This window comes from Phocoena phocoena, chromosome 11, assembly GCF_963924675.1.
Source record: "Phocoena phocoena chromosome 11, mPhoPho1.1, whole genome shotgun sequence".
Classification (NCBI taxonomy): domain Eukaryota; kingdom Metazoa; phylum Chordata; class Mammalia; order Artiodactyla; family Phocoenidae; genus Phocoena; species Phocoena phocoena.
The window spans coordinates 10,782,398-10,852,249 of NC_089229.1; the positions used below are offsets into that span (position 1 = coordinate 10,782,398).

Genomic DNA, 69,852 nt, shown 5'->3' on the forward strand with positions numbered 1-69,852 from the left:
AAGAAATTGGATCCTGTGGCAGCGGGATGGCCCGCCTGCTTAAAAATAATCGCCGCAGTGGCCGCCTTGGTCAAAGATGCTGACAAACTGACTTTGGGGCAGAACTTAACGATAACAGCCCCCCATGCATTAGAAAGTGTGATTCGCCAGCCACCCGACAGATGGCTAACAAATGCCAGAATGACTCATTACCAAGCCCTGCTGTTAAACTCGGATCGTATTAAGTTTACATCAGCCACAGGACTCAACCCGGCCACCTTGTTACCCGACCCTGACCTGGAGAGCACTACCGTCATCCACGATTGTCAGGAAGTACTGGCTGCAGCACACGGTAGCAGACCAGACTTGATGGATCAGCCCCTCCCCAACGCCGACGTTACCTGGTTTACTGACGGAAGCAGTTTCCTAGAGGAAGTTTTTATAGATACCTTCTCAGGATGGGTAGAAGCTTTCCCGACGAAGAAGGAGACAGCTACTGTGGTGGCCAAAAAGATCTTAGAAGAAATTTTCCCCCGGTTCGGGGCACCAAAGGTAATAGGATCAGATAATGGTCCCGCCTTCGTCGCCCAGGTAAGTCAGGGTGTGGCCAAATACCTGGGGACTGATTGGAAATTACATTGTGCCTATAGACCCCAGAGTTCAGGACAGGTAGAGAGAATGAATAGAACTCTAAAAGAGACCCTAACTAAATTGTCCATAGAGACTGGCGGTACAGATTGGATGGTGCTCCTTCCCTTAGCCCTGTTCCGGGCTAGAAATACCCCCTCCCGCTATCATCTTACTCCATTTGAAATACTATACGGGGCCCCACCTCCTCTTCTTACGCTAGGGAAAAAAAATAAGTCCTGACTGCCAGAATAACACTGACTTATATGCTAGGCTGTTGGGACTCCAGTTGGTCCAAAAGGAGGTGTGGTCCCAGCTGGCAGAGGCTTACCGACCAGGAACACCAGCGGAGTCTCATCCCTTCCAAGTTGGAGATTCCGTGTACGTCCGTCGGCACCGAACCCAGACAGTAGAGCCTCGGTGGAAAGGACCATACATTGTCCTGCTCACCACCCCCACGGCTATAAAGGTAGACGGCATCGCTGCGTGGATCCACGCTTCACACGTGAAGGCCGCGCCAGCATCTTCATCATCGGAATGGCGAGCCCAAAAGACCAGCAACCCGCTCAAGCTCAAGCTTCTGCGATCATCAGACTTATAACTTTAACTTTGTTACCCCTACTGACTGTGAGTAATTTTAGTCCTCACCTGCCCCAGCGTTTAACCTGGCAGGTAATTTCCCAGACTGGAGATGTAATATGGTCTGTTAGCAATATCGCTCCCCCATGGACCTGGTGGCCAAACCTTTTTCCTGATGTTTGTAAACTGGCCATAGGGGCTCCCGGTTGGGATTTAGAAGACTATTATGATCAACATAATGTTCCAAAAATTTTATCAACTAGAGCTGATTCCTCCGGAAAGGGTTGCAAAAACGGGATTCGGAGAACTGGGCTCAGAGCTCCTGCTTTCTACATATGCCCCGGGTTCCATCGCCACGGGTCCCTTAATTATAAATGTGGAGGAACTGAAAACTTTTATTGCAAAAGCTGGGGATGTGAAACCACAGGAGATACCTATTGGAAGCCCACCTCTGCCTGGGATTTTATTAAGGTAACAGCCAACTATACTCATACTACTTCTGGGGGACCCCAACCCATCAGCCCCGAATGTCTAAATAACTGGTGCCACCCCCTCAAAATTTCTTTTAGTGAGCCAGGAAAAAAAGATAAAAAATGGATAAATGGCCATTCATGGGGAATTAGGTTTTACAAAGAAGGATATGATGATGGGTTACTGATGACCATCAAATTAAAAATTGAAACCCCTACTCCAGTTCCTATAGGCCCCAACCCTGAGATAGGGCACTCTTTGCTACCTTTGGCCCCTCCCACAGCGTTGCCAGAGATAAGAAACCAAACTTTTGAGCCAACAGGAATGACAATCAAGCCCAAGACCCCCCCGGGACCAAATGCTCTCATTGGTCCAGGTGGCTTTTGAGGTTTTAAATGCCACAAACCCGGAGGCTACCAAATCATGTTGGCTTTGCTATGCTGCTCCTCCCCCTTATTATGATGCTATAGGATATAATTCTAATTATAGTAATGTTAACACTCCAGACCAATGTCGATGGAAACAAGAAGGAAATAGTAAATTGACCCTGGCCTCAGTATTAGGAAACAGTACATGTGTAGGAACGCCCCCCTCGTCCCATCGACATCTTTGTACCAATTCAAGCCTCCCACAGGGCTCAGGGTATCTCCTCCCTCCTCCGGATGGATGGTGGGCATGTAACACGGGATTAACCCCCTGCATTTCTTTAGAGGTCCTTAAAGCTTCAACCGATTTTTGTGTGTTAGTTCAGCTGGTCCCCAGACTCATTTATCATTCAGATTCATCCTTTCTAGATGAATACGAAGGCAAAAGAAGGTTTAAGAGAGAGCCCATAACCCTCACCCTGGCTGTACTCCTAGGACTAGGAATGGCAGCCGGGGTAGGAACAGGTGCAACAGCCCTCATTCAACAACCTCACTACTATGATGCCTTGAGACAAGCTGTAGATGTCGACCTCCGGGCGTTAGAAAGTTCCATAACTCAGTTAAAAGAATCCCTCACCTCGCTTTCAGAGGTGGTAATGCAAAACAGGAGGGGATTAGATCTGCTGTTCCTTAAGGAGGGCGGACTATGTGCTGCACTAAAAGAAGAATGCTGTTTTCATATTGATCATTCTGGGGCTATTACCAAAACTATGGACAAACTTAGGGAGCGCCTGGACAAAAGACAACAGGAAAGGGAAAATCAAAAAAAGATGGTTTCAATCATGGTTTGATAAATCTTCCTGGCTTACTACTTTAGTTTCCACCTTGTTAGGGCCCCTCATTATTTTATTGTTGCTCTTAACTTTTGGACCATGCATTCTGAATCGCCTGATAGCCTTTATTAGAGAACGCATTAGTACGGTACAAGTTTTAATGCTAAGGCAACAATACCAAAACTCGCAAAAAGAAACTGAAATTCCATGATTGAAATTAGTTACAAAAAAACAAAAGGGGGGAATGTGGGGCCTTTAGGGACTTTCCACCCCCTCACTTGTTCCCGTAAACCAACCTCTTGCACCACTCCTTCTCCCTATCGAAACCAATTCTTCTCCCTATCGTGCGCCACTCCTTCTCCCTATCGAAACCAATTCTTCTCCCTATCGTGCGCCACTCCTTCTCCCTATCGAAACCAATTCTTGGAGTTTTTCAGTTGACGGGGACTTTCCAGCCAGCGGGTAATTTTCCAGTTGCCCATAACAGGTATATGCCCTCACCGCCACAATGAACAAACAACTGTAACGGCCAGAAGGTGGGGCAAAAGTTCCTAAGCCAATGAATTCAAAAGTCACCACATTTACCCAATCATTGTGAGAATATACCCGCCCTATGAGTAAAGAAACCTATAAAAAGTATGTGATTCCGCTTTTAGGGGTTCCCCATCGGCCTCCTGCGTGAGGTTCAGGGAACCCCGGTGCATCGGCTCCTAATAAACCTCTTGCGTGTTGCAACGGCTCTCGACTCTTGGCGGTTCTTGGGCGAGTTGGAATCCCTCGTAGACCGTTTGGGTCTAACAGCAGGAAATGGCGGAAGTCAGAGCAGAGAGAATGGAGAAAAGAGAAAGACTGCCAAGTATCCACTCATCCATTCATCTAGACCGTGTTTGCTGAGCACCTACTGTGTGCCAGGGACTGTGCTGGGCGCTGATGGGGAGCCAGCCAGCCTTGGTCACTGATGGGTAGGGGGCTGGGGGCTCAGCTGATAAGGATGGAATGAGGACTAGCAGGCTTAGGCAGTGGGCGGTGGACACTGAGTTCAAGGTGCATTCATCCCGGTGGCTGTGCTTCCGGGATGGGAGAGGGAGCAAGTGGCAGGGGCTAGGAGAAAACGAAAAGTATTTCCAAGGGGGGCAGGGAGAAAGGAGCGAACTTCCTGGTGCTTTGCTGCTCTTTTCATTTAATCCTCATTTAATGTTAGTCCCGTTTGTTCAGATGAGGAAACAGGCTCAGAGACTGCATCACTTGTCCCCTTAGTGCAAGCGTTGGCAAACTTTTTCTGGAAAGGATTTAGGTTGTAAATGTCTTTGGCGTTGAGGGCCAAGTCTCTCCGTCAAGATGTTTCAACTGGGCCGTTGTAGTGGAAAGCAGCGATTTCAGTAACCAATATTAAAAGCGTAGAGCTGTGTTCTAATAAAACTATACGTATGAACATTGAAATTTGGATTTCGTATAATTTTCACATGTCAGGAAATCTTATTCTTCTTTTGATTTTTTTTAAATATTAAAAAATGTAAAAACCATGCTTAGTTCCTGGCAGCTTGGTGGACAGGATTTGGCTGGTGGGCTGCAGTTTGCTTACCCCTGCTTGGCAGCTGGTAGAGCTGGGGTTCGAACTCTGTTCTGCGAGCCCGGTGGACTTCCAGACCAGATCAGCTCCAGGTGCGTGCAAAGCCTCGGCGTCGTCCCTCCTGCGGGCTCTGCTCAGTCTGTCTCCAAGGTCAACTCATCTTGGGATGCACATGCGCAGCCGTGCTCTTGGGAGGAGGCCGCGAGCTCTGGATCTGTCAGCCGGAAAGGGGGTCCCTGCTCAGCCCTCATCAGCTGGGAAGACCCGGAACCTCTCTGGGCCTCAGTTTCCCCCTCTGTTAAGTGGGGTTTAGCAGAGAACCCGCTCTCAGGGGCACTGAGAACCTGCCCGGAGACGTGCCTCTGCCCTTATCTGCCTCAGTTTCCCTCCTCTGCTCCTATCTCTGAGGCTGGTCTATAATCGAGCCTCGGCCTCTCCCGGCCTCCTCGCCGCCCGCCCCCGCCAACCCCCTTAATGGTGAGAGCGACGTCCCGGGTGTCTCGCAGTTGCCTCCCGAGCCCATGGTATCTCGAAAGCTTTTAAGAATGAGGCTCCCTGCGGGGTGGCGGGGTTGGTCGGGAGAGGGGCGTCCGCCAACCGGAGCATCCTTGACGGGCGGCGGCGGCCGCTCACGGTCTTTTCGGAAGATCTGCGGCTGATTATTATGGAAATCAGGCCCCAGCGGCGCGCCTGGTGGCGGTGACGCGAAGCGGGGAGGCGCGCGTGGCTCGTCTGCAGGCCGTTCGGCGCGGACTCAGCTGCCCGGGGGAGGTGGGGAGGGGCGCAGCCCCCTCCGCCCTCCCCGCACTACTCTGGCCTCTCCGAGTCCCGGCGCCCGGGCGATGCAGTTCCCGGGCAGGGCTGATGCGCTGAGCTGTCCCTGGAGGGTCTGGGGTCGCGCTTCGAAGCCTGAACGCGCAAGGGCTCTTTGAGGCGTCGAGATTCATTTCTGCGGAAACCTGGGGACTTGGGACCCGCGGTGCTGGGTATTTTCAGTCCAAACAGAGGAAAAGGCTGTGGGGCACATGCCCCCGCCCTGGGAACAGAATTGGGCATAACGACAAGACCCATTAATTGAGTGCTTACTTTGCACCCAGCAGTGTGCTAAGCGCGCTGTGGCTGGTGATCTATTAAAAATTTTCCATTCATGCGGGCATTATCACTCCCATTTTGTAGATGAGAAAATAGAGTCTCAGGCGAATTCATAGGGCAAACACTTGAGAGATCTGAAACCGAGGCTGTCTAAGGTCTATGGCCAGTTCTTACACCCTTGGTCATCCTGTCCCCTTGCATTTCCAGTGGCCCCATCCAACCCTGAACTGCCCAGGGCCTCTCTGGAGGGGGTCTCTGCAGTTGGGGAGACAGACAACATGGCTGTGTCTGGGGCAGAGCTGAGGGTGCGGCGTGGTGGGCAGTGCTGAGAGGTCCTGGGTTTCTGCATGTACCCAATACTCTGAGAGAGGGTTTGAGGTGAGCCAGGAGGGCACCCTCTCCCCACTCCCCACACCCACCCCCAGCTGTCAGGGCACAACAAATCCCATCATCTGAAATCCAGTTTATATATATATATATTTTTTTTTTTTTTTTTTTTTTTTTTACTTTTACGGTACGTGGGCCTCTCACTGCTGTGGCCTCTCCCGTTGCGGAGCACAGGCTCCAGACACGCAGGCTCAGCGGCCATGGCTCACGGGCCCAGCCGCTCCGCGGCATGTGGGATCTTCCCGGACCGGGGCACGAACCCGTGTCCCCTGCATCGGCAGGCGGACTCTCAACCACTGCGCCACCAGGGAAGCCCTGTAGCTATCTTTAACTGAGCTCTTGTGACATGCTTTTAAGAGCTCTCCAAATATTTGCTGCGCTCATCCTCACAATGGCTCCAATTCACAGATGAGGCAACTGAGACTGAGAGAGATCAGTTACACAGTTTGCCCAAGGTTACACAGCTGGTGAGTAGTTGAGCAGAATCACCTGTCAAATTACAAAGCAGGGGCATTAAACCACTGGGCCAGTGGTTCTCAAAGTGTGGTCCCAGAGTAGCAGCATCCATCACCTGGGAACTTGTTAGAAACACAAATTCTTGGCCCCACCTCAGGACTTCCGAATCAGAAACTCTGGGGGTGGGGCCCAGCAGTCCGTTTCAACAAGCCCTCCAGGGGGTTCTGCTGCTAAGATTGGAGAATGATTGCTCAGGGCTCCGGGTGAGTGTTCAGGAGTGGACCTTGCTTCTGCTGTAGAAGGCAGGTTGTGTTGTTCCAAACTCTTTTGAAATATGAAGGGACGGCGGGTATTCTGAGACTGAAAAATGGCCAGTAATTGCACTTCTGAGAAGCTATATGGACAAGGTTTTATTCATGAAGCTATTAAGACTGGATTTATAAACGTGTAAAACTGGAAACAATCTAAGTCTCCAACAATAGGGGATTAGGGAGGAAAACCATGACTCATCTGCTAGATGGACTGCTGTGCAGTCATTGAGAAATGAGTTTGTGAAGAATATATAACATGGTACAGGGAGGGTGAACAACTCATCCTGGTTTGCCCTGGACTTTCTCAGTTATGGCTCTGAGAGTGCATTCCAGGAAAGCCCTTGGTCCTGACAAGTGAGGACAATTGGCCATCCTAATTACAATGGGCATTAGTGCTGCCGTCCAAGTATTTCTATCCTCCCTTCTTGATAAGCAGGTGGTAGAAGGATAACTCTCTGGCTCCTTGAAGTTAGGCGGCCATGTGTCTTGCTTTGGCCAATGAAATGTGAGCAGAAGTGATAACATGTCCAAGACAGTACTCCCAGTGGCCTGTGTCAGGATGGCACCTCCGCAGCCTGGGTCCCTGAGTGACTGTGATAAACAGAGGCCCCTGTCCGACACCCCACTGAACATACAGTGTGAGCAAGGCGTAAACTCTTATGTGTGAAGCTGCTGAGATCTGGGGGTTATTTGTTACCACAGCATAAACTAGCCTGTGCAGACTGGTACACATGGGGAAATATCGATTCCATGGTGTTAAGGGCACGTTACAAACCTGTCTGTGCGGTAGAAGCGTTGCAGAGATGTTAACATATACAGTGTATAGGTGTGCTGGTAATAATCTGAAATGTTTATGATATCAGGTAGAAGAACTCTTGATCTAAGTTTTTTTTTTTTTTTCTTCTTGATCATTGCATTTTCCAATTTTCTCCAATGAACATGTTTTATTTATTTATTTATTTATTTCTGTGGTATGCGGGCCTCTCACTGTTGTGGTCTCTCCCGTTGCGGAGCACAGGCTCCGGACGCGCAGGCTCAGCGGCCATGGCTCACGGGCCTAGCCGCTCCGCGGCACGTGGGATCTTTCCGTACCGGGGCACGAACCCATGTCCCCTGCATCGGGAGGCCGACTCTCAACCACTGCGCCACCAGGGAAGCCCTGTTTTATTCTTTTTTAATAGAGGATATTTTATTCAAAAAATAATTTCTTTGGGTCAAAGCTGGGTCGTTTCTGGGCTCTTTCATTTTGTTAAATGAAAATATTTTGGAGGAAACAGGAAGAGAAGAGAGTTAAGCTTTAGTTTCAAGAGATCAAGGGGATTGTAAAGGTCATGGATTAATCCTCCACTTCTGCTGGAAACTCCCTGCAGGTTCCTGGCTCCTCCTGGCCTCAACAGCTCAACAAAAACAAGTTGATCAGATGCTGCTTCCTGGCCATGTAACTCTGGGCAAGTCACAAACTCACTGAGCCTCCACATCCTCATCTGTTAAATGGGAATAATCCTGTCTCCCTCGTGGGCTACTGGGAGGATAGATGAGATGAAGGATGCTCAATAAATGTTGGTACCTTCTGCCTCTGTCTTCCTCGCGGAGCCTCCGTGGTGGGTGACCCCTTAGCACGTGTCCTTTGACCTCTGTGAGGCTCAGTTTCTGCATGAAGAAGGGGAAGGATGATTTTACAGGGCAAGGAATTCCTGGATGGAGCTGGAGGTCTCTTTGTGGAAGCAGAGAGATGGGCCTTGGAGTCCAGCAGCTGAATCAAATCGCACACCCTCCCTTGAGCCTGGCAGCCCCAGGCTACGAAGCCAGAAGGACTACCTGCAAACAGCCTCCAGCCCCACCTGTCTCCTGCTGTGACATCTTCCCCTTCCCCATCCAGACAGAGTCTAACTGCTCGCTGGCCAGCCTGGTCCCAGCTTCTATTCAACTCCAACTGCTGCTGTTCTAGGCACAGGCCCCCTCTGTGCCCAGTGAACAGTTCACCGCTCCCCAGCCGTGCCACACTGCTGCACAGTCCTTGCCACGTCCCCCCCAACTGCCTGGCAGATGTCCCTCCTCACCCCCGACAGCCCCTCTTCCACTGGTCCTCCCAGGTGCCGCAGGCCCCCTTCCCACACCCCTACTGCAACCCCTAGCCCTTTGCCCCACAAGGATATCATTCCTCCCTCCTCTGTCTGTCCTGCCTCCGGCCTCTGACTCTGATTCATTCTTGTTTCTCCTGGAGCCCAGTACCAGCCTGGAACCTGGTACCGGAAGAGCATGTTCTCCGGAAATGAGGCCCTGTGGAATCTGGCTTGTCTCCTGGAGGGAAGTTGGTAGATTTCAGGCTCACAGCTGTCTGGAAGAAGCCAAATTAGGTAGGAATGACACTGCCAGACAGGGAGAGGGAGGAAGGGCCCTGGCTTGGTGGGCATCTGTCCTCCCTGGTGAATGTGGGACCAGAGAGGGTCAGCCCCTGGTGAATGTGGGACCAGAGAGGGTCAGCCACTTGTCTAAGGTCACGCAGCAATTTGGGGCCAGGCCAAGGACTTCGACCCAGATCTGTCTCACTCTGAAGCTTCGCTCTTCAGCCATTCTGGGGAGGTTTGGCGGGGTGGGGGGCGGGCAGGGGATGCTGGCTGGAGTGGCTAGGTCTCTGCTGCCCCTTGAGGACCAGGCTCTCAGGACAGTTGGAGTGGTCCTTCCATTGCCGAAGGATGGCTCCAGGCTGGCAGAGCCCGGGTGGGAGGAGGCCTGTCTTTGATTCTTTGATGCTCACAATTTGTGGACCCCTGGGGAGCGCCTGAGTCATCACTGAGCTGGCAAACATATTTAGCTCCTTTCGTCGTCTCTAATAAATCAATTTCTCCAGGTCTCTCATACCTGCCGCTCGACTCCTGGCTGCCTGCCCCCCATTTCCTGGCCCTGGGCATGCGGGCGTAGGGTCCCAGGGCCAGCTCTGTGCTTCCAGGCCAGAAGTGCTCCGACTTCCCAGGCACTGGGCAGGGGTCCCCCTTGCCCCCTCCTGCTCCACCCCAGGCCATCCGGTGCCAAGCTTATTCCCCCTCGTTCTGTGATGGCCTAGTTCAGCAGCCATGTTACTGGATCCCCAGCCAGAGCTTCATGACAAGGGGCTCGGTGGCCTTGGAGATGCAAGGGACTACAGCATCGTGTACACGGCTCAGCCCCTGGCAGGGCCCAGCTCCCCTCAACCTTTCTTCCTCTTGCTTTGGGGGCTTGTTTTGGGGGCTCAAGGGAGTTCCAGAAATACATTGCCTTATCAAGCATCCTTGTTTTGGCTCCTCCTGGCTGGAAGAGCCAGGCCTCCATTTATCTTACCTTTCATGGGCACCTCTGCCAAGAAGCCTACCCAGATCTACGACCCCCCCATCCCCCCCCCCCGAATCTTTCCTCCTCTAGTGGTCCAGCCTGCTTTGTATCTCCATAAAAGCATGTACCTAGTTTGCCTTGTGATGGATGATAATAGTAGCGTGTAACCCTGAGTGGGTACTCAACACTGTTCTAGGTATTTTGCATATGTTCTATCATTACCATTTTATAGATGGGAAACCCGAGGCTCAGAACGCTTAGGAAACTTGCTTAAGACACAGGGTAGAGTCGGGCCTTGAACCCAGGGCCTCCGGATGGCCTCACTACTGCCCCCTGTGGCCTATTACAGTACGTGGCTTCTGTGGCACCTTCTCACTTGCCACCCACCCTGCCACACACAACAGTCTCAATTCACCCCAGGGCAGGGGCTGCCTGGTACCCATGTCTGAGACTCCCTTGCACAGGGAGGTCCCCGCTAAAGGTTTGTGTCCTAGAACTCACCTGTCAGAACCCTTCAAGGAGGAAGATCACGGCTAGAGAGGGTAAGCTACTAGTTCAGGGTCCCGCAGCCAGAAAGCCAGAGCCCAGGGTATCCCGACTCCTAGGCTGAGCAGGGCTGACTGTGCCTGGCATGAGGGGAGAGGGGAGGCCCATGCTTATCTGTGCCCATGGGTGTCCGGGCCTGCTCAAGCCCGCAGGTCCTAGTCGACCAGGTGCATCCGTCTCCAGGAGGCGCAGTTCCAGGCTCTACTCCGGGCTGAGGCCTCATCCCTGAAAGGGGGAGCCGATCCCATCTCCGGTCTGGCTGTGTCGTGGAACCTCGCATCCATGGGTGGTGGGAGCCCCCTGCTGCCCAGAGTGAAGAGTGGCAGAAGGGTGGGAAGGTGGGCAGAGGCCATGGGAGCAGGGGAGTTCCCGAGCCAGCAAGTCAGAGCTGGATCAGATTGCGATGTGGCCCTGCCTGCCTCTCTAGCCACGCCCCCCACCCCCCAGCCCGCCCGCCCCAGCCCGGCACCACCGTTCCCGCAGTTCCCTGCGCCTCCAGATATTTGCATCTCCGGATGTGGAGGCCCTGAGGGCCTTTTCAGTTGACTTCAGTCTAACCAAGTATTAGGCAACTTCCTCTGTGCCAGGCACCGAGCAGTGACAGTCTGGCGTGTGAGGAATTTGCAGTCAGTGTGTGTGTGGTGGGAAGAAGCAGACGTGAGTGAGCTCTCTCCCACCTGATTGCCAACACTCAAGTACAGCTCCTTTGTGAAGCCCCTTAGATTGCCTCTCCGGCCAGCTCAGCCCAGTCCTCCACCAGCCCCTGTGCTCCACTCTATATAACTGGCAAGTGTTGGCCTGGGCTGTCAGGCCTCGTTTGCACCTGTCTTCCCCGGCTGACTGAGCTCCCTTTGAGGGGAAGGGATTTGCCTTGATCATCTTTGGACCTCTGGTTGTGTGTGTGGAACCCGGTACATAGTAGGTGCTCCATAAGCCTGGGCCGAATGAAAGCATGTTGATCAGTCCAACACCTTAAGGTCTTCAAGGAGGGACTCAACGGTGGAATTTCAGGCAGGGGGCTAGGTTAAGGTGTAGGGGCTACCTCAGTGCCTTACACATCCGAGGGTGCTGCCTAGAGTCCTAGAATTCAAGACCACCAAAATGTAAGCTCCATGTGGACAGGGATTCTGTCTTGTCCACTTAATGAACATTGTGGAAAGTACAAATAAATGAAGATGACCAAATTCAAGTCCCCCCGTAACACCCCAAGCGATCATTGGAGCCAATCTGTACTTGCATCCTTCTGCAGACAGGGAGCTTATTACCTATCTCCTGAGCAGCATTCTTTCTCTCTTTAGACAGCGCAGCCTATTGGAAAGTTCTTTTGCTTTCCCCCGGCCTTGGCAGAACCAGTGCACTCCTGCCCATGCTCTGAGGGACCCCTGAAACAAATCCAGCCCCTGGAGATCTGCCCAGTGTGGCAGCCCCAGTGCCCAGGGAATGAGGGTCCAGGGTCCTTGGAGTGTCCACTCTTCCCTGTCTGGCCCTCCTGCACTCTGGCTGGGAAAGGGATGGTGAAGGGGCAGGGTGGGCTCAAGGATGGGAGATGTAGTCACAGACAGGACAGAGCCCCTCACGAGTTGAATCATGACCTTTATTCTCTATTCTGAGTGATTCCCAGAACAGTCACTCATGCCCAGAAAATCCCCCATTCCACCCTCTCAATGATGCGGCGGTGGGGGGAAGCTGAGGACCAGAGAGGGGAAGGAAGTGGACTAAGGTCACACAGCCAGTGTATAACCAGTGGCAGGAGAGAACCTCAGAGCCCATGACGCCTGGCTGCCCCTTCAGCGGCCAAGTGAGGCAGCAGAGGTGGCGCTCAGCTCCCAGGCTGACATGGAGTCTGTGGAAGACCTCAAACGTCCTGTAAGGCTTCTTCTTGCAGATGCCCAACCAGATCCTCGTCAGTGCAATATCATTACCAGGTTCTTGCACACCTCCAGAGATAGGGGTCTCACCACTGCAAGGCAGCTACTCTATCCTGACACCCTGGAGAGTGTGCATGTGTGTGGGAGGTGGAAGGGAGGAGAGGTTGCCCCCCTTCCCCGGGGGGAATCCACCTTGCTCTGGCTTGCCCACGCAGGCTGGGAGTGGGGCAGGGGTAACCCCATATCCTGCTTTCCTGCCAGGGAACTTCCCTCCAGGGACACCCCCAGGGCCTGTGCGATGGCGTGAGAAGTGCTACTGAGAAGAAACCTGTTCGTGGAATCCTCCTCCAGGCTGGAATCTCCCTGGAGAGCTGCCTGCCTGTGGGCTGGGAAGTCAGTTCCACTCTTGATGCTGCTACGCTAGAGGAGCTCAGGATGCTGGGACCCTGCTCACCACCACAGGAGCCCTGGGCAGTGGTCCAGCAGGGAAGCTGTAGCTGAGACTCTGCTACAAGCTTCTGTGTCACTCACTGGCATGGCCGCTGCCTCCAGGTAGCCACAGGTAACCCTCTTGGTAACCACAGCTCACAAAGCTCTCTACTTGGCTTCTCGATTGTACCGCCAGTTCCGCCTGAGTACATCTGTCTGGGATGCTGTCTGCCATTTTCTTGAGGAGTCCCACCCGCCCCTTCTCTAAGCTGGACATCCTTGAGGATGGAGCCCACTCTGCGCTCTGCCTCCCAGCAGCCTTCAGTCCAGAGCCCCCTCCAGCTCTGGTGCAGACATCTCCAGCCAGAAGCTCCTTAGGAGACCCAGTCCAATCCTGTCCTTCTACCGAGAGGAAGCAGTCTCAGAGGAGGGAGGTGGCCAGCTCACGCCCTGCTGGGACCTACCTAGGGCCATTGCTGGCAGGTTGGAGGTTGCAGTGGGGGCGGTGCACAGAGCCAGAAGGGCCAAGACATTTCTCTCCAAACACCGTACTTTTCCAGGAACCAGAGAAGGAGGGTGGCTTGGACGAGGGCACACAACAAGTTGGAGACAGAGCTGGGACCGAGACCGTGGCATCAGGGCTTCTAGTCCAGTGCTCTCGGGTCTCCCAGAGGTCTTGTCGGTGGGTCTGAGATGTGTACGTGTGTCCCTTGGGCAGGGAAGGCCAAGCCCCAGATGGGGATGGGGGAGGGGCTGGCCGAGAAACCCCCTGAGCAGAAGGAGGGGGCATCACCATGGCGGAGGGTAGGAAGCATACAGGCCCCTCCTGCTCCGAGGGCTGACAGCATTTCAGAGGGCAAGGAGACGTCTGACAGGAGAGGAAACTGAGCCCCAGAGAGAGGGCGGGGTGCCGGGTTCTGGGCTGCTTTCCTCACCCCTTACTGCGGTGGACTTGGGGCTGGGGCAGGGCCTTTCCTGGGTGTCCAGGGCCAGCGGCCTCATGATCGGGCTTTGGGCCCTCGGTGGTTCCCACCCACCCTCTTTCTTGAGCCCTTCCTCCCCTCTGCTGTCAGCTTGAAGTGAAGGGGGTTGAAGGAGGATGTCTGCGGGCCAGGAAAGGGTACCCTGGGGTGGGAGGTAGGTCTCCAGGTACCACAGGTCACGGGGTTCCCAGGAAGCTGGGCACCACCTCCCAGGAAGCTCACTGCTTGCTGGCAATCTTCTTCTTCCGAGCAGAGACCAGGTCATAGAAGGGGACACGGGTGATGCTGGCTCTGGAGCGAGAGTAGGTGAAAAGATTTAAGGGCTGGGCAGGCTGACTTAAAGAGTCTCATGTCCCAGGGAGGGGTCGGCCTGCCCTGCCTCAGGGGAAAAGCCAGATGACCCCAGCAAGGACCAAGCCAGGGTGTGTCCAGCTTCGCTGGCCTAACCCAGAGTCCCACGGGCGGGGCCGGAGGGGGTGAGGCCTGAGAGCCTTGGGAATTCTGCCCCCAAATGTCTTTGGACCCCTCCCCAGGCTCCCAACAGACTCTCAGAAGGAGGTGACAAGAGCCCAGGTGGAACCAGCAGGACTCTTTGCCGGTCACGGCTCTGCCCCTCACTGGCTGTGTGGCCCTGGGCGAGTCCCTCCACTCTCTGGGCCTCAGTCCTCATGTGTAAAATGGAGGTGAGCGTGGCTTTGGCCTGACGTGCCCCCTTGTTTTTGCCTGCATTGTTTGTTCCACCTAGAAAGGCCTCCTCTCTACCTCCATCAGGTCTTTCCAGGGCCACTATGGGTCCTGAGGCTAACAGGCGCTGGGCAAAGAGCTTTACATGCAACATCTCCCGTGATCCTCCACCATCCCTACGAAGGCGGTGCCTCTCTCCCCTGTGTCCTGGACCTGGCACTGTGCCGGCCCAGAGGGGCTGCTCACAGAATATGTGTGGAAGGGATTTGCATGCCAGAAACAGGAGGGAGATTCTAGAGTTAGCCCTCTTTACAGACAAGGAAACAGGGCTCCAAGAGAAGTAGGCGCTTCTGGAAGGTGACAGGAGACACCTCCCCACCAGTCCGCCCACCCATTACCGAATGGCCTTGATCCACTGGTCCCGCTCCTCGGCGCTGGAGGCCGAGATCCGGTAGGACTCGTGCTTGCCCTCTACCACCTTGCCGTCGCCATCCGTCTTGCAGGCCTTTATCTTCTGGCCTCGGCAGCTGGGGTTGTAGAGCTCCAGGCAGAACTGTGGGGAAGTGGCCAGGTGAAGGCAGGGCAGGGGTAGAAGGAGAGGGCTGCTACACTGGGCTCTCCGGGAGGCTCAGAGAGGCCTAGACACTTGGGCAAGACCAGCGCTTGGATGAGCGGCAGGACAGACCCGACCCCCGGGCCTTCCTGTGAGAGGCAAAGGGGCAGAAGCTGCAGTTCCTCACGCTGAGAACTTATTACGTGCCTGGCTCGGCCTAAATCCATGATTCTTCTTCAAATCCCCATTTGACAGATGGGGAAACTGAGGCTCAGAAATGAGTGGAGACTTACTGAACGTCCCCGAGCCAGTGTCAGGCTCTGAGAGTCAGCAAGGCCGGGCCCTCTTGATGCCATTGACCTGCCCCCAGGATCCACGGCCCCAGGAGGGAGACTGAGGCAACCCTGAGCCACCCGGAAGGTGTGATGGGCACCCCCTCTCCTCCCACCCTGTTTTGGAAATTCCCGCAGCCGCTCTGGCCTCGGGCCGCCATACCGATACCTACTGGCTTCTTGGGGTCATCCACCTTCTGCACTGAGAGGTTCTCAAGGGGTATGATTCCCCGGGGCTCCTTGTCCTGCAGGGGAACGGGAGACAAGGTCAGGATCTGCAAATGGAGCTTCAAAGCCAAGGGCAGGGAGTGACCTTGGGGGCTCCCTAGACCCAGAGAGGAGTGTGCCCATCTCCCCCGACTCTGTGCAGCCCTGGAGAGGGCAGGGGAGCAGCACGGAAAGAGCTGAGAAAGAGCTGGGAGTCAGGAGGCCTGACTTTAAGCCCCGGCTCTGCCTTGCACCTTGGCCCAGCCCCTTCCCTTCTTTGTAGCTCAGTTTTCCCCATCTGTAAAATGGGTATGGAGGAGGTCCGAAAGATCTCAAGGGGCCCCAAGCTCTGTCAATGGACCACTTAGTGGGAGTCTGGAAAGGGTTTGGGGGGAGGGGCAGGGCAGGGTAAGGCTCACAGTGGTGAACTCAAAGTAGTAGAGGCAGCTGTCCGTCAGGATGAACCAGCGTCGTTTCCACGTCTTCACGCGGCCGCCTGCGAAAGCCAGTGGTGGAGTCAGTCAGCCCTCCTCTGCCCTGGGCCATCAGCACTTCCCTCCATGGAACAGCAGGGCCTCAGACGCTCTCCTCTGGGCCCCCACCTGAGCAGCAAGCCCCCAACCCCTTGCCTGCCACACCTTCCCCCTTATCTATCCCTTCCTGACTTAAAACCTGAGTTGCTCTATCACCCCCGCACTGCCCCTGAGTTGCCTGACCCAGGCTCCTCCATGATCAGGCCCTGGGGCAGGCTGGTCGTTCCCTGCACTTTCCTGCTGCCCTCACCCCTCCGTTCATGCCTTGGTCCACTCCCTGCTTGACACTATGCTAAGCCTTTTATCTTTCATTTGCCAGACAACGTTCTAGAGATTTCAAAAAACTTTCACTTACTAATCCGTATAACCACCTATGAGGCGGGGACCATTATTAACCCCATTTTACAGATGAGGAGACCGAGGTACAGAGAGGCTAAGTCATCTGCTCGAGGTCTGTCTGCAGAGCTGGGATTTGAACCCCAGTGTCCCAGCCCCAGAGCCCAAGTGCTTGGCTTCCCACACATTTATGGGACATTTTGCAGCTGTGGAAACTCAGGCTGAGGATGGGTGGAGGAGCTGGGATCTGTGACTTAGAGCTTCCCTGGGACTGAGGACAGTCAGCTGGGCGAGGAAGGAGGCTGCAGTCTGCAGGGGGGTAAACTGGGAGGTGGGTCTGGAGAGATGGAGGGCTTAGATGGGCACCCCGGGCCAGGACCCCTGCTCCAACACGAGGCGTCTGTCCTCCCCTGCCCTGGAGGACCACCGTGCCTGGCTGGGCTGCCCCTGCTGGGGCGGCGCCCGGGAGTGTGTGGGGGTAGCAGGAGCACACGGAGCCGCTGCAGCTGTGGCACCCGCCACAGCTCCCCTCTGCAGGCCCGAGGCCCTCCGTGTCCCCTAGTCCCATTGAGGGGAGGCTCCCCGAGCCACATCCTGTCACACTCCCTCCCTCTGTCTTTCAAGGACACCCAACCCTCTGCCCACCAAAATCCGCCACTGGCTGGCTGTGTGGCCCTGGGCAGATGCTCTAACCTCACTGGGTCTGGGCTAACTCAGAATCGCTTCAGGAAGGACCTGCGGTTGAACCGTTTATCTATGAATCAGTCAGCTTCCCGTCCCCACTTCCTGCTTATCGTTCCCCTCCCGCACTGTCCCCTTATCCCCAGGACAGACAGATGGACGGATGGCACGGGCAGACTGCTGCTCCAGGGGTCAGGAGACCTGGGGCTGACCTGACTGTACCCCCGAGGCTGCATGTCAAGTGCGTGTGTGTGGCAGCCGCGTGGCCTGAGTGTGCAGGCACGTCGGTGCGCGTCCCCCGCGTGCGTGAGCACGGTCTCACCTAGCTTGAGCAGCCAGCCCTCGCGGTCGGGGTTGAAGAAGGTGTGAGTGAGGTCGTTGCCATCGTCCTCGGGGATGGAGAAGGGCTCACTCTTGATGCTGTCGAAGAGGTTCTGCCCCGAGAGAAGGGAGGGAAAGACCCGCCGTGACATTCATCCCAGTCCAGGGCCTGGGTTCCGCCTGTGTGATCTCGGGCAGGCCACTGGCCCTCTGGGCAAACTCTTTCCCCTCCTGTTAGCTCCTCCTTGGTCCCTGGCTTTCTTGGGGAAACCCTCCCCGGTCCCCGCAGGCCCAGTGGTGCTCCCCTGTCCCCAACCCCATGTCATGCCTCCCCCTGTGCTAGTGTAGAATGGAGCGGGTGGGGTGAGCCCCGCAGAGAGACCGTGCTGGCTGCGTCACCCATGGTCCCCGCAGCGGCCAGTTGTTTTGCTGTCAGTTTGCTTGCTGAGGTTGACTTCCCCAGGTAGACAGGGAGCTCCTCCAGGAAAGGCCTGGGTGTCATAACCCCAGAGCCTCCCCCAGGGCCTGGCCTAAAGCAGGGTAGCGACTGTTTGCTGACCTAGCGGCCGATGGTTCCCACCCCCCACCTTCCTGCTGGAATCCTAGCCAGTGGCGGGAGAAGGCGCGTGGAAGAGCACCTGCTCAGTGTCAGGCCACCTGGGCTGAAATCCCAGCTCGGTCATTTGATGACTGTGTGACCCCGGGCACACCCCTCAACCTCTCTGAGCCGCTCTGTCTACATCTGAAAAATGGACAATGCTGACCCCCAGTGTTCTAGGGAGAGTAAATGGACTACACTGGGGTCAGAGCCCCTCCCTGCCCCCTGACCACCCAGCACCGCTCTCAAGGGTCAGATGAGTGAGTCAGGGTCCATCACCCCCACGTCTGAGAGTGCTGGAGACAGGATGCTTGGCTGGGATGTGTACAGGCACACACAAGTTCACCAGTGTGTGTGCGTGTGCATGCGTGTACGCACACACACGCACACACACACACACACGCAAACACACACACACACACACACACACACACTCTCTGGGGCACAGCAGCCGGATTCAGTGCCTCTCTGGACAACATCTAAGGGGGAAGGGGGCTCCTCTTCTTTTAGGTGCAATCGCTAGACTTCCAGGTGTATCGTGGGTTGGGGGACACAGAGGACCTGCTAGGGAGTTGGAGATTGGCTGCCCATGTTGTGACTCAAGGTGGGATGCTGACCTAGGCTCTTAAAGCCCCCTCTCCTAGGCAGAGACCAGAGACCTGTTCTGGGGGGTAGGAATTTCTCAGAAAGCAGATTTTAGTTCTCTATGGAGGACTTTCTAGACATTGGAGCTGCTGAAATATGGAAGGAGCAACCTTGTAGGGTAATGAGTTCCTTGTCACTGGAAGTATGCAAGCCAGGGCTAAGACCTCCCTGTGGGAGAGATATGGATGTTGGCAACAGATCACCCCTGTGTGTTTTGAACCCCCTGCCGTGGGGCACTGCATTCCATAGACGACCTGCCCAGATTTCCCGAGTGTTTGGAAAACACATTCTAAATTGTCTAATTCTGCTGACTAAAGCCAGACACAATGCTGGGTCTCTATCCTTGAGATAATGACATCATTTCCTTCTGTTGCAGTTGTCTGTGCTGCTGTTCAGACGGTTTCCTCGAAATTTTAAAGGAAAATTTTCCCGAGTACTGTTCGATTCCCCAAAGTTTTAGAAATGGTGTTTTCTGGTTTGTAAAGGGCTTTTCTGATCCAGGAGCTTAGGGGTGGCGGAGGGGTAAGAGATGGGGGGAGGAGAGTGCCGGCTGGAAGCAGGTCTTCCTGGGTTTGATGGAGTGGGCTCCGCTGGCTGCGGTGGGGTGAGTGCGGAAGAGCAGGGACCACTTTCTCTGTTTGGAACCCCTGCATCCCTAAAGCAGCCGGGAAGCCCTGCCTTACCCATCCTGCCCTGGCCCAGCCTGGCCCTGGGATTCCCCGAGTGGTGGTGGCCGGTTGAACAAGGTCTGTGGCAGCAAGGCCTTGTCAGCGAAGCTGGCAGCACAAATATTCTGAAGGCCCAAGGAGGTGAGCGGGGGTACAGGGAGGGCCTCATCCTTCATGACACCCACAGGGAGCCCCATGGCACCTTTGGCAGGCGCCCGACAGCCTACACATTCTGCCCCCACAAGGGAAACAGCTCAGTTCACCCACATTTCCTGTACCTTGTAAACCCCAGGCTCCCCCTGCCCCCGCTCCCTGTAATAAAACATCCTTGCACCTGGACTTTCTGTCCAGGTTGCTGTCTGGGTGGGGGGGTTGACACTCACTGCCCACCTGCCACGCCCCCAGGCTCCAGGAGACTGTGAATGACTCCCATCTGGCTAATCAGAGCATTTCATCCTACTGGTCACGGGGACGGGTTCAGAGAGGGACCTGTGACCCCCGCCAGTCAATAAGCCTTAATTCACTAAGCCTTAATTCTGGGATTCTAGCTTAGAGTATAAAGCAAGATGGAAGCCTGGAGCTGCCCAGGCCATCTTTGCTGCAACCTGGGGAAAGCCTATTTAAGAGGGAAGCCAATTTGGAAGAGGAGGCTGCTCGGAGATGGAGAGACCAGACTGCGCTCTTCTGACCTCACTGAGCAGCTGGATCTAGCCGAGCCTGAAGCCAACCATCAATCCCCCATCTTTTCCATGATATGAGCTGAGATTCCTCCAGCCAGGAAGAAACTGGAAGCTGGGAAACACGGCCAAGGTCTCCATCCCCTAATCTTGCTTTCTGGTCTCTGCAGAGGGAAGGGCTTTGGAGTCAGACAGACGTGGGTTTGAATCTGGACTCCTCACAGACTGAGACCCTTGGCCAGCTACCTCTGTTGGAGCTCAGTTTCCTTCGCTGTAAACTGGGGATGGTACCTGCTGCCTAAGGTTGTCGAGATGGCTTAATGGGCCCAGCATATGGTCAGTTCTGATGGAGACGCTTGGACAGGAACCCAGGAGGTCCGGCCTTGCCCGCAGCAGAAGATGCCCTGAACTGGGAGACTGTTCCCTTGCCCGGACCTCAGTTTCTCCACCTGTGGCACTGGAGAGTGGACAAGCCCTCCTTCTATCCTCTCTGCTTCTTCCCCATCTCCACCCTGGCTCCCTCTCTGGGCAACGCTGTCACGGTGAGTGGTGCCAGGTTCTTGAAGTGCTTTGTCTGCTTCTCAGGAGAACAATGTGAGGTCAGTGTCATCAGCCCACTTTGCAGATGGAGAAACTGAGGCTCACACGCAAGGGCACACAACCATAAGGGCAGAGCTGGGATTTGATCTCCCATCTTCTGAGTCTACACCCTGTACCTTTGGGCTGAGCTTCTTAGGCACTCGCCCCGTCCCCATCAGGGTGGCCAGGGCAAGACCCGCTCAACATGCCTGAGCCCCAGCTCCCATCATGCACCTCTTTGAAGCCTTTCCCAGCCGCACACCCTCATGGTCACGGGGTGACCTCTCTTTAGGTGATGTATCTGTGTCAATTTAATTTCATAAATCAGGTCACTTAAAAATGTTATGTGTCCTGGAGAATCCTTTTGCAAAGCTGCAAACTCAATACCTGAAGGTGCTTAGAGCCGAGTCCTTGCTTTACACACGGGGAGGATGAGACCCCAAGAGAAAGCAAGAGGACCCCCGGTCCTGAGCAGCTTCCTGTGAAAGCCTTGAAGAGCAAGGCTTTGAAGAGCAAGGACCAGGCCAGTGTGGTTCACTTTGTGTCCTGGGAAGCTTCTGGATTAACTGGCCAGTCCAACGACACAGGTGCTGTGCTAAATACCTTACTAATCCTATAAACTTACCTACACTAATCCTATAAACCGGGAGCTCAGAGAGGTCAAGCCACTTACCTAAAGTCACACAACTTGAAAATGGGGGAGCCAGGACTTGGATGTGGCTGTGACTCCAACGCTCTGTTCTTTTCCCTGCTCAGTGCCTGCCCCTCTCGGCTGCCAAGGAGGATAATAAACCCTTCCCAGACCTCCCAGGAAGAGCTTGAAGCTAAATTGAGATAGTAGACCGGAAAGCCCTATGAGAAGAAAGTTACAAGCTCTATACAAATGCAATGCATTGTTATTAACAAAAGGCTTGAATTGGGAAAAATACCTCGGGAGGGAAGGAGGCTCTTTGGGGGCTGAAGCAATACAGTGGCACCTGGGAGATCCCACAGGACGGGTGCTGGCGTGTCATTAACTCATTACCTGCTGGACAAGGTGCGCCCAGCTTCCGGCCCCAGGTACCGCGATGAGATGTGCTCCCAGTTTTCAAATGCTTTCCACGTTTTAGGCATTTTACTAAGGGCTGGGGATTTTAAATTATTATTAATTACTCTTGATGGCGACCTAAGCTACACTTTAGAGCTCGTGCTATGAGCCTGGCGTGGGCTATGCCCTTTACAGTTTTAAAAATTACTACTCACAGCAGCTCTGTGACGCAGGCATCATTATCCCTGTTCTCCTGGTTGAGGAAATGGCGGCTCCAAGAGGGTGAGTCATTATTTAAGGTCACCCAGCGGGCAAACAGGGAGATGGTACTTGACCTGAGCTCTAACCTACTTTCAAGCCCTCATTTTACGTCGTGCCCCCTGACCACCAGGATAAACTGTCTCTGGGGACCAAGGAGGAGGGTGGGCTAAGGGCGAGGCTGTTCTCAAACACCGAGGGGCACCAGAATCGCTCCAGACTCAGGCTTTCCCCACACCGACCAGACTTCTGCTGTCGGAGGTACACAGGGTGCTAAGCTGCCAGGGTGGGGTTCACACCGTCTCCTCCCCTCCTGCCGTGCTCTGACCTGGAGGGAACTGAAGCTCTATTGAGCTCTGGGGCGTCTCTGGTCCTAGAAATGAATCGTCAATTCATTTTTGCAGAGCCAGGCTTTGAATCTCACTCCTGTGTTTCTACAACAGCTCCTGGCTCCACTTTGCCCATAGGAAGCAGGCAAACTCCTGAGGCTGTCGTTCGAAGTATGGTCTCTCTGGCCCAACCTCGGTGCCCATCACGGTCTGTATATACCCAGCTGGCCACTCTGGATGCCCCTCCCTTTCCCAACCAGGTCGGATGCTGGCTAGTTCCTCTTTCTGGAATGTCCTTTCCCTGCTTCTCCTCTGGGCAAACTCCCACTCAACGTTCGAGGCCCAGTTCAAAAGTCACCTCCTCTGTGGAGTCTTCCAGGATGGCACCCTTCCCCTTCTCCCAGGAGAGTGATAATAGTGTCCTCTGTGTCTCCATAGCTGCGTATCCTACGGTCAGTGCAGCATGAATCGCGCAGGGTTATAATTCACATGTGTATCATCCTCCTACCAGACCCTGAATGTGGGTTTACTCATCCCTGGGTGCCCCATGCCAGGCACAGGGCTCGGTGCAGTGTAGCAGGGGTGGGACTGTTTGAGGAGGGGATGGGAGGCCTGGGCTCTGCTCGACTCTCGAGCTGATGTGTAGCCTGTGGAAGACCTGTTCCTTCCTCTCTGAAAGAGGGAGGGGTTTGAGCAGAGTCTGGGGATTTTCAGCCCTGACTCACTGAGAGTCTAAGAATCTGGGATTCCAAAAAATAGACCTAGGCTGCGTGAGGCACCCTTTCTGGAAGGTGTGAATGATGGGTGCCCAGAGATCCCCAAAGGCTGAGGTCTGGGAGGACGTCCTGGGTGTTCAGTCTTGGACCTCCTTCTTAAGATGGGCCCACTTGGGAAAGCCCTTCTCCGGATCAACCTCTTTTGTGATGGTCCCTCTCAAGACAGTGACCAACCTGGGAGGGCCATCTCAGCAGCGCCCTCTCCTGGAGCGGCCTATCTTAGAAGAGCCCCTCTTGGGCCATGGACCTAAGGACAGGCTCCTCCTGGACGCCTGGGGGCGGGGCTAGGTGGGGCCACACCCCTCTTACCCGCAGCTGCTCCTCAGGCAGGTCACTGCCATCATTGATGCCACGGTTCATGGACACAAAGCGCTCGAAGGGCGGCCTGTCCCGGACATTGGGGTTGTGGAGGCTGGTGTTGAGCATGATGATGGAGAAGGACAGGACGTAGCAGGTGTCTGTGGGGACGGGACAGAGGTCACAGTCTTGGCCCTGGCCACTCCCCCCTCCCCTGCCCCAATCCCTTCTAGGGGCCAAGAATGGGCCGTTTCAATGTCCTGAAGGTCCACTCTGTCCTCCCGGCTTGGCATTTGAGGCCTGGCCACGCCTCCCACTCTTATGGGGCTCCCTGCTCCAAACAAGCTTCAGGTGTCAGTTCCGGAGCCCCTGTGTGCCTTCCTACCCTGGTACTTCTGCTCCTTCTGGGGCCCCTGCCAGGAACTCCCTCCTCTTCCCTTTCTACCCACTTAAACCCTCCCGCTCTTTCGGCCCCAGTTCCAGCCCTCCCCCCCCACCCCAGCCCTCCTCCCCGCCCCCAGCCCTGCCCCCCCAGCTCCAGCCCTCCTCCCCCCCCCCCCCCCCCCCGCACCGAGCCCTCCCCCCCACCCCAGCCCCGCCCACTCTCCAGCTCCCCCACCCCCCCCACCCCAGCCCTCCCAGCTCTCCTGCCCACTCTGTTCTCTGCCTTCTTGGAACTCAGAGGATGCTTATTGTTGGCAACACCGTTCAGGGCTTCGTCACGTGCCACTTGGTAATCTTATTAGCACTGTGGGGCTCCCGGAGCCGCGCTCCTGTTCCATTATTCACTTTCAGGTGCTCGGGAGCGAGGCTGGGCTGAGCGTTTGGGAAGGAGGTGATCGCTACTCTATGATGTTTTAAAGCCCTGGGTCCAGAGCCAGGGAAGTCCAGCTGTGTCCCCAACTCTCCGGTTGACCTTGGAAAGTACCTGAGTTTCCAGAGCCTCAGCTTCCCCATCTGCAATATTAGGAGGTTTAACTTTGAAGTAGCTTCATGTTCTAGGACATCGATAATTCTCCCTCTGGTAGCAGTGGCACTAATGTTGGTGCTTGCCCTGTGCTAAGCTCTTTACAGCCCTTGACAACACTATGAGGTAGGCACTGTTACCACCATCATTTTACAGATTAGGAAACTGAGACACGGGGAGAGTGAGTTTACATGTCCAAGGTCACGAACTTCAGTAGTGAGACTGTGATTCAAATCTGGTGCTTTAAAATTCCTTCCTTCCTACAAATATTTATTGTGTACCTCCTAAGTGCTACAGAATGGGGATTCACTGGTGAAAAAATCTGTATGGTCCCCATCCTTGTGAGATATTTAGACTTGTGGGGCTGACAGATAACAAACAAGCAAATCCCTAATTTATATATAACTACAAGGTAGGCAAATGCTCTGTAGGACTTGCCCATGGATATACTGCTGAAAAGCTCCCTTTGCTTCTCGGAGTCTGTGTTCTGCAGGGATGACCTTGTAGAGTGGATGTAAGGATTACATGACTTTGCATGGGTAAAGCACTTAGCACATGGGGAGTGTTCAATATGTGGACTTGGTTATTGCTATGGTATCTTCAGACCCAGAGAAGAGGCCAGGATAAGCCTGCCATGATGACTTTTCGCCCACCATGTTGGGGGATGTGGGGGACTGAGCTTTGCTGATATCTTTCTATACCCCTTTGCGCCCTGCATCCCTGCTCAGGCTGTTTCATGCTTCTGTGCCTTTGCTCAAACTAGAACTCCTGTCTAAAAGGCCATTTCTCCCCTTGACCTCCTGGAGAACTCCTATTCATCCTTCAGAACCCCATTCAGACCTCAGGACCTCTGGGAAGCCAGCCTGGACACACTGAGTTCCCCCATCCCTGCCCTCAGATGAGGCACTGATGCCTTAGCACCCTGTGCCATTATTTCCTGCCTTCTCTCCCAAGGATCATGCCCTGAGGCAGTTCTGCCTGACAAGCACCCAGCAGAGGGCCTGGCACAGAGTTGTTGGAACTCAGTGAGGGTTCATGAGGGGATCTGGGCTCCCAGGGTTTGGGTGCTTGGGAGAGACCTGAGGGGTTAGAGAGGCCGAGGGGCCTTGGAAGGCAGATTTGTGTCTGGCAGGGTCCCCTCCCACACTGGCACCTGTGGATTGGAAGACACCTGGGTTGCAGAGGCAGTATCGGGTGGCAAAGGTCTCCATCATGCGATCGATCTTCTGGGCCTCACCTGGCAGTCGGAAGCTCCATAGGAATTGTCTGGGGGAAGAACAGAACCATGGCCAGTGGAGGTGGGGGAGGCTCTAACAGGGGGTTTAGGGGGTACCCCATCCCCCCACGCCATAAGCTGCTCTGTGTTTCCCAGGCTTAGTCTCTTTATCCTGTAAATGAGAGACTCCACACCTGTCATCTAGGCTCATGGGGGGTGAGGGTGGGGTCAGTGGAATTTGTTATTCTGAGCACCAAGACTGCAGGAGGGATCCAAGAAATGCTTTTTCTTCTAGAATACAGGAGCTGAGCGGGCACACCCCTCTGCCCATCTGAGACCCAGCACCATTTGCGGCCCAGTCCACCTTAGCCCTGTGGATTCCCGGGTTCTGAGGCCCCTCCCCGCCTGGCCACTGGGCCCTGGGATTTGACTGTGGGTCCCTGGGGGAGTGTCTTCCCTTGGCTGGGCATCCCTTTCTTAGAAGTAAATGATTTCCACAGCTTCCAACTAAGTTCCCCAAGGGCAAGGGCAGTGCCTGCTCCTCTCACATCTCCTGGTGAGCTGGGACAGCCAGTAACTGCTCAGTAAAGGCTAGCTGAATGAGTGAAAGAATGAACAGGTGAATAAATGAACAAATGAATGTTGGAGACTCCCAACCTACCCCTCTCCTTTAAAAAGCATGGGAGTTAAAGGGAAGGCCACATTGCTTAGATGCTGGTGGCTTCTTCCTTCTCTGCCTAGCAAACTCCTAATCATCCATCAAAGCCCAGAACAAATGCCCCCACTCAGGAGCTGATTTTCCAGGCATCATCTGCAGCAGCAAGACTTACTAAGCACTGACGGTGGACCAGTTCTAAGCATTTTCTCATTTAGTCCTCATCACCCTATGAGGTTGGTACTGTTAGTATCCACATTTTACAGATGAAGAAACTGAGGCACAGAGAGGTTTTTTTTTTTTTTTTTTTTTGCGGTACGCGGGCCTCTCACTGTTGTGGCCTCTCCCGTTGCGGAGCACAGGCTCCGGACGTGCAGGCTCAGTGGCCATGGCTCACGGGCCCAGCTGCTCCGCGGCATGTGGGATCTTCCCGGACCGGGGCACGAACCCGCGTCCCCTGCATCGGCAGGCGGACTCTCAACCACTGCGCCACCAGGGAAGCCCCGGAGAGGTTTTTTGTGTGTGTGTGTGTGTGACTTTCCCAAGGGGTGAGTAGCAGAGATAAGATATGAACTGAGCAGTCTGGCTCCAGAGCTTGTGCTCCTACCGCATGTACTGTAATGCCTCCCATTGTTGTAAAAATGAGTAGCAACAATAATATCCTAATTAGAAAATAATAAGTAATAATAAATGCAGTACATACTAAGCTGCATTATTAAAATAAGTAAAACAAGCACTAATGCAGAGAGCAGCGGGATGGGAACGGCATCATAATAGTAGTAATGATTATGACTTAATATTATTTTATAATAATGCTGTAATATAATAGTAGTAGTAGTAACGAGCCAGGTACTGATCCAGGCAGTCCACATCTATTATCTCATCTAACCTCAGCTCTATGTGGGGGATAATGTCACTAATTAAGTTTATTTATTTATTTATTAAAAAATTTTTTTTTGGCCGCACCACGCAGCTTGTAGGATTTTAGTTCCCGGGCCCTCAGCAATGAAAGCGCTGAGTCCTAACCACTGGACCGCCAGGGAGTTCCCTCATTTATTCATTCTTTCTCCTGATGCTTTGTTTGTGCTGTTAGCCATGTGGATGGTGATGCCCCAACCCTTCCTGCCGTGCCACCCTCGAGGGTCAGGCCCCTGCCCCCTGCACCACTCACCTGAGGGCCTGGACAAGGTTGAGGTTGGCGAACTCGTGGCAATCTACGAAGGCCTGGAGGACCTGCAGGTTGATGGGGTCCCTGGCGAGGAGGCAGAAGGGAGGGCGGGACACACTCGGGCATTTGCTGGCACCCACCTCCGGGGGGGTGGTTGAGGTGGGGGAGGCCAAGGAGGGGAGAGATGTCCTCCTTCCGAATCCAGCCACCATCTGGTCTGTTCACATCTGTCTGAGCCCACATCACAGTCCCCCCCGCCCCCGTGTGCACGTCCATGTCCTCCCACACACAGCAGACGCCCCACCCCGCAACGGCTCATCAGCACTGTCCTCACCCAGGAGGGGAGCTCTGGTTTCAGAGCGGCCTGCCCTGAGTCAAATCCTTCCTCTGTCACTTCCTTCATGGGTGACCCCACACAAGCCACTTGACCTCCCCAAGCCCCAGTGTCCACATCTGTAAAATCAAGAGAAAATGCCCACCCCCTTTTCCTTCCCCTTCCCTGATCTGAAATCAGAAAGCGTTGCCCTTCTTGCCACCTGGGTTCCCTGCTTGCTTAGAAGGAGAGTGTCCTCCGGGGAGCCTGGGGGAAGGGTTCCTGGCTCGTTGGCCCAGCTCCACGCCTGTCCCCTATAGTCTATCTGCCACCCAGCAGCCAGAAGGGTCCCCTCAGACCACTCTTCTGCCCAGAACCCTCTCAGGGATCCCCACCTTGTCACCTACTACTTTCTTCCTTCCTCTCTCTCTTCCGGTCTCACTAGCCTGCTGTTCTTTAAGCAGCTTCTGCCCCAGGGCCTTTGCACACACTGTTCCCTCTGCCTGAAAATGCTCTTGCCCCACAGCTGCACTGCTCATCTCCTTTAAATTTCAGTCAAAGTTCACCTTCTCTGTGAGACCCTTTGTGTCCACAACTATTTAAAGTCCACAGCCTTCGAAGCATGGTTCCCAGAACTTTCTCATCTCCCTTCCCTGCTTTATTTGTATTCCAAAGAACTTATAATTTTCTAACTTATTTTACATATTTTGGGATCTGCCTTCCCCATTAGAATGTACCTCCTTGAGGGTAGGAGCTTTTTGATTTTGTGTTGTTTTTGTTTTTGGCCGTGCCGCGTGACTTGTGGGCTCTTAGTTCCCCGACCAGGGTTGAACCCAGGCCCGTGGAAGTGAAAGTGCCGAGTCCTAACCACTGGACATCCAGTGGTTTGTTTTTTTTTAACTGAAGTATAGTTGATTTACAACAGTGTTATTTTCAAGTGCACAGCGAAGTGATTTGGTTATACATATATATGTATATATCTGTATTCTTTTTTCAATTCTTTTCCATTATAGTTTATTACAGGATATTGAACATAGTTCCCTGTGCTACACAGTAAATCCTTGTTGTTTATCTATTATATATGGTAGTGTATATCTGTTAATCCCATACTCCCAATTTAATCCCCCTGCCCGCCCCCCCGACCAGGAGTTTTGTCTATCTTGTTCACTGGTGTAAATCCAGGGCTTGGAACACTGCCTGGTACACGGTAGATACTAAAAATAGCTACTTGTTTTCTAAATGAGTGAAGGAAGGAATGAAGGCCGGCAGGCAGCCCTTGGTTCAGGGTCTGGAGGGACGTGATCAGTTAGGCCGCTGAACCCCAGGAGTTATGACTCTCCTAACATGACTCATTCCCTTACTTACCTGCACACACAATCCCTTCACCCACACCTGTGCACACCTGCACACCCTCATTCTCTACCTCCCTAAGGCCCCGCCCTCCTTACCTCTCCCCCAGGTAGGTGCCGATGGCCGTCTTGTTGAGGCCCTCGCCCTTGTACAAGAACTGGGCGATATCCTGGACATCAGGGGTCAGCAGCTTGTGCTCAGTGAGATACCGGATGCCCTGGAGGTGGTACACAGAGCCTGTGAGTAGCCCCACCCAGCAGCTGGCCTGGGAGGAGGGAGGGAGAGAGCCTCTGTGGCCAGAGCCCTGGGCCTGGCATTCTAGCATTGGCACAGCTTGTTCTGGGAAGTTGTGTTCCCTCCTTAATAGAAGTTGCCTTCGTAAGGTGGTGAGTTCCCCATCAGCAGAGACGTGCAAAGAGAGATGGGGTTCCTGCCATGAACCAGGTTCATGCCAGGTGCTCCCCAGAAGTGCCCTTCAGTCTGACACTCTTTGATGATATGCTTCGATGATTCTATGAATTTATAATTTTAAGATTGAATGATTCAGCCCTTCCTTTTGTCCCCCTTAAAATTCATATTATTTAAACATAGTGTTTCATTTTTTCTTACAAGTAATCTATGTCCATTGTATAAAAATTAGAAAAAAACTGCTCAGTCAAAAGGAGAGGAAGTTGCTCAGTCCTGCCACTCGGAGGTAGACAGTTTCCCTGGTGGTCCTTTCCTCCCTTTTCTGTGTGAAAATGGAAGTGTGCCTCGCCCGATTTTCTGATTTGACAATATCTCAGACATCTCTCCCCACAACCCAGGCAATGGAAGTCTGTCATCTAATTTTAGGAGTTTGAGGGGTTGGTGTCTGGTTTTCCGTGATGATGCCTTCGAGTTCCTATTCCTTTTGGAGAAGAGGCTGCTGGGAGAGCGGGGACAGGTTGTGGAGGGCTCTGAGTGACAGGCAGATGGCCCAGGGGATCCCTCAGGGGCCCCTCCCTGAGGGGCGCTCAGGCAGGATCAGGTAGGAAGTGAGTTAGCGCGCGCGTGTGTGTGTGTGGTCTGTGTGGTCCGTGTGGATGGGGGCAGGGGTTGATTGCTGTGCCACTGGGACACGGGAGGCCTGTGATGGGGAAGAGGCAACCTTCTAAGAGAGAGCAGTAAATTTCCAGGGACCCCGTGGCTTCCCTGACCCCACCTCCGTGTGTCAACTTGTGGCTTCCTCCTGTCCCGGCTCCTACAGGAAAGGAGCCCAGGGCCACCTGGCTGGGGGAGGGGTGGGGACTGGGGGTGCTCTGAGACCAGTGGGGGTGGGGTTAGAGCGTAGTTGAGCCCTGAGCACTCAGGGCTCCACACCAGCATCTCAGGACTGGCTCCCCAGCCGAGGGGCTGGAAGACACTTCTGGAGACTGAGTCCCAGAGTTTAAGGGCCCCACTGCCCAAAGTCCAACTCACAGAGCGGTGGACAGACATCACAGACCCCATCGCATCCTCCTGGCTCCCACCTCATGCCCCGGAGCTACTATGCTGTGGGGTGGCGGAGCCCCCAGCCATAACAGGCGTGGGGCAGGATAAGATGCTGAGCCCGGCGGGGCTTCAGTTTCCTCATCTGTAAAGTGGGTAATTGTGTCAGTTGAGGGGGAACAAGAGGACGTCGTGGAGGGCCCCAGCATGCAGCTCTCCCGGCCCCCTGACTCGGCCCCCGCACTGCCTACCTTCACGGGATCCATGTTGAATTTCTTGCGCCCGATGCCCAGCTCCTTCTCTTTCTGGACCATGCGGCTGTAGACAGGAAGACATCAGCCTGGACGCCCCCGGACCCCAGGACACCCCTCCAATCCCCGAGGACGCTTCCCTCAGCTAGAGCCAGTATTCCCTAAGGGCCTCCAAGTGGGGCTGGAATCACCGGGGAGAACGTGAGAAATGCAGGGTTTGGGCCCCTTCCTGAGCTACAAGACCATATTTCCAATGGGCCCAGCTCTGGAGCTGTGGCCTCAGGAGCCAGAGATGCTCCTGGGGGGGATTTAGAGGGGCCCCGTGTTTAGAGGGGGAGCAAGATAACAGGGAGGTTGTGGGTAACAGCACAGGCTTTGGAGCCAGGCTTCTGGTGCAAATCCCACTCATCTCTCTGGGAATCAGTTTCCTCATCTGTAGCATGCGGTGACTCTACCACCTGCCCCCACAAGCACTGTTGAAAGGTTAAAGCGTTGAAAATAGCTAGCATTAGGTGCCGTGTAAATGTTATGTTGTTGTCATTTTTGGGGCTGGAGACACGGGGGCAGTGCACGTGTGTATGTGGGCGTGAGTGCGTGCACGTGTCCGGGCTAGGAAGGTGGAGATCAGAGGCGTCAGAGAACTGAAGGCTGGCAGGGGCAGGGTGGGGATCTCCTGGGACACCGTATGGAGGAGTCAGTGCCCTGGGGCCCTAGGGGATTATGTAGGGACCAACCTTCTCATTGTACAAGTGGGGAAACGGAGGCTCAGTTAGGGGAGGACCAACCGCAGGTCACAGAGCCAGGGGCAGTCTTCCTATAGAAGGGGTGGGGTGATGACACCTTACGGGTGGAGTGAGGTGGACCAGCCTCGGCCTTGCCACAGGCCAGGCTCCTGTCCCTGTAAGGCCCCTGGCTTCCTTATCCTCATACTTGGGGCTGACATTCCCCTCTCCCTGGCCCAACCCAGGACGCTCCTGGCCAGCGATCGGTCAGGGGCTGGGTCAGGGCGGGTTGGGAGAGACTTTGGGTGGAGGAGGTGGGAGATCGGGGTTGATGCTGAACAGAGGGGTTGCTGGAAGCAAGGACAAGACCAGACCACGGGATGGAGTGTCAGGGCCGCCCTGTTCCTATTTCACCCCCCTATGCCTCCCCTCTGGGGGTCCGACCCCTGATTTCACCAGGGCCCGGGCTCATTCACTCTCACTCATGGCATGTGACGTCCTCAGGAAGCCACTGTGGCAGCTTCCCAGGGTCCCCTGCCGGGCCCCTCACCTCTCCTCTGCTGTCTCGAAGCAGTCGATTTGAGCAAACACATCTTCGATCTCGTCCTTCAGCTTCTGTGGGGGGGGGGCGGGCGGGGGGAGGGTGGGGAGGTAGAGTCAGGGGGCGGAGCCTGGGACAGAAAGGGCTTCACGACCCCCACCTGCCCCCAAACACAGCCATTCCCACTTCCAGGCGTGATTCCCAAACCTCTGTCCTGAGCTGCCACTAAGGGACCCTCCCCCTGGTGGATCCCTTTCCCGAATATCTCATATCCTCAAAATCCCAAGCCAAACTTCTTGCCTCTGTTTATCCCTAGTTCTCCCGGGGCTCCTCTCGTGGGGTGAGGGAGTCCCCAGTCCCTAGCCTTTCCCCCACTCTATTTCTGGTCTTCCCATCTCTCACCTCTGCTGCTGAAAAGTGTCCTACCCTTGAGCCAAAGCTTCCCGACAAGCCCTCCCCCGCCCAGCTGCCATCTTTCTGAAGCACAGCTTGGTGCCGGCCCTTTTTCCACTCAAACTCCATCCATGGCTCCTTACTGCCTGGCCAGGCAGGAGGTACAAACTCTCACCCAATGATCAGGCCCCAGCTCCTCTCTGGTTTCCCTCCATCCATCCATTTACCCTGTCCCGCTCCCTAGACTCTGTGGCCACTACGAGCCAGGTGCTATGGGTCAACAGGGTACAAGACGGCACAGGACCTCTTCTCAGGGACTTTGCAATTCCAGTGAAATTTACAGAAGAGGACACGGAGGCCCAGAGAGGTGAAGGGACACGTCCAGCGTCTGACTCCAAGCCTCTGCTTTCCCTGACACCCCCCAAGCCTTTTCCATCTTGACCTGGCGGGAGGTGCCCAGTGGTAGAGGAGACTCCCTAACTCAGTGGCAGCGGCAAGAGCCCCCAAAGGCAGCCCTGCCTTCCCTCACCTCCCTGAAGATCTTTGGGATGGGGGTAGTCCTAATAGGGCTTTGTCCTGGGGCCCAGGAGCAGCATGGGGCCTGGAGCCTCTTTCTGAGCCCATTCAGCTCCGGTCCATGTGAACTTGGCCAAGTCACTGAGTGGCTTCCCCACAAATAAAACGAAGGTTCACTCGTAAGTATTAACTGAGTACCTACTATGCTCTGACTATTGGACTCGGGATATAGGGGTGGTAAACAGACCCAGGCTCTCCTTACATGGAGCTCACCCCACTGGACTTTGGATCATGGGGCAAATGAAAGGACCATGCAGAAGACGATCAGAGTAATGGTCTAGAAAGAGCCTGGCACATGGTAAGTACTTGCTGAGGGAGTTATCTTGTGCCTTCGTCTTTCTCTGGAGTCTTAGGTGTACACGCGTTGGGATGGGCAGTGGGGTCCCACCAACTACAGCCAGAGTGGACAGGGTGACCCCTAGAAGGAGAGGCATCTGGGCTGAGAATGAACCAGGAGAAGAAGGAGCCATGAGGAGGGATTAGGAGAGTGTCAGGCAGAGGGGACTGTGAGTGCAAAGGCCCAGGGGCAGGACGGAGCATGGTGGCACATTCCAGGAGCAGAAGCAGGGCCTGTTTCAGAAGGTTGCTGAGAATCAGATGAGCTAATGTCTGAGAAACTGGTGAACTGACAAGTGCTGGGCAGATAATGGTGTTATCTTGACCGAATGGTCTACATTTTCGGGGGGATGAATCTGAGGTCCGGGTTGGAGATGAGACCAGACTGAGGCCATACAGGTGGGGCTCTGCACATAGTAGGTGCTGAACTGATGCTTCCCTTTCTCTCCCCTGCTCTCCTGGCTCTCTCTGAGCCCTAGCAACTGAACCCAGGAGTGGGGACTCCCCTGGGAATTCTGTTCTGCCCCACTCCTGGGGGCTGGGGCTGAGGCTACATGTGGGCTGGAATCTGGCCCCGCTCTTGGCCCAGGCTGGGTCAGGAGGTGTGCGAACATGCATGACTGCTTGCTTGTGGGTATGTGTGGTTTGAGGGTGTGTCAGCACGAACGTGTGGGTGGACAAGAGCATGTGTATTTGTAAGCGTGAGTGTGAGCACACCTGGATGTCCTCCAGAAGCTGCTTCCGATGCCATTTGATCCTCTGCAGTTCCTCGGCCTCCCCGCTGCTCAGCTCCCCTGGGTCTGGAGAGAGAAGAACTGGTGGTCCCTGGCTCATTCCCCGCCCTCCCTTCCATCACTCGGCTCCAGCCACCCCTGCTAGCTCTCACTTCCCCAGGACCCTCTTCCTTCTGGAAACCCGTGACTTGCTTGCCCTCTTCATCCAGGCCTTGGCTCAGATGTCGCCTCCTCCAAGAAGCCTTCCCTGACTGCCCTGTCTAAAGCAGTCCCTCCCCACACTCCCCTCCTACCAGCTTTATGTTTCTTCTGCCCCTCTGGGTGCAGACTCCCTAAGCCATCTTGTTTACTTGCATCTTTTGCGTTCTACTCATCCCACTCAGCCCCATGAGAATAGGCACTTCAACAATTTTGCTCACTGCTGTATCCTCAGCACCTAGAAAGAGCCTGACACATAGCAGGTGCTCAGTGCAACACTTGCTGAAGGCATTCATCCTTTGTGGCAACTTTACTTCTTCGCTGGATCACGCATCTGTCATTTATTCATTTGTTTGTATGACCAGGAAGTGGTGATCATTTTGCCTCACATCCCATTGGCCAGATGTAGCCACACGGTTACAGCTACCTTCAAGGGAGGCTGGGTAATGAGCCTTTAATAGGGTGGTCCTGATATCCTTACTATGTAAGATGGGGAAACTGAATTTGGGGGGACATTTCACAGTGCTTGCCCCAGACACTCAGGCTCAGAGAAGTGAGGTGACCTGGCCAGGGTCCCAAAGGGACAAGTTGTTGAGCCAGGGTGGGACTTGGGTTGGGATGACGACAAAGTCTGAGTTCTTTCCTCGTCACCTGGAAATGAGTTAAAGGAGACACAGGTGTGCCAATGTTCTGGCAATGTGCTATGACCATTCCCCCACCTGGGTCAGCTGACCTACCTCTACCCCCACCCCCCTTCCTGTCCCATCCATAACACTCTCCTGGTCAAAATCTCCATGGAATCCTTATTCCATAGGGGGAAAAGTCCTCATCCAGCCAGCCAGCCTTATTCCCCTTATTCTCAACAAGAGCCTGCCAGTCCAGCCTGCCTGCTCCTCACTGCCCCCCAAATGGTCTAACTCTCAGTCTTACTCTCAGTCTTACTTCTCCACCTTTGCCTCTACATCTCCTCCGCCCTGTGAGGCCTTTTCCTGTCTGCCCATCCACATCCTCTCGACTCTCAAGTCGTAGCTTTGGGAAGCGCCTGGCCACTTTTCTTAAAGGTTTTGCAAGGACAGATATGATCTCTTCCAAATAAAAGCAGAGAATATCAAGAGGTCCCTTTCCCTACTTCCCCTCCTGTTGACTGAGCAGTCGTCTTGAACTTTGAGATGTTAGCTGGGTATTGAGGTGGCAGAGCACCAAGCTAGAAGGAGGCTGGGGCCCTGGGCAGCCATGTGGAGAAGAGTCATCACGTTCACCTCCACCAGCTACCCAGTTGGACTTTTCAATGAGAGAGAAATAAGTTTTGAGGATGTCTCAGTCACTGCTATTCTGAGTCTTTTTGTTACATCTGCCACACCTGAAACTCAACTTATCCAGTGTCCTTGTCTCTGAAGCATGAACCATAACCTAGACGGTGGTGGTCAGGATTAAAAAAATCTGAATTTTGTCAAACACTCAGTGAGGATCTGACATATGGGAAGGGTACAACACACGTATAATGGGAGCCATGTTGTGTCACCCAGTTCTCCCCCTCAGGACCAAGGCACCCACTCCCTCAGCTGCTGTGTGTGTGTGTGTGTGTGTGTGTGTGTGTGTGTGTGTGTGTAGCCTCCTGATGACTCACAGCTGAGTCCCTCCTCAGGAACTTACCTCAGCCCAAATGGAGCTGCCTCACCCAAGGATACGCCCCTCCCAAAGGGCAGTCACTACATGAAAAGCCAAGAGCCCTTGCCTGCTTTGTGGACCTGAGCAGGTTTTAGATTCCAGGCCCTACTGACCGAAGGAGAGGCCAGGCCCCCAGAAGGAAGGCTCCTGCAACACTGTGGCAAGTGTAAATGGTAATGATTCCCCTGTCAAGCAGACAAGATGGGTCTGACCCACCAAGTCATGAAGTCAAGTGAGCCCAACAGCAACCCTTTGTAAGTTGTTCACCCAGGAACAGGTGTGAGCAGAGACAGAAGGCTCCAGGAAGCCCCAGGGACAGGTGACCCAGACCCTCATGTCATCCACTTGTTGTCATTCTGTTGTACCAGGTCCCTCAGCTCATACTATGTCTTCATGGATGGGTCCCTTGTGACCTCATGACAAAGGAGAAAAATGCCTGAACTCGGTTCCAGGATGGGTGACTCAGTGTTTGTGTACAAGTAAAACTGGACAGCTATTGAACTACAGACCCGCTCAAGGTGTTCAAGAGAGAGTGGTGAGAAGTCCTCCCAGCGAGCAGAGCTTTGGGTAGGGCACCTGGTCTATTTCACGTGGAAAGAGAAGCGGCATGAAGTAAGAATATACATGTATTCATGGGCAGTAGAAGATGCCTTGACTTCTCGGTCAGAAGGAAGGAAAGAAGGAAATTTGGGAGCAGAGAGGTTCTGGGGAAGAGTCAAGTGGGTGGCCCTATGGGAGTGGGCACAGGGTATGAAGATTTTTGTAAAGCACCCCAATGTTCCCCAGGAAGCAGCCACCACAGGAGAGGCACTAAATCACCAGGCGGATAGAATGACTCAGCCAGTTGACACCAGCGAGTCTCTGACCGGCTAGCCCAGTGTTGGTACAACGGTACACGAATGAATGTGGCCTCTGTGGAGGCTCTGCGTGGACCCGCTCACCCAGGCTCTCCAAGCTACCACCACTGCTGAATATCAGACCTGCCAGCGACAGAGACCCATTGTTTCTTGAGAAGACCAAACAGCAACTTGGTGGCAAACCGATTACATTGGATCCCTTGTTCCGGATATGGTGGTCTTTCCCACCCACAGGGTCTTGGCCAGCACCACTGTCCACGGGCTTGATCTGCTGACCCAGAACACTGCAACACGTCACATGAGACTAAAGGACGACCCTCTTTACAGTAAGGGAGGTGTGTGGGGGGGCACGTGGCCGGATGCAATGGTCCTCTTACACGTTTCACCACCAGGGGCTGCTGGCCTGATGGAACGATGGAGCAGTTATGGAAGGTGCCGCGGAGGTGTCGGCTTGGAGATGATATCCTGCTTGGATGCAGCGTCCTCCTCCAAGATGAACTCTACACCCTAAATCAATGACCATTAGATGGTGCTCTTTCCCCGAGAGGTAATCTCCTGGGATTCAGGAACAAGGAAGGAATAGGAGTGCTACCATCCTTCTAGTGACCCACTTGGGAGTTTTCCTTTCTGTCCCTGTAACTATGAGGTCTAGAGATCCTGGCTTCCTGGGGGGTGAGGGGAGGTGGCACTTACACCAGGGGACAAAGCAAGAGTCTCATCAACCTCTAAATTCAAAAACACTTATGCCAGCAGCTCCATGTAAATCATGTCATTTAATCTTCACAACTCTTTCAAGTGGATCTTTCTCAGTTTAAGACACTGAGGGTCAGAGAGGTGAAGTGACTTGCCCTGGGTCACATAGCCAAGAAGTGGCAGTGCTGGGATCAAAACATTAGTTTGCCGACACCTAAGCCTCCATCCCAGGAGAGGTGGATTCTGCGTGCCTTTGGAGACATGCAGGGACAGAAGGAGTGAGGGGCCATCCTCACGGAGACAGGAGCAGGGCCATAGCAAGGGAGGCAGCGTTAGAGGCTGGGACCCGGAACTCCTCTGTCAGGAGTGAAGGGAGGCTGAGTTCCACGGTGGAAAAACTCAATTACCTCTAGTTGACTTTGGGGCGAAAGATCAGACTTTTGTGTTTTGTTTGCTTTTCGTTGTTTTCCTGTTGGCTGGGGCTTGTGTCCTGAAGGCCTGTTTCTGGCCCAGGGCACACCTGCTGCTGGAGGCCACATGGATTCCAGACAGGGTGCTTGTTGGAGAGAAGCTGGGTGGGAATTCCGTGTTTCTATTGATAATCCCCAATGTGGATCCCATGGCTGGGTCCCAGGCCGACTTCTCCTCTCTCCCCGTGGGGTCTCATTAATCCCCCTCTCCCCTCCTAGGCCAAGAAATCACACACATACCCTCAGCTCCAACCCCTTCCCCGAGCTTCAGACCCTTCCATCCCCCTGTGTCCTGACCAACGCTCATTTGTTACTGTGACTGAAACGGAACTCCTAGAATTTCCCATCAACCTGGCCTTCTTCCTGAGTTCTCAAGCTCTGGGAATGGCCCCCCAGATACCCCAGCCAGAACCCCAGGAGGCACCTTGACACACACCCCCTCTCTCATCCTTGTGTCCATCACCAAGCCCTGTCCACCTTCTTTCTGTTTCCATGGCCTCCACCCTCCCCACAACCCTGGACTCCGCTGTCTGGATGACGGAGGGCCTCCCGAAGTCTCCCTGCCTCCACTCTGCCCCTCCCATGGCCTCCCATTGTCCTGGGGATAACACCCCCAAATCTTACTGGGTCCATCAGACCTGCTGGTGCCCCACCCTCATCTCACATTGGGCCCGCCCCTGCTCCAGGCTTGAGGCCTCCTGGCTGCCCTTCACGTGTTCCAGTGCGCTCTCTCCCTCCACGGGCCTTTGCACATGCTGTTCCCCCTTGTCTGGAATGCCCTTCCTTCTCCTCTCTGCCTAGCGGCTCCTACTCATTGTCTCCATCTCCTCTCAGGGGCCCTCCTGTGCTCCGTCTGGGCACCCCACCTCCGTCACCTCCTTCCCATCCCTGCAGCAGTTCTGGGATCTTGCTTCCTAAACAAGCCAAGCTGTTGGTTAAGGAAAGGCATGCTGGTTGAGCACCTACTGTGCTTCAGGCCCTGGGGGCTCCAGGCTCTTGCCATCCACTATCTGGTTTGATCCTGACCACAGCTCACCTATTTGTTTAAAAGTGGGGATTTCTCTCCATTTCAGAGCTGACGACACTGAGGTGCAGGGAGGGTGACAAGGACACAGCCTGAGGGGGGTCACTACTGACTCCAAGCCTAGCGATGATGGAGTTTCAGGCACTGGTGCTGCTCATGGGAGATGGATTTTAATGATAATAATAGTGACAATAATGATAAAAAACACGAAGGTATTAAAATGATGGTAACCACCGCCACCACCGTGAGCTCTGTTTACTCCTCGCCGGGCCGTGCTTCCCACACCTCGTGAAGGCCGCCCTTGGACACCGACCCATACACCCCGTGGCTGGGCCGCCCTCCGCACCCCGTGCCCAGGCCAGCTGAGTGTGCCCAGGTGCCGTCCCGGCCATCTCCCCAGCTCCTCTCTACTTCCCCTTTGTCCTTCCTCTTTCCCATCATATTTTTAGAAATCTGCTCGCAGCCTGGCTTCCAGGACAGCTGGCCCCGCTTCCCCTTTCCAGGGCAGGAGGAGGGTGCGATCCTGGGGCCCTAAAGGCGGAGGCTTCTCAGAGTCTGGGTGCGAGGGGGTCTGAGATGGGGGGCGGCTAGCAGAGCTGCACCCCGCCCCAGCCCCAGAGGGCCTGCAGGCGCATCAAATCGTGCGGCTTCCTCCCCCAACCCACCTGCCTCTATTTTTAATCTGCAGTCTCGCTGCACCAGCCCCGCGGGTGTCTTTGGTCACATTGGGGCTTTGCTGCCTGGACCTCTCAGCTTTTCGGCAGACCTAGGGGGAGGGGACCTGCTTCTGGGTGTCAGACACCCACGGCTGGAGGAGGGCAGGCAGCCCCTTTGTCACCATCCTGTCCATTGTATGAGCAGGGAGACTGAAACCCACAGAAGGAAGAGGCCCATCATGACCACTGGCAGGTTGGTGCACAGCTGAGATCTGAGCCAGGTCGAGCTGACTCCAAATCCTTGTTCTTTCCCCACTTCCCCGGGGTGAGGCCAGGATGATGGTGTCCACTTAGAGATGACAAATCGGAGCTCAGAGAGGGCAAGTCACCAGGCTGTGAAGGAGCTCCGAGTAAGACCCAGTCTGGGTAGCAGAGAAATGACCTTCCCTCCCTCCACTTCCTCCAGGAAGTCTTCCCAGATCTCCCTTGCCCCGGGTAGAGAGAGTCGCTCTCTCCCAGGCTGCAGGTCTGTGCCCATTTGCACATCTGCCCTGGGTCACCGTCCTATAGGGTTTTCTCCCCCTTCCCCCATTCCCGAGCCAGCAGCTCCCTCAGGGCTGGGCTTGTGGCTGGGTCATTGCTGTCTCTAGCATTGCACAGCCCAGGACCTGCACACCAGAGGACTGCTTATTGAATGAATGAATGAGTAGATGAACTGATCAGTGCAGTCCTCACATCTCCCAAGAGACTGCCTGCAGTGACTCCATTCAATCCCTGTCGTCCCAGGACCAGCCTGGAGCAAAGCAGTGACTCGCCTCTTGGCCTCCCTGCGAGGCCTCGCCCCTCCCCTCCCTGACAGCCCAGGCTCAACTGGGGCTCTCGCTCTTCTCAGATCTTGTCCTTATTCTGCCACTTATTTGCCGCCCGACTTTGGGCAATCCCGTCCTCTCCTCCAGTTCACTTCTGTGAGCCTCAGTTTCCTCTTTGCATTATGGGTGCAACCACCCTAAGGACTTCTGTACACGAAGACCCCAAGAATAACGGTGGAAAGACAGGCAGTGTGGGGGGGATTACTTCACTGTTTCTTGTCACCCTCGTATCTGCTGAGTGACCTTGAGCCAGGCACTGTTCCTCCTGGGTCCCCGCTTGCGTCCCTACTTGCCCCTAAGATGTGTTCACCGAGCCGTACAGTCCGCGAGCCACCTGCCCCCAAAAGCCCCCAGGAGAAGCATGGGGTTCGGGGAGAGAGCATTGGACAGGGAGCTTGGAGGTGGGGAGTCATCCTGCCTCAGCAAGACTGTCCCTCTCCTGGCCTCCTTTGTTCCAGCTGAAAATGGGGGCTGTTGAAATGGATCAGTGGTTCTCTGTGTTCCCCAGAACACTTGGGGCGAGGGGAGGCCAAGTGAGTGGGCTCAGACTGCTTTGTTTTAGGTTTTGTTTGAAGAAAGGGGTCTGTGGCTAACAGGGTTCACGTCATCTGGACCTGGGGAACTGGACAGCTCCTGGCAACCCTTGTCTTCTGGAGTTCCAGGCCATGCTGGAACATTCTGAGATGCAGGGCACAGAGACTTGGCTGCTCTCCTCTCGGCCTCACAGAAACACAACACAACACAGTCCTGTCCTCTTCCTGTACCAACTGACAGCCTCCTCTCCTGCTTACCAGGTAGGGTCTCAGCCATGGTCCCCTGCTGGCCGCTCCACTGGCAAAAGTGGTGCCCTCAGCCTCCCCAAAGGCCACTGTCACCCACCAGAGGCCAAACGGGCTGCAGGGCCCTTGTGCCACCCAGACAGTTATCATTCTCACAGACGTCATCATCTTTAACACAAACAACCTTTCTCAGTTCCACCTCAGGGCCTTTGCACTGGCTGTTCCTTTGCCTGGAATATTCTTTCCCCAGAAACCCACATGGATCACTCTCTTCCCTCCCACAAGTCTCTGCTCAAATGGTGTCTCCTCTTGAGGACTTCCAGCCACCCATCTTCCTTATCTCACTTTACTGGGCTTCATTCTGCTTGTCACCACCTGACATAGTACATTCATGTATTTACTGTCTGTCTCCCCCTCTAGAGCGTAAGCTCATGAGGGCAGGGGCCATGCCTGCTTCGTTCGCGGGACTCCCAGCATATGCTACACAGCTTGGCACCTAGCCTGAGCTCATAAATATCTGTTGCCTGCTTCTGCATGTCCCATCTGTGTTATATCTATTTACACACCGATTCCTGTGAGGCAGGCACCATTATCCCCATTCTACAGAACAGGAACTGACAGGTCGGCCCAGGTGCTTACCTGGGTGGCACAAGTCCATTCTGAAGCCCCCGGGGAAAGGTGGCCTGTGCTCCTGTGGCCCACTGACCCAGCTGCTGCTCAGGCAGGGATGCGTCATCTCAGCTACAACAGGCCCCTTCCCGTTTGCCCCGCCCAGCACAGTGTGGGGAGGAAGTCCTGTCCTGCTGGGGTCTGGTGCGTAGTCTCTTGATGTCGTAGCACTTCCTAAAAACCAGCAGAGTTTTGGGTAGCGGGGACTCTTTGCATTTTGGGTGTGGGCAAGGGAGGGACAGAGGCAAAAGAGACAGAGAGGGATAAAAAGAGAAAGATGGTGACACAGAGAAAAAAACACAAACACACAGATACACACACACACACACACCCCCCAGAGGAAGATGATTACTGGAGGACAGAACCTCCCTGCATATAAGCTGAAGGATCATTCAACTTGGACTGTCCAAGCTGAGCCCAATCGATTCCACCCCACAAGCTCTCTTTCATCAACTCTCCCTTGAGCAAAGAAAAATTAATTGAGTGCTAGGAAGGGCTTTGCTTCCCCTCAATGAAATGCCTGGCTTTTTCCTGCCTGGTGGTCAGTCGGGCATTATGTTCAGTTTCCCTTTTCCCCCAGGCTGCCAGGAAGCTCAGTCAAATCTGAAGCTCTTTTACAGCTGTTCTGTTGTAGCATACAGACTTTAAGGCCAGACTCAGCGGTGTGATTCAGCTCTGCCGCTCAGGACCTGTGAGAACTTGGGTGAGTCACTTATCTGCCATGAGCCTCAGTTTGCTTAACTATGAAAGGGGAATAATAATCCTCACCTCAGGGTTATGGAAAAGATGGAGGGAGATAATGTGTGTAAGATGCTTGGCTATTCAATGAACACTATCTTCTTTACGCTTTCGGTTTAAATTTTCTTTGGGGGCTAAAATCCATAATTTTATTGCTTGTACCCTTTTCTGGCAGGCTGATCCCATTCTTTATGGAAAAAGGTGCGGTGTAAAGAAAGATCTATAAAGTAAATGCTCATTCCTTGCAACTTTGTGGCACATGTCGGTTTATTCATCTGTTTCCCCACCAGTCTCGAGGTCCCACGAGGACAAGGTCACCTCTGTGTCCCATGTCTGGTAAATGCTGGGAACCTAAGGGGTGGTCAAGCGTGCAATGAATGAATGGATGAATGAAGGGCACACAGGGGAGATGGTGTGGTTGATGCAAAAGTTGGCTACAATTTCCACCACTTCCTGTCTCCACACCCCTTTGCACTGTGACGCTGCCACTCTTCCCATCAAGAGGTGGTGTCTATTTCTCTTCCCCTTGAATCCGGACTGGGCTGTTGTCTTTCTTTGACCACTAGAACGTGACAGAAGTAAATGTTACATGACTTTCCAGCCGAGGCCTTAAGAAAACTTGTGGCCCAGCTGCCCCGGGTGGCCTGCTGAGGATGGAGACACATGGAGAAGAGAAAGCTGAGGCTCCTTTCGGGGACACGCTTGACCAAGTTGGAACTTGAGTGAGGAGCCGGCTGAGGGCCAGCAGCTGGGCCTACTCACTGCTGGTCTAGAGCTCTCAGGCTCTTCAAACCTGCCCCCACGCCAGCACCCACTGTCTGCCAGTTCTCGCCTAGCTCAAGGTTATTTCCTAGGAAACTTGCTGACATTATCTTCATGGTAAACTAGAATTTTCTCAACACATCAGGGCCTCAGGCACAGAAAAACCATTTCCTGGGTCACTTCAAAAAGAGAAATGGAGAGAAAGGTGTCATTCCCTGTGCAGAAAAGTGTTAACAGTGGGTCTGAGACCATTATTCTTTAAAAGGACTGCTTGCACAATTTACAATAGTCAAGACAGGGAAGCAACCTAAGTGTCCATCGACAGATGAATGGATAAAGAAGATGTGATATACACACACACACACACACGCACGCACACACAATAGAATAGTACTCAGCCATAAAAAAAGAAATGAAATAACACGGATGGATCTAGAGATTTTCATACTAAGTGGAGTCAGACAAAGAAAGTATCATATGGGGTATGGTTCACTCATAGGTGGAACCAAAAAAAAAAAGATGCAAATGAACTCATTTACAAAACAGAAGCAGACTCACCAACATAGAAAACAAACATACGGCTACCAAAGGGGAAAGGGTGGAGGGGGAGGGGTAAATTAGGAGTGTGGGACTAGCAGATACATACTACTATATGTAAGAGAGATAAACAACAAGGTCCTACAGTACAGCACAGGGAACTATGTTCAATATCTTGTAATAACCTATAATGGAAAAGAAACTGAAATCTGAAAAAGTATATATCTATATCTATATCTGAATCACTTTGCTGTACACCAGAAGGTAACACACACTGTAAAACAATAATACTTCAATTAAAAAAAACCCCATACAGGCATATATATAAACGGCCAACTTGCATTTTGGTCCCCGGCTGGCATCTGGGAACTTGGATTTCAGGAGGGTTCCTGCTGTTCCCTGGTAAGAGTGACCCAAACTGTTTGTGCAAACAGTGTGGTTTGTACTGAACACCCGTTTCCTCCCGGGACTCCGGGATTTGGGTATGTGCTAGGCAGAGGGTGCCTACGTGAGCATCTTCCAGTAAAAACCCGGGGAGTGGAAGCTCTACTGAGCTTCTCTGGTTGACAACACCTCTCATGTGTTTTCACAAGTTTTTGCTGGAGGAATGAAGCGCCTCCTTTGTGACTCCACTGGGAGAGGACGCTTGAAAGCTCATGCCTGGTTGCCTCTGGACGTCACTCCACGTGCTTTCACTGAGTCTGCTTTGTATCCTTTCGCTGTAATAGGGCACAGCTGCAGGTAAGACTCTATGCCGAGTTCTGGGAATCTCCCTGGTGAATCGCTGAAACTGGGGTTGGCTTTGGGGACCACTGACACATGTTCTAATGCTACAGCCAGGCCCAGTAGGTGTCCCTTGCCCAGGGCCACAGTTTGGCATCTGGGACTTCCCTTTTTGTCTGAAGGACTGGTTGAATGGTTCAGTATTATTACTATCTCTTTCTCTAAGACTCGACTCAAATACCACCTCCTCTGTGAAGCCTTCGGTGATTACACCTTCCTTCGCTCTTCCCCTACAGCCCCGATCATGTCTAACAGCTTGTATGCAGGTAGCCTGGGAGGGCGGGTACTCTCACTGTGGGTGGCAAAGGGTTTGGTGGAGTCGGCAGTAGGGGAGCTATGGAGACCTGGATTCAAATGCTGACTCAGCCTCTGCCAGCTTTGTGGACTTCTAACCGCTGAGCCTTGATTTTTGTCATCTGCAAAATGGGGATAGATAAGATTAAGCTTGCTTGGGCTTCCTTGGTGGTGCAGTGGTTAAGAATCCACCTGCCAATGCAGGGGACACAGGGTCGAGCCCTGGTCCAGGAAGATCCCACGTGCCGTGGAGCAACTAAGCCTGTGCGCCACAACTACTGAGCCCACGGAAACAGAGCAGCTGGTATTTGCAGCATCTAGGTGGGTGGTGGACGGCCCCGGCCAGGGAAGTGGCTGCTGGTGGGAAACCAAGACATTAACCCGTGGGGCCCTGGAGAGAGATGCCACCACAGGGAAGGAAGGGGAGGAGTCGGAGAGACAGGAGGAAACCTGGGAGTGGTCAGAGACCCCAAGATGAGGGCTTTAAAAAAAAAAAAAAATTATTTATTTTTATTTATTTTATTTTTGGCTGTGCTGGGTCTTCGTTGCTGCATGCGGGCTTTTCTCTAGTTGCAGCGAGCGGGGGCTACTCTTCGTTGCGGCGCGCGGTCTTCTCATCGCGGTGGCTTCTCTTATTGCGGAGCACGGGCTCTTGGCGCGCGGGCTCAGCAGTTGTGGCGCTCGGGCTTAGTTGCTCCGCGGCATGTGGGGTCTTCCCAGATCAGGGCACGAACCCGTGTCCCCTGCATGGGCAGGCAGATTCTTAACCACTGCGCCATCAGGGAAGCCCAAGAGATGATGGCCTTTTAAGAGTTGGTCGTCAGTGTCCCCGGCAGGGTCAGGGGGCGGGGGGAGGTTCACTGCGTTATAGCCGGGTGACTGGGGTGGGAGGTGGCCAGGCAGGGGCCACAGGCCTGGGAGCTGAGGGAGGGGAGGCAGTGAACGGGGGTGTCGAGAAGGGAGTGAGAGGTGGGGGTTCGCTGATGGGCAGAGGAGGGCGTTTTTAAGAAGGGAGTGGCTTCACTTGAGCCAAGCCACCAGAGACCCAGGGTGTTTGTGACTGGAGAGGGTCCTGGGCAGGAGGAGAGGATGGCCCAGAGTGGAGGGGCAGCCTGACGGGGGAGGGCCAGAGGAGTCCCCCCGCCCGAGGGCGCCTCGGCTTCCGCTCTACAGACCAGGAAACGGGCTCGGAGGACGCTGCTGCCGGTGGCCGTGTCGCCGCCAGCAGGCTGGGATTTGGCTTGGAGTTTGGTTCTGACTTTTGGGTTATTGTGGTTGACATCGAGTCATCTTCCTGGGACATCAGTTCTACTTATTTCGGAGCCGCTCCTCTATAGTTTTTGTCAACCCTTCAAAAGATGGTAATCTGATACTTCGTATGTAAACTTGGGACAGGTTCCGTCTATCGTGGAGTCTCATTTTTTGCTCAAAAGTATAACTACAGAGCTTTAACAAAGTGTTCTGTTTACACATGTCCTCATGGGTCCCCCCAGTCCCCTTTTCTGCCATTTTGGTCTCGTCTCTTTGGCTGTCGTGTCCACGTTCGTGGGCCCCGTGGCATGGGGGGAGGCCAGGGCTACCCAGCTGCATCTTCTGGGTTTGAGTCCTGGCCTGTGGGGTTGCCACACCATCTAGAATCACCCCCACCCCCGGGTAGAGCTGGGGCTCCCTGGGACCTCCTGCTTTGAAAACCAACTGGTCAGAACCGTTTCTGTGAGCTCAGAGGTCAGGGCTGGGTGTTTTTTGTTTGTTTGTTTTATTTTCTTTTATTGGTTGCACCATGCAGCATGCAGGATCTTAGTTTCCTGACCAGGGATCGAAACTTCACCCCTTGCAGTGGAAGCACAGATTCTTTTTTTTTTTTTAAACATCTTGGAGTATAATTGTTTTACAGTGGTGTGTTAGTTTCTGCTTTATAACAAAGTGAATCAGCTATACATATACATATATCCCCATATCGCTTCCCTCTTGCGTCTCCCTCCCACCCTCCCTATCCCATCCCTCTAGGTGGTCACGAATCACCGAGCTGATCTCCCTGTGCTACGCGGCTGCTTCCCACTAGCTATCTATTTTACGTTTGGTAGTGTCTATATGTCCATGCCACTCACTCGCTTCGTCCCAGCTTCCCCTTCCCCTTCCCTGTGTCCTCAAGTCCATTCTCTACGTCTAGGTCTTTATTCCTGTCCTGCCCCTAGGTTCTTAAGAACCATTTTTTTTTTTTTTTAGATTCCATATATATGTGTTCGCGTATGGTATTTGTTTTTCTCTTTCTGACTTACTTCACTCTGTATGACAGACTCTAGGTCCATCCACCTCACTACAAATAACTCAATTTCGTTCCTTTTCATGGCTGAGTAATATTCCATTGTCTATATGTGCCACATCTTCTTTATCCATTCATCTGTCGATGGACACTTAGGTTGGGAAGCACAGATTCTTAACCACTGGACCGCCAGGGAGGTCCTTGGCTAGGTGTTTTAAAATGTTACCTGGGATTTGGTTTTATTCAGGTACGGTGAGGCCGACAGAACAGGAGATGACTGTCTGAAAAGACTGTTTGTTATGCGCACAGGTTCCCAAAAGGAGGGGGCATGGCAGGCCACGCAGGGCCACCCAGAGAAGTAACAGGGCCAGTCAAGGGGGTGGAAGAGTGAGAGGAAAGCATGGACAAAAGCCTTTATTGTGGTTTTCCAGGGAAGAAATGGGTGAGGCAAGGTAAGCATGGAGCAGGGTTAGGATTGGCTAGTTGGAATAATTTTGGCAGGCGCTGGGCAATCGGGGTGGTTCCTAGTTGTCTAGGAAAGACTATTACGTCCTGGAATGTAAAGCCGGACAGAGGAAGCAGATGGGGATACGGACCCAAGATTGGTTGGTTTGCATCTGAAATTCATGCTGGCAGGCCCCTTCACTTACTAGCTCTAGAAATTAGCTAACCCTGGTGCAGTGGAAGTCACATCTCAGCAGTGAGGCCCCAGATGCCAGAGCCTCAAGAATGCAGAAAATAAGGAAATATTGTTAGTAGATAAGTTAATACACTGGGTTGGTTTGGTTCCCTGCTGCTTCCGAGGGACTTAGACTGGGCACACAGTAGGTGTGCAGTGCGTGCTTCTTGAAGGAATGAATGCGACACTGTCACTGGTGAGGCTCAGGCTGTTTATGAAGGGTTGATGTGTGTTTCAGCTGGGAAACTGGCCTCTTCCTGGCGTCAGCCTGCAGCTCAGCGGGTCCTGGCTTTGCACCTCAGTGCCTCCACCTATGAGCTGTGGCCGTATCCTCTGGGACTCAGCCTTCTCATCTGTTAAATGGGGATACTGCGGAGCGTCACGCTGGTTTGTAAAGATTGGAGGGCGTGGTTGTACAGTGGAACGGGCCTCAGTGGAGGCAGCCACTGGCCCTTGTCCGTCTCCCCGTGGCTCGTCTAATTCCCAGGGTGCTCCGGGGCCCCAGTGGACAGTAGGCCCTGTTTTCCTGCCTGTTTTCCTGAGATTTAGGAAAGATTGTCTTTGGCAGGGGACCCCTGGATATGTCCCCCTGGGAGCCTATTAATGTGCAAACTGTCAGGCCACTGACTCCTGGGTCCATCCTCTGATGGAGGGGCCTGAAATCATTATTTTAAATATATGCTTGCAACCCCGGCAAAGGAGATGCTGTCCTTCTCTCTGTAATGAGTCAGGATACACTCCGGGCTTCAGAGCTCTGGGGTCAGCCTTTAGCAAAGAGGTTATTACAGGAAATAAGGAGACCACTTCTGTATTTGCTGTTGAAGGCATGATGTCACTCAGCGCTCCTTACATCAAGAGCACACAGAGGGGAAAAAAAAAAAAAAAAAAGAGCACACGGAGCTTTCTTCTAGCAGGGTGTTAGGAAAATGCAACTCACCGGAGCACTGGCCTGTTTCCCCTTTTCCAGTAAGGAGAACTGAGTAACTTGCCCTGTTCTCTTTTTACTCCAGCTGCCCAGAAACTCATGCGAATCTGTAGCTCAACGGCAGTTTCACGTGGCCCATTGGCCTTCTTTTCTCCTGGACCTCATCGTATACTTTCATGTGCCTAGTTTTTTGTATATGTGGGTGATAGTCTGGGAGCTACAAATTCTCATCATAAAAGAAAGGAAAGAAGGAAGGAAGATAGCATAAAAGTCTCGGGCAAAACCCAAGTAGAGTGGTCAGAGGAGACCAGACTTAAAGTTTTGGCCACCAGTCTGCTGTGTGCCCTTGGGCCACTCACTCACTCGCTGATCCCTTCTCACCTCCTAACCACTTCCCAGACTCCTCTGCAGGCTCCCCTTTCTCTATGTGTCCTGAAATGTCCGTTCAACACATTTACGAAGTGCCAACTGTTCTGCTACGTAACAAGGCACTCCCGAACTTCCTGGTGGATCTAAATGACACTTATTCTGCTCGTGGATTTGCAGTGTAGGCAGGGCTCAGTGGGGACAGCTGGTCTCGGCTCTACTTCGTGTCAACTGGGGCAGCCCAAGAATGGGCCTGGGATACCTGAAGGCTCACTGTCTTGCATAGCTGGCGGTGGGTCTGTGGGCTTGAACATCTAGAACTACTTGGCTTCTCTCTCTTGCTCTCTGTGGGCTCTCCACGTGGCCCCTCCAGCATGGCGGTTCCAGGTAGCCAGTAGCCTTGGGAGCCATGAGAGAGCCAGGCGGAAACAGTCGCCTTTTATGACCTGGCCTTGGAAGTCTCTCAGCGTCACTTCCACCATAGTCACGGGGTCACATTATAAGATGACGTGGATGGGAGATGTTGGTGCTGCCATCTTTGGAAAGTACCACTTGCCACTCTTCCTCACGCCAAGCGATGCGCCGGTCCCTGGGGACGCGGACACGGTGGTGTGTGGGATGCTGGGGTTCCTTCGGGGCCTCTCCCAGCAGCTCTTTCTTTATCATTCAAGGTCCGAGAGTGCGCACCGACACTCCCGCCCCGTGCTCTGTTCTGACTCGTCCCCTACATTTCCAGTTTCCCACCTGACAACTCCATTTGGGCGTTTCCTCCGCTCAGTGTGTCCCAAACTGGCCCCTTGTATGTTTTCCAGCTCAGCAAACGGCAGCACTGCTTCCCCGCCCTGCCCCCAGTCACCCAGGTGGGACCTCAGGAATCGATTTAGACCCCTCTCTTCCCTCCTCCCTGCCTGCATAATCAATGTTCCCTAGAGTCTGGTGTCCTAAATGACTCTCGGAGCCATGGACTCCTCAGGCACCCTCATTGCCACCTCCCTATTCAGGCCACCATCACATCAGCTTTCCTCTTGTGACAGCTTGAGTAGGTCTTTTGGCCTCAAGCCTTGCCCCACCCCGACCCCGAATCTTTGCCCTTGTAGTACCCAGACTGATTTTTCTAAGGCATGTCTGGTCACGTCACTCTTCTGCCTAAAAACCTTCAGTGGCTCCCTATTGCTTTCAGGATGGCATTGGGACTCCATAGCATGACCCACAAGACGCTCTGGAGTCTGGCTGCTGCCTGCTGCTCTGCCCTCTTCTCCCGTCCACTCTATGCTACAGCTCTGTAGGCCATCTTTCTTTACCTTGATCAGACCGCGTACTCTCATGCATGCCCCAGGACCTTTGCACGTGCCACTCCTGCCACCAGATGTGCTCTTTCTCCTTGCCTTCTCTGGCCAATTCCTACTCAAGCTTCAGGTCTTGGCTTAATCTGTTTTCTCTGGGCAGTTTTCCCTGACCCACATGCTCACGGCTCTCAGCGCACCCTACCAGCATCCTAAGACCCATCACTGTAATTACTTGCTCGATATTTGTTTTCATCGCTGGATTATGAACTCTAGGAGGGATGGGGCTGGTTCTATCCGGTTAGCCTGTGGCACACGGTGATGCTAAGTGAGGATTTGTTGTATGAATAAATGGCTGGGCTGAGTGTCAGGGTTTGACCAAATCAGCTCTAAGGGCCTTTTGATCCCTGACCTTCTACATCCTACAACTGTAAAGTTCCATCTAACCAGAAGGCAGGTGGCCAGCCGGCACCTCTTCTCCACCTGCAGACCACGGTTTTGGAGGTGGTAACACTCCCAACGGGGCCCTGGGATGAAGTGAGAGCCACTTCTAGGGTCACTCTGAGGTTGGTCATCGCCATACAAGCACGGCAACTCTGTTAACCAGAACCTTCAGTTATCAGGAAGCCAGGTCCCTGGGCCAGGCTGGGCTGTGCGAGTCATGTCCAGGAATGGTGACATAGACCAGCTTGTGATGGCAATGAGCTTGCAGTCCTGGAATCCCAGAATGTTCTGCTGGAAGGCCCCTTAGTGTGTCTGAGATCTCTCTCCTTGTGGTTATGGAAGAGAGAACCACGGAGGTAGGGAGGTGCTCCCAAGCGCCCTGAGTCCTGGTTTTTATTCTTTTCCTCCTGTCCGTCCTATCCCCTCGGCTGCCCCTCATCTTCTGCCCTTCTGCCCACACCAGGCTGTTGATGTGCTGGGAGGAGGCCCCATCTGGTTTCTGTGACCCCAGACCCACAGGGACCTGAGATGACCCTGGGACCGATGGAGCACATGACCTGGCCAAGGTCAGCACGGAGCGGGGAGGGACAAAGGCTCCTGACTCCCACCTGCTAGAACTTTCTCTCTGGGCCCGGCTGAGTCTGCAGGCCAGGACACAGGGCCTCACAAGCGGGGATCATGCTGGTGGGGTCAGGGCATGGGATGGTGCTGGGCAGTCCCAGGCTTCCCCTGCTTCCTCCGTCTCTTCCGGCTGTGTGACGGGAGCTAAGGGACTCAGTCACGTGAGCCTCAGTCTCCAACTCTGCAAAATGGGCCTGTTTGCCCATTTATTCCCAAGCCCGCCCAGAGTGCCCTCTGTGAGGCATGGGGCCCCTGGGCTCCCGGTGAGTGGTTGGCGCAGGTCGAGGAGCCCTGCAGACATGGCCAGGTCCCCACCAGGTGCCGCTCACTTTCCCTTTCTGGGCCTCTTTTTCCTTCTCTGTAAAAACGGGGATAATGACAGCACCTCCCACGAGGGAAGGTGTGAGGGATTTCATGAAAGAATCCACTTCAAGCAGCCAGCGCCCAGCGCGGCCTTGGGAGATCCAGGAGGCTCTGACCCCCTTCCCTTGTCCCCTTCCGCTGGTTCCTCGGAGACCAAAATCAGCCCACGGGCGCCACCCTGTGGTAGAAGGGGGAACGCCACTCAGAGGAGCCGTCAAGGCCTGTGTTTGGGTCTACGGGCTGTGACTGTAGTGGCGGGGGCGGGGCGGGGGGGCGGTGGTGGTGGCAGGGCTGGGCGCTGGGAAGAGCGTGGCAGCCCCCTCTCTCTGCCTTCTCTTTCATTCTCCATCACTTCCTTCCCCGACTCTCCATTGCTGGTCTCAGGGTGGCGATGGGGGTGGTGGTGAAGTGATGGGCTGGGGGTGATGGGTCGGGGGTGGGAGGGGAGGTGCTGGGATGGTAGGTAAGGCCTGGATCAGGGGGAGGTCGTATAAACGCTGGGGCAGATTTGATCTTTATTTAAATTTAAAAACATTAACATTATTTTTGATATTTTGTTCATTATGGTTTTTTTGGCATTGATTTTGATTTCTGAAGATATCACCTAAAGAATTATTTATCTTGATTAGTGACTTTAGCTTCCCTTTAGGTTCTACACCCGAAATGAGTGCCTCACGTGCCTCACCCTATCCCAGCTCTCTTTGAGGGCTAGGTGGGAAGTGGCTGGGCTTCAGCTGGGAGAACCTCACGTGGAAGCGTCCTGATTCTATCCAGTGCCTGGTCCACCCCGTCCCCCGCAGCCTCCTTCCATCATCCACTATCCGTTCTTCCCTCCATCCCGCTACCACCTGTCCATCTATCCATCTTCCATAGTGGTTAAGAACTGGCATTCTGCATTTAGATGACCTGAGTTTGCATCCTGGCTGCCCATCCTGGGTGAGCTATAATGTCCATTCAACACCCACACTTCCCATTTGATACAGCTTTACATTTAAAATTATTCATATAGTACTTGAACACATTGTTAAAAAATCCGTTGGCCTCTGATCCTCACAAACATTCAGTGAAATAGATATGATTATCCCCATTTTACAGATGAAAAACTGAGGCCCAGAGGGTGAACTGTCTTGTCCAGGGTCCCAGGGTCTGTGAATGGTAGGGATGTGAGATCCCACAAGTCTGAGTCACAAGGCCACGTTCATCTTTTCACATCACTGCCTCTCCTCAGGGCAAAGTGAGATCCAACCCAGCCCTGGGGAGCCACTCCAGTGGGGCAGGTCATCCTCTGATGATTCTACAGGCACGTGATGAGTTCTCAGAACAGGTATGTAGGTAATGATGGATTCCTGGTGGGGACCACAGAGGAGGAGGCTATGTGAACTGGCTTGGAGGAAAGAAGGCAGAAGAAGGAAGGGCATCAAGTGGTGGGAACAGCATGTGCGGACTGAGGATGTGGGGCTGAGCAGGTGACCTCTAGGTGCATCCATGGGCCAGAGCTCATGCTGTTAAGTGAGTGAATCTGTGCGTGTGGCTTTAGTGGGGAGAGGGGAGATGAGCCTCAAAAGAAAAATGGGGGCCAGGCTCTGAGAGGCTTTGCATGCCAGAACACGGTGTACATTTCTTATCTTACCTGACTGGTAATAAGGAAGTTAAGAAAGGAGCCACCCTTGGTAGGAAATCTCTCTTGTGTCAGACACCGCAGAGGGTGTTCAAGTCTTTTGTCTCAAGCGCTCCTCACCACATCCCTTTGAGATGGCCATTGTGATCCTGTTTTGTAGATGAGTGAGGCTGAGCCTCAGAGAGTTTCTGTAACCCCACCCCCCGGGTCACACAGCCAGATGTGGGGAGCTGGGAGCCAATCCTACCACTGATTTGCAGTCTGGAAAGGTTGCTCTGATGGTTATGTGAAAAAAGGACTCGATAAGACAAATTAAAAGCAGACAAAGGGGCTAAGACCATTCAGTGGGGAAAAGAATATTTTCAACTAAAGGGGCTGGGAAAACTGTAGAGCCACATGCAAAAGAATGAAGTTGGGGGTTTCCCTGGTGGCGCACTGGTTGAGAATCTGCCTGCCAATGCAGGGGACACGGGTTCGAGCCCTGGTCTGGGAAGATCCCACATGCCGCGGAGCAACTGGGTCCATGAGCCACAATTACTGAGCCTGCGCGTCTGGAGCCTGTGCTCCGCAACTAGAGAGGCTGCGATAGTGAGAGGCCCGCACACCGCGATGAAGAGTGGCCCCCGCTTGCCACAACTAGAGAAAGCCCTCGCACGGAAACGAAGACCCAACACAGCAAAAATAAATAAATGAATAGAGCAAACTGTCAACAAGTAAAAATAAACACTATTAAAAAATAAATAAAAATTAAAAAAAAAAAAGAATGAAGTTGGTCCCTTACTTAACACCATATACAAAAATTAACTCAGAATGGATCAAGGACCTAAATGTAAGGCCTAAAACAAGAAAACTCTTTGAAGAAAACATAGGACAAAATCTTCATGGCACTGGATTTAACAATGATTTCTTGGATAAGCTACCAAAGGCACAGGTAATAAAAGAAAAAAATACGCAAATTGGAGTTCATGAAAATTAACAAGTTTTGGGCATTAAAGAAAAAACACTATCAACAGAGTAAAAAGGCAACCCACAGAATGGGAGAAAATATTTACAAATCGTATATCTGCTAAGGGATTAATATCCGGAATATACAGATAACCCCTAAAACCTGACAACAGAAAAACATACAACCCGACTCAAAAATGGGCAAATGACTTGAATAAACATTTTTTCCAAAGAAGATACACAAATGGCCAATAAGCACATGAAAAGATGCTCAACACCACTGATCGTTAGAGAAATGCAAAACTACAATGAGATACCATCTCACATCCATTAGGATGACTATTACTTTAAAAAGCATACAAACAGAAAATTACAAGTGTTGGCAAGGATGTGAAGAAATTGGAACCCTTGTACGCCGTTGGTGGGAAAGTAAAATGGTACAACTGCTGCGGAAAACCATATGGCGGTTCCTCAAAAAATTAAAAACAGAATTACTGTATGACACAGAGATTCCACTTCTGGGTATAGACCCCAAAGAATTGAAAATAGAGTCTCAAAGAGACATTTGTGTACCCACGTTTACAGCAGCATTATTCACAGTGGCTAAAATATGGACGCGACCCAAGTACCCATTAACGGCTGAATGGATAACCAAAATGTGGTCTACGTGGCATGTGCAGTGGAATATGGTTCAGCCTTAAAAAAAAGAAGGAAATTCTGCCACATGCTACGGCATGGATGAATCTCGAGGACGCGATGCTAAGTGAAAAAAGTCCCCCCCGCAAAAAAAGTACTATATGATTCCACTCATATGAGGTACTTCGAGTAGTCAAGATCGAGACAAAAAGTAGAGCTGTGGTTGCTAGGGGTTGGGGGGAGGGGGATGGGGAGTCACTGTTTAATGGGGACAGAGTTTCAGTTTTACAAGATGAGAAGAGCTATGACTGTACGTTTCAAAATGGCTAAGAGTGAATTTTATGTTATGTGTATTTGTGGTATGTACTTACACATTACAAATGTATGTGTATGTTATATGTGTTTGTACATGACATAGTGTAGTCGATTTGGAGCTCCATAGCAAGATCTGCTTTGGAGACATGCATCTGGGTGTCATCACCATGTAGATGTCCACAAGGTTACGGGACTGCGTGAGTTCCTGGTGACTTTGGACCGAGAAAAGGATTGAGCTCTGATCCCTGTGGAGCACAGTGTTACGAGGTCCAAGCTGGAAGAAGGGCCCAGAGATGAGGATGAGGTTAGACAGGTAGAAGAACTGGAGGAGGGAGGTGAGGGAAGGCGAGGTCAGGATCTAGAGACATCTGCAGTTTGTGTTTACCAGGCATCTGCTCTACCTTATCCAGAGAGGGTCTTTGCTTTCTTTTGGGACTAGCATGCCTCCACTTTCAGTCCAGGTGATTTATAAGGCTGACCTCATCCCTAGCTCTAGGAAGGGGGTGGAGAAGGCATGACCTAGGTCCAGCTAATAATATTCCATCCCCTGACTGTGGTGATTGGTTCAACAGTGGTCCCGTGACCAAAGCAGGGCCAATGAGATTCAATCCTGGGAATTTTGCTGGAACAATGAGGAAAACAAAACTTTCAGGTGTGATTTCTAGCTGTGAAGATGATGCAAATCTGGAGCCGCCTGTGCCACCAGAAGGAGCCTGAGAATTAAGCCAAAGCAGAAGACGGTGAGTGGAGAGATGGAGAGCAAGAGAGAGTGAGGCTGGATGACATCATAGGAGCTTCTGGATCCGTCAAAGCTTGAAGCCCGGACAACTAATTCCCTTTATGGCCATGGCAAACATTAAAAATTGGCAACCATTAAAAATTCATTAAAATCATTAAAAATTCCCAATCCATCTCCTCTTTTCCTTCCTCTACTACAGAGTCTGAAAAGCTAAATCATTATTTTCCAGCTTCCCTTACTGCCAAGGGTGGCCATGTGACCCTTTCTGACCAATGAGGAAGTCCCTGGGGAGGGTGCCCCTTCCTTAATAAAAGGAAATTCTCATTAGGAGAATGAGTTTGGGCCCCCTCACCCTTTCCTTTCCTTGCCACTTGGAATGTGAGTGTGAGGCTGGGAGGTGCGGACACCATCTTGCAGCTACACAGCGACAAGCACAAGGTGTAGGACAAGTGCTAAGGATGATGGGACCAAAACACAGGATGAGTCCAGGCTCCTGACAGCATCGCGGGGCTGCTGCTCCAGGCCTGGGCTGCCTCCCCCTGACGTTTTGCTGAACGATGCAATAAGGCCCTGCCTGTTCTAACCCCTGCTGCGGGGTTTCTGTTACCTGTGCTGGAGTGGAGTCTGTTGACACACGGAGCCGGGGGCAAAGGAGGGCAAGCCAATGCAAGGCAAGTGTTTAAAAAGTACTTAAGGGAATTCCCTGGCGGTCCATTGGTTAGGACTCTGTGCTTTCACTGCCCAGGGCCCGGGTTTGATCCCTGGTCGGGGAACTAAGATCCCACAAGCTGTACCGCGCGGCCAAAAAAAAAAAAAAAGAAGTACTTAAAAGGGGAGGGAGTGGCCCACAGCCCCATGATGCAGAGAGGCTGGGAGAGTGGGGCCTCTGATGGAGCCACTGGAGGGCTGGCTTGCATTCTGTTTTACCCTCCCTGCACTGTGCTTCCCTGTGACACGCAGCCTGGAAAGTTTCCTGCTCGTGGCCTTGGCAGCAGTCCCCCTTGGTCAGTTCTGCAGTGTTCTGGGAGTCGTTCCTGGAGACCCACCCATGCAGAGAGTACCTCCTGTGATTTTTAAGCCCCCAGTTCCCCACCTTAAATCCCTTTCTGCTGAAGATACCAAGAGCGTTTTTTAGTTCCTGCACCAAAACATGGCTGATCTAGGATCAAGAAGTGGCTTCTGGGTTTAGGAACGTGGAAGTCTCAGGTGACCTTTGAGAGCATGGTTTCAGCGGAGGGATGGCGAGGGGCGATCAGTTTTGGAGCCCTGTTGGTGCCTTTGGAGAGCATGGCCTAATCCATAGAAGTGGGCCGGTCTCCAGAAGGACAGTACCGTGGAAGAACCCGAGTATGTCGATTTAGCTCCCAAACGTGTCCTTGGCTCACTGGGGTCTCTGGTCCCCCAGCCCTTCTTGGCCCAGTCCCTGGACCCCTCATCATTGTGTATTAACGTCTGGGTCTGGTCTCGCTCCAGCTATGCCACAGAGGAAACCAGATTGCAGTGGGTGAGGGGTTTCCTAAGAGGTAAGGCGAGGAGATGGCTTGGATGGGTGGGTGGCAGCTGAGGGGAGACATAGAAACAAAGCCTCAGGACTCTTTCCTTGTAAGATGTAGGATGTGGGAATGAGTGAATGTGGGAAAGCAGTTGGAGAAGCTGGAGAAAGAGCAGAGCAGCATCCTAGAGGAGACGAGAGGGATAGACTATGAAAAGGGAAAGTGGGCCCCGTGGCCGCAGCCTCCCTGATATTGACGAGTGTTTGTGGCTTGCACAGCACTGCCCGCGTGCTCACGGCTCTCCAGCAAGTGGAGGAGGTGGGTGTGATCACACAGCTGGTTCCAGGCCCGTGAGAGGGTGAGGGGGGAAGATGGAGGAGGACTCATCTCTGGTCGGCTTTGAGTGGGATGGAAGCTGAGGTCACCTCCTGAAGGAGAGGGTTTGTGGTTCCTGAATAAGTGGTGGTCAGAGGGCCAGGGGCGTGTGTGAAAGAGCGCCTCCTAGGGCTCGGCAAGGGGATGGCTGAGAGCTCAAGGCCTTGCTGAGGCTGAAGGTGGAGTCTGCCCCGATGGACTGTCTCCATCCACTGGGTGCAGCCCGTGGGTGGGCTGGGTGGGTCTGGAGGTCTAGGTCCCTGGATGGGGCCCAGCCAGTGTGTGGTTGGAAAGACAAAGAAGGAAGAAATTAAGGGTGCTTTGGGTAACTTGGGCAGGAAGAGTGATCTGAGAATGGGCTGCTGGCTGGGGTGTGGAGGGAGGGAGGGGAAGGCGGGCCTAGGCAGGAGGCCAAAGTGAGTGCCCCGAAGCTGGGTGAGGGCAGGGCCGGGAAAGCCCAGAAGGGGGACGGATATGCCCCCTAGATATTTCATACTCAGTGGCAGGTGTGTGGTAGGAAAGTTTCCCTGCCTCCTGCCCCCCTCCCGTTCCTCGGGTCATGCTGCTCAAGGCAGAGAAGGAGGCAGCCCGTGGAGGCTGCAGGGCTCCGGCTCGATCCCGCCTGTTGGAGCAGTGCCCCTTCCCTGGAGGACCGCCTGCTTTTAAATACCATCTGCATCTGGACAGCTCCACGCTTATGTCTCTAGTCTGGATTCTTTCCTTGCTCCAGACACATCAACCAGCCCCACACATGACATCCCAATGTCCAACAGGCTTCTTAACCAAAATTTGCAGAATGGAAGCCTCAATTCCTGATCGTGCAAACCCTCTCCTCCCACAGTCACCCCCTCTTGGTTAAATGGCACTTCCACCTGCCGAGTTGCTAAGAATGAAACTGGCGCCCTCCTTGACTCCATCAGCAAATCCTGTAGACTCCACAGAATATATCCTGGGTCCAGCCAGTTTTCACATTCTCCACCACCACCTCGGTGGTCCAAGCCTCCATCCCCTCTCGCTTGGACACCTCAGTGACGACCGGCTCTCCAACTTCTGCCCTTGTCCCACTACGGTCTATTCCTCACATGGCCACCAGAGGGCGCCATCTAGATGCATATCCCGCGGTTTCGCTGCTCACGGATTGAACGCACAGCAGTTCCTGGCGCCTTCAGGCCTGCGGGCCACTCTGCCTGGTGCGCTTCATTCAAGCCCCATAGGCCTTCTTGCTGCCCCTGAGAACACTCCGAGCTCCTCCTCACCTTTGCCCTTGGCAGCTCCCTCCTGCAGTACTCTTCCCCGATCTTTGAGAGCTCAGCCAGGTTTCTAATCAAGTCTGCCTCTTCCCTTCTGTGTCATTCTCCTCTCCCCGGCCCCTTTTATTATTTTTTCACAGCACTTTCATCACTGGTGTTATCTTTATATTTATTATCTTGTTTACAGTCTGTGTCCCCGCCGGCTGTGAGCTCTCCCGGGCAGGGACTTGTTTTGTCCACTGCATGTCCCAGGGCCCAGCACCCAGGATGGGTTATTAAATATGTGTTGAGTAGCGCATGTCAGCCTGGTGGCACTGGAGACCTGCGGGCAGGGAGCATCCTCCCCACCCCCAGGCCAGGCTCTGTTGAAGGTGTCTTCCCCTCCCCTTTCCTGTTTAGTGTCAGAGCCTCTGGCCCACCCAGGACACCCATGGGAACGGGCAGAGCTGGAGGACAGGAAAAAGGCAAGAGCAGAGGGCTTAAATGGCCTGGGGGTCCATGTGGGAGGGAAGGGGTTTTGAGAGTCAAAAGGAGACGGGAGCACGCCTTGGATGGAGTGGAGAAGCTGCCGCAAGACTCCTGGCCTCTGTCCTCTGGAGCAAAGGCCTGTCTGTGCCTTGGCTTGTGCTATGCAGCTCGTGTGGGTGCCTGAAGGCCGACAGGCAGGGTGGCTGGGTGTCTCTGCTCCTATCTGTCCATGGTAAGTGTAGGGGGCTGTGCTGACGGGGGGGGAGGTGAGTGGTGGGAGCTTGGGGTCCAGGGGGGACACTCGCTGTGGAGTCCTGGGGAGAAATAGGATCTGGCCAGGCAGGAAGAGGAGCACAGGTTTTGGGCAGAAAGAATGGCGGGTGAAAGACCACACTGAATGGGTAGTGGAAGACCTCAGCGGATCTGGCCTGGCAGTGATAGAGGAGGAAGGTGCGTGGGGACCAGCATGGAGGCTCTCCTGCCCTAAACAGATGGGAGTGGGCCTTTGCCGGGGAGAACAGGGTCCCATCGAGATGTTGGAAGACTCCCCCCAGCACTGACACTGACATATCTGAACACTCCTGGGGAGAAATGCTGAGTCCTGAGCCAAGCTGCGAGGTGGACGGTGAGAGAGGGAGGTGGATTCAGGAACTGTTCAGGAGGGAGGACCCCAGGCCCTGGATCCTGGGGCTGAGAGGAGGGAAAGCCCAGGGCTGCTGCCCGGTCCAAGGCTAACTAAACACATGGGCGAACATCATAGCACGAGACGAAGACCGCTTTCAGTCAGTGGGGAGAAAATACACTCTTGGGGTAGATGACATTTGTCAAGGAGTAGCCATCTGGAAAAACGTAAGGTAGGATCCGTACCTCACATGGTGCAGCAGGATAATCAAGCATAAAAACCTAGACAAGGGCTTCCCTGGTGGCGCAGTGGTTAAGAATCCGCCTGCCGATGCAGGGGACGCGGGTTCGAACCCTGGTCCGGGAAGATCCCACATGCCGCGGAGCAACTAAGCCCGTGTGCCACAACTACTGAGCCTGCGTGCCACAACTACTGAAGCCCGCACGCCTAGAGCCTGTGCTCCGCAACAAGAGAAGCCACTGCAATGAGAAGCCCGTGCACCGCAATGAAGAGTAGCCCCTGCTCACCACAACTACAGAAAACCTGCACACAGCAACGAAGACCCAATGCAGCCAAAAAAAAAAAAAAAAAAAAAAAAAGCTAGACAAAGGCAGCAAGAAGAAATCATAGAAGGTTCTAGGAATGCAATTTTAGGGTAGCAAAGGCCTTTCTAAGAATTACAAAGAACCTAGAAGCCAGACAAGAAAAGACTGGATGGACTGAATGACAAGAATATGAAGACGTCTGCGTGGCTCAGGCCACTATTAGTAACATAGTGACAATCTGGGGAAACATGGTTGTAACTCATGTGACAAAGAGCTAATTTCCCTAAAATGGAAATCAATGAAAAACACCAACCCGGAATAAGAATATGGGCAAAGGGTATGAAAACACAGTTCACAGAAAAGGGAAATGCAAATGGCTTTCAACGCTCTGAAAAAAGGCTCACTCGGATTAAAAGAAATGCAAATTAAGACGCCATTGCTATATCCTTTTTGGCTCCTTGGAATATCAAACATAAGAAATTCACCTAAAAGACTGTTGATGAGAACGTGGGGAAACAAGCTTTCATTCATTGCTGGTGGGAGGATGGATGGGCACAGCCCCCCGAGGAGGGGATTTGACACAAATGACACACTCTATCACCCAGCAGCCTCCAGACACTCGCACCTGGCAAAACAGTGTACGCACGTTGTTACACACGGTAGCACAGTTGGAGGAGCAACAGGTTGGGGGAAACCCCAGCCATCCTTCAGTAGGAACTAATCAGATCGCCTCCGGCATGCCGAAACAATGGAATTCTGTTCAGCTGCAAACATGAATGAGGAAGCCCTTTATAAGCAAACACGGAACAAACTTGAAGGTAAATAGCAAATGGAAACCAGCAATGTATGGGAAACCAGGCATCGTGTGCTTCCTTTCAGGGTGAGATAAAGGAAATAAAGAACACCTTTTTGGGCTTTTCTGGTGGCTCAGTGGTTGAGAATCTGCCTACTAATGCAGGGGACACGGGTTCGAGCCCTGGTCTGGGAGGATCCCACATGCCGCGGAGCAACTAGGCCCGTGAGCCACAACTACTGAGCCTGCGCGTCTGGAGCCTGCGCTCCGCCACAAGAGAGGCCGCGATAGTGAGAGGCCCGTGCACCGCGATGAAGAGTGGCCCCCGCTCGCCGCAACTAGAGAAAGCCCTCGCACAGAAACGAAGACCCAACACAGCCAAAAATAAATAATAAATAAATAAATAAGTTAAAGTACCCTTAATTTAAAAATAAGAAAAAAATGTATTTCACACCAAGGTCAAATTTAAAAAAAAAAATGCTTTTTTTCTGCTGGGATGTTTCTGGAAGGACACATAAGAAAATGGCAACAGAGGTGGCCTCCTAGGAAGGGACTGGGTGGCTGGGCTGGAAGATAGGCTTATTCATGATTTGTCATTGTCAGTTCTTGTGTGCCTTTTGGAACATGCGAATGTATTACTCATTCAAAGGTAATATGAAAATAATGAAAAACTTTAAAAACTTAAAAACAATGCTGTCCAGGCCCCCGTTTAGGGGACTGGGGTGGTTGTGTTGCACTGGGATGGGAGATGGGGAAGACTGCTGAGTTGGAGGGACCAGTGGGGCATCTGGGGTGGGGGTGGGGTATTTCCGGTAGGGAGTGGAGCGAGACCCAGGAGCCATACTTTGGGGACGGCAACGGAACCCATGGTGTGGGGCCCCAGGGGTGTAAGAGAAAGGCCAAGACAGCGTCCTGATGAGCAGGGGTGTGAGGAAGAGGAGGGTGCACCAGCTTGGGCACCAGGAGAAGCGGCTCTCCCTAATCCATCAGTCGGAGGGTGGCCTGGGGGGAATGCAGGGAAGGCTCCCGGCCTCTGAGGACTGGGAAGCAATAGCAGCCTGGCTGTGCTTGGTCTCTGGGTGTGTCTGGGACACAGAACCTGATCCAGGGGCAGAAGGAGAGCCCCTGATGAAGAAAGGGGTCTGCACTCCTGATCTAGGGCTTCATGGAGAATCTCCTGGGAGAAAATCCCCTCCCTGTGCCCTGGACTTGCCCTCATGGAGCCTTCTGGGCCTGAACTTGACTCCTCCAGCAGGAAGGAGGGAGGTGACTAAACCGAAGAGTAGCTTGAGGCGGTTGGCAGAGGAAGCTGCTTTGGGGCCCAGGGGTGGGGAAAGCATCTGTTTGAACCAGCCCCTGAGGAATTTGACCCCTGAAATTCTGGGAGGACCGTGCCAGGCTGGGGACCAGACTCCAGTCGCTGGGGACTGTCCGGAGCTGGCTACTCCTCTTCTTCTTTTTATGTTTTAAATTTAGATTTTGGCCATGCCCCGCGGCATGCGGGATCTTAGTTCCCCAACCAGTGATTGAACTTGTGCCCCCTGCAGTGGAAGCGCAGAGTCCTAGCCACTGGACCGCCAGGGAAGTCCCCGGCCACCCCTCTTCTGACACCTCCCTGTTGTGTTGCTGAGCCTGGGGCTGACCAAGGCTGAGTGAGCCTCCACCCAGACCAGTTCCCAGTGCTGCCTCCAGGGGGCCTGCCAGAGACACCCAGGCCACCCCCACCCCATGGTTTTTCTTTCTTTTTTAATTTAAAATTTAATTTAAAAATTCTTATTTCTATAACAATTCACTGAGTGCCAGATCTGCGCCAGAACACAGTAAAGACTTAGAAAATGTTGGCTGCTATTTTAATAAAAGGTTAAAATTTTTATGAAGGTTTAATAATTTTAAAGTTGTAAGAATTTGATGATATAGCCTAAAGATTTATAAAGCAAAAATAAAATAAAATAATATATTTTAAAAATATATATTTTTTGCGGTACGCGGGCCTCTCACTGTTGTGGCCTCTCCCGTTGCGGAGCAGAGGCTCCGGACGCGCAGGCTCAGCGGCCATGGCTCACGGGCCCAGCCGCTCCGCGGCATGTGGGATCTTCCCGGACCGGGGCATGAACCCGTGTCCCCTGCATCGGCAGGCGGACTCCCAACCACTGCGCCACCAGGGAAGCCCGAAGTGTTCTTTTAAAAATCAGAAATAAGCAAAGACGCCTGCCATCAATGATTCTATTCAACCTAAGGAATTATGTTACAAAAATTGGGAAGGAAGAAATAAAGCTGTCATTTTCCACAGATAAGACTGTCTACAAAGACGGTCTTAGACTTGTTAGTAGCTCTCTATTAGGTAAACTCTAGATAAATTATAAGAATTTCCATCCAAGTTGCCGTATACATAAATTCAATCTGAAACGTTTGACATTCTCCTAGATATAAGCAACAAACAGAAAATGCAATTTTAAAAAGTTTTAGTTACAATGACACTGAAAGTAATAAGGTATCAATGAATAAATCTAATGAAAAAAAAAGTGCATGACCTTTCTGGGGGAAATTATAAAACTTTATTGAAAGCTGTAAAGAAGAAATATGACATGTTAATGGGTAGGAAGATTGAATGTTACAAAGATGTCAATTCTCCCCCAAATTCCTCTATAAATTGAATAAAATTCTAATCAAAATCCTGACATAGTTTATCTTGGAACTTGACAAGCTAATTCTAAAATTTCTATGAAAGAGCAAATGGTCAGTGACAATTATAACAATCTTGAAAAAGTTCAAGAGAGGAGAATTTGCCCTGCTGGATATAAAGACCTGACATAGAATTTCAGTAATTAAAGCAGTGTGGTGCTGACTCCAGGTTGGACAAATAGACCAAGAACAGACTCACACACATACAGACATACTTGCCATGAGACAGCTTGGCTGCAGCTCACTGGGGACAAGGCAGGCAGCTCTCCTCAATAAATGGTGCTGGAACAACTGGTCATGGAGGTGACGAAATTAAATCCTTAATCTCACGAAAATTGAAGAAATCCTATCTTACCACACACTAAAATCCATCCCAAGTGTGTAAGGACCTGAATATGGGAAACAAAAGTTTAGAAGTTTTAGAAGAAAATGCGGTAGAACGTCTTTATGAAATTGGGAGTAGGGAAGGACTTTGTAAGCGAGACTCACTCCACAAGCACAAGTGTCTAGGGAAGAAATTTCAATTAGACCACAACCAAGTGAAAATTTGTGCATTAAAAGTCACGGTTGATTAAAAGACATCCCAAAGACTGGAAAAAAAAAAAAGATTTGAAAATCAGAATATACAGGGACTTCCCTGGTGGCACAGTGGTTAAGAATCTGCCTGCCAATGCAGGGGACATGGGTTTGATCCCTGGTCCAGGAAGATCCCACAGGCTGCAGAACTACAAAGCCCGTGCACCACAACTACTGAGCCTGTACTCTAGAGCCTGCAAGCCACAATTACTGAGCCCACATGCCACAACTACTGGAGCCCGCGTGCCTAGAGCCCGTGCTCTGCAACAAGAGAAGCCACTGCAATGAGAAGCCCGCGCACCGCAACAAAGGGTAGCCCCTGCTCGCTGCAACTAGAGAAAGCCTGCGCGCAGCAGCGAAGACCCAACGCAGCCAAAAATAAACAAATAGAAGCAATGGGATAATATATTAAAGAAAAAAAAAAGAAAATCAGAATATACAAAGAACTTCTCCAAATAAGTATCAGAAAGTAGAGAAATGGACAAGAGATACGAAAAGATAATTTATGGAACAGGAAACACCAGCGTCCAATAAATACCTGCAAAGATGCACAACATCACCAGAAACAAGTTAATATAAATTAAAACTGCAGTGAGATGCCAATTCACACCCATAGGTTGGCAGAAAGTATGAAGTCTTACAAGGCCAAATGTGGCCGAAGGTGTGTACCATGAGGACCCCTGAAAAATGTCTTCTCACTGTGTATTAGGGTGAAAGATGTAGGTGCCCTACAGCTCTGCTGTCCCACTTCTGGAGAAACCTCACCCACCAGCTCCAGGAGTCCACAAATACCCACAGCAGAACTGGTTGTAAAGCAAACATTGCAAGCCTCATGCATATGCATGAGATTGGATAAGTGCATTTTGATATAATCATATCATGCAGTGTTACACACAAGCAGAGATAACTGAACTGGGGCTATAGGTTAAACATTTACCAGCACACCGCTGGGTGGAGGTTGTACTTCGGGAACCCTAAGGCCTGTGGTGGGGAGGAGGGAGGTGACTCATCTGAGCAGCCCCTGGATAAGTCCTAGGACCTCTGTGGGCACAATCGAGGGGGTGGATTGGGCTGAAAATGAGGAAGGGTTTTCTAACAGGCGCGGCTGCCCAAGGGTGAAAAAGACTCTCTCCTAAGGGAATGACGTCCCCATCACTGGAGGTATGTGAACGGGGCTGCTTAGTGGGCAGTGAACCAAGCAATGGATACCAGAAGTGCAGAGGCGGGGTTGGATGAAGATGGCCTTTATGATCCCTCTACGCACGCCCAGAGGCCCCGTGCTTCTGTGATTCAGTGAGTTTGCAAAGTGTGGTTAAAAGAGGACTCACTGAATGAATAACCAAAGTGTGACACATCCCTGGATGGAACGCTGCTCACTGATGAAAGGGGATGGACCACGGCTCATGCAACAGCACACGGATGGATCTCAAAAACATACCGTGTGAAAGAAACCTTGTGCAAGAGGCCGAATACCGTGATTCCATTTATGTGAAATGCTAGAAAATGCAAAGGAATCTGTAATGACAGAAAGCAGCTCAGCGCTTCCATGTGAGGGTGCAGGGGGTGGAGAGATGGACTGCGCAGGGGTGCGAGGAAACCTTCCACGGAAATGAGAATGTTCTCTGATGTTTGGCATCTTGACTGTGGTGGAGATTTCATGGGTGTATGTATCTCTGAAAATGAATGGAATTGTACACTTTAAATGGATTCATTTATTATACACAAACTATGTCTCAATATAGATATTTAAAAACAAAAAAGAAAAAGAAAAAGAAAAGGTGAAGAGGCCTGGACAGGAGGCTGGGGCTGCTGCATCTTGGCCTTGGTCCCATGCACAAGAGCCTCAGTTTCCCCATCTGTAAAATGAGAGTATTGGACAAGGAGACCTACGTTCACTTCCAGTGTAGTGGTTACAAGTGAGCCGCATCATCTGGGGCAGATTCATGAACTTCTCTGGGCCTCGGTTTTCTCATCTGTAAAGTGGGGGAACAATAGAGCCACCACCAGCCTGGGCTTAGAGCAGTGGTCGCTGCGCTGGAAGCACGCAGAGACTGCCACTGCCCTTCTAGCCTCGCAGACACCTGGTGGCTGTGGTCCAGGCTGCCTCACTCCCTATCTTGTTCCCCTGCCAGCCCTGGCCTATCCTCACAGCCCCAGAGCCACCGGCAGATCGGGGCCATCTCAAGGTCCCTGAGTCACTCTCATTGCAGGTCACAAGTTCTTCAGGGGCAACTTCTTGTCTTCCTTGTTTTGTATCCACAGCAGTACCAAGCCCAGAGCCAGGTATTCAAGTGGTGTATAATGGGTGCACGTGGAATGAAGGAGGGAGTCGAGTGGACCTAATTTCGGAAGAATTTTGCTTGGGTTGTCCTGGAGAAGCGGCTTTCTCAGGATGGAGGGCAGGTGCAATTTTAGAGCTGTCATGGCCATGTATGGTTGAGTAGGTTGTTTACTGCACAAGGAAGCTCCACCCCAGGGGACAAATGGGGGATAAAACCCAATACATATAGCTCTTTCCGAGTCACATGACCATACTCATTGGCTGTGTCTTCCCAAAGAGGTGCATTATTCTTTTTTCTTTTCTTTTCTTCTTTTTTAAGTAAACATTTTATTTTGGGATAATTTTAGACGTACAGAAAAATTACAAGGACAGTAAGAGAATTCACCATATCCTTCACCCAGTTTCCCCTTACGTTCACAGCATTTACATAACCACAGTGCATTTGTCGAAACTAAGAAATTAACCTTGGTACAATAGTATTATCTAATTTCAGATTTGTCCTGTATTTTACTACTTTTTCCATTAATTTTTTTTCTTTTCTTGTTCCAGGATCCCACATTCCACCTAGTACACTGTTTTTTTTAGATTAACACAGAGGTTTTCCTATGGGATCGGGATTGCAGCGGTTGGGAAAAGAATGTGGATTTGGGGGAGTAGTCAGAACAAAGTCCTTAGGTGGCCTGTGAGGTGCCCAGGCTGGGTCATGGGGGGATGCTTGGCCTTCCTGACCCCGGCTGGGCACCGTGAAGTGCTTTCCACTGTCTCAGCTCAGCCCATGCAAAGCACAGAGCGAAGACGTTGATGTTGGTTGGCAGGTTTAACTCATCGGCTGGCCAAGTTTTTGGAGCAGGTCCTAGGGGAGGTAGCATTTCCCTTTTGGCAGAAGCTGTCTTTGGGAACCTTGTAACTTGTGTGGAAGGTCTGGGAAGGTTCAGATCCAGGTGCTGGAGTGATGGGGGTGGGGTGGGGGGGAGGTTGGGGGGATAGAGTGGGAGTGGTGCTGGCTGCCCAGCACCCGGCACTCCAAATTCTCTGGCTGGTTTCCCGGTTTGACCTGAGTGCCCCACCCGGGGTGGGTGACGAGTGGCTTTGCGCATCCCCTCCTGCCCCTTGTCCCTGCAGCCGGAGGGGTGCTGGGCAGGGGGAGCGGTGGCAGAGAGGAGCGAACGTGAAGCCCGCTGCGGAGATCCACTGCTGCTCGGATCCCGAGGCTCCTCGAGGCTGAGGGGGCGCACTCGCCCTCCCCACCCACAGCAGATCTCAGGCTTTGTCCCCCAGACAGCAGCCGGGGTGACAGAAGAGTTTGGAGTCCCCTGGCCCTGGCTTTGAGTTCAGGCTGGGCCATCCTAGTGAGTCAACTGGCTTCTAAGACCTTCTGTCTCAGCATCGTTCAAACGGGCCACGGCTCCTGAGCCAGCGCGCCCAGCCCCCCGGTCCCCCAGGGCTGCCTCCAGCGCCGGGCCTGGCTGGCGTGGGGCACTGCCCATCACTTCCCTTGACGTTTCCCCTTCTCTGTCAGCTGATCCCCACCTCCCTTCCTGCCCCATCATATCCCCCCCCATATCTCTCCCATCGTTTCACACTTAGGGCGTCCCACAATGGCCCCCGTTTGGGGAGCATCCATGTCTTCCCCTCTGGAGAGCCCTGTCTCTGACACTAGCTTTCAAGTGCCACCTCGAAGGCCCTGGCTCGCCCTCTGTGTAACTCTGAGGTCCCCTCCCTGTCAATCCTCCGTGGCCCCATCACTTCCTGCCTTGTTTTATGGACACCTGTGATGAAGCCGTATCTTCCCGCTCACATCCTAGACTCACCAGTACCCGATCCTGTGCCTGGCACAAAGTAGGTGCTCATTAAATGCTTATTGACCAGAAACGAGGTGAACTACATTCTTAGGAGCCGCAGGTTCTTGGAGAACAGCTCTGGCCCTGCCTGTGGAAGTGAGTCTCCAGCCCAGAGGGTGCCCAGGCCTCCTGCTGGTGTCCGGGAGCAGGGATGCCTGGCAGGGGCCCAGCCCAGCCCCTGAGGGCCACCCCACCCTTGAGCTGTTCGGCCAGACCGCACGCTCCGCCTTCTGCAAACGGCCGTGGGGGCAGCAGCTTGGGTAAGTTCCCCTTCCGCTTCCTCCTGCCTCCTGTCCGCCGCTGCCGCTCCTTGCTCAGGGTGCCTCTCCAGCTCTCCATACCCCTGTGTCTGCAGAAGCGCTCCGGGCCCTGAGCTGTCAGCACCACCGCCCTCCAGGCCTCCGACACGATGCAGGCCATAAAGTGTGTGGTGGTGGGAGATGGGTAGGTACCCGGCTGGACTTGCTGACAGCTCCGTCCCGGGGTAGCCCTGGCCCCCCCCACCCCTGCCCTGGCCCCCCTGAGGAAGCCCTCTGCCCTGCAGATGGAGGGGTCCCTGGGAGGCCGCCGGAGGAACGGCTCCCTTCTTCTCCCAGGGCCCAGAGGGAACCCCAGGGGTGGGCTGAGGATAGCTCCACTCTGTCTGCCCACCTCACCCCGGAAGCTGCCTGGGTGGAGAGTACAGGACTAGGGTTGGGGATGCCTGGGGCCCGTCGCCTGCACCCTGAGAGCTGAGGCTGCTCTCCCATGGGCCC

At 53.1% G+C, this 69,852-nt stretch overlaps 2 protein-coding genes across 6 annotated transcripts in view; one reads left to right on the forward strand and one right to left on the reverse strand.

Annotated features, from left to right (window-relative positions):
• Nucleotides 1-13,821: 13,821 nt before the first annotated feature.
• Nucleotides 13,822-41,859, reverse strand: CYTH4 (cytohesin 4). 3 transcript variants are annotated; one of them, XM_065888409.1, is made up of 13 exons: nucleotides 41,831-41,859; nucleotides 33,961-34,043; nucleotides 31,948-32,012; nucleotides 30,676-30,742; nucleotides 29,074-29,192; nucleotides 27,316-27,396; nucleotides 25,427-25,539; nucleotides 23,319-23,467; nucleotides 17,454-17,565; nucleotides 16,001-16,077; nucleotides 15,548-15,619; nucleotides 14,888-15,042; nucleotides 13,822-14,096 (listed from the first exon to the last, which is right to left on the reverse strand). In XM_065888409.1, exons 1-13 carry the CDS (start codon nucleotides 41,847-41,849, stop codon nucleotides 14,024-14,026), a joined length of 1,185 nt encoding a protein of 394 aa, XP_065744481.1. In that variant the 5' UTR covers nucleotides 41,850-41,859; the 3' UTR covers nucleotides 13,822-14,023. The 3 variants fall into 3 exon arrangements, with proteins under 3 accessions (XP_065744481.1, XP_065744482.1, XP_065744483.1); XM_065888410.1 differs by lacking the exon at nucleotides 41,831-41,859 and adding an exon at nucleotides 38,220-38,232 and having other exon boundaries at nucleotides 14,024-14,096; XM_065888411.1 differs by lacking the exons at nucleotides 31,948-32,012; nucleotides 41,831-41,859 and having other exon boundaries at nucleotides 14,024-14,096; nucleotides 33,961-34,016.
• A 27,502-nt stretch (nucleotides 41,860-69,361) lies between these two features.
• The window catches only part of RAC2 (Rac family small GTPase 2), a 15,363-nt gene continuing 14,872 nt past the window's right edge, over nucleotides 69,362-69,852 (forward strand). For 2 of the 3 annotated variants that reach the window (XM_065887516.1, XM_065887518.1), the window contains exon 1: nucleotides 69,507-69,541. In XM_065887516.1, coding sequence (XP_065743588.1) covers nucleotides 69,507-69,541 — 35 coding nt within the window. Of the gene's footprint in view, nucleotides 69,542-69,852 lie in introns of all 3 variants that reach the window. The other variant, XM_065887517.1, reaches the window with a different exon arrangement.

Bases quoted from the DNA above. Each gene is read 5' to 3' on its own strand.
- CYTH4 (XM_065888409.1), bottom strand. The intron at 25,540-27,315 runs GTGAGTGGTGCA...TTCTTCCCCCAG, and splicing joins AACCTTGTCCAGGCCCTCAG to ACAATTCCTATGGAGCTTCC. The intron at 17,566-23,318 runs GTAAGAGGGGTG...CTCTCGGGGCAG, and splicing joins TGCCTGAGGAGCAGCTGCGG to AACCTCTTCGACAGCATCAA.